The sequence below is a fragment of the Panthera uncia genome, chromosome B4 (assembly GCF_023721935.1).
Source record: "Panthera uncia isolate 11264 chromosome B4, Puncia_PCG_1.0, whole genome shotgun sequence".
NCBI lineage: Eukaryota > Metazoa > Chordata > Mammalia > Carnivora > Felidae > Panthera > Panthera uncia.
In genome coordinates, this window is record NC_064809.1 from 46,403,592 (window position 1) to 46,475,680 (window position 72,089).

Sequence of the window (72,089 nt, forward strand, 5' to 3'; positions counted from 1 at the left end):
AAATAAATAAATAAATACCTTTCAACAACCTAAGAAAAAACAGAATTCTCTCAACTTGATGAAAGGTACACAGCTAACATCACTTAAAAGTGAAATATTGAATCTTTCCCCCTAAGATTAGGAATAATGTCTACTCTCTCCACCTTTATTTAACATGGTACAGAAGATTCTAGGTAGAACATTAAGACAAGAAAAAGAAGGAAAATGCATATACTTTGGAAAAGAGTAGAAATGTCTTTATTTGCAGACAACATGATTATCTATATGGAAAATCCCATGTAATATTTAAATATAATAGAGATAAAAGTAAGCTCAACAAAGTACCAGAATAGAAAGCCAATATTCATAAATTAATTGTATTTCTATATGTCAAAAACAAACAATTAAAAAATTTTTAAAGCTTTAAGTGCCATTTATTATAACATTTAAAACTCTGAAATATTTAGGGCAAATTTAACAAAATATGTAAACATGTGCAAGACCCACACACTAAAACCTACAAAGCACTACTGAGAAGAATCAGAGACTTAATTAAATGGAGAGAAATATTATGCTTGTAAGTTGGAAGGTTCACTGTTAAAATGCCAGTCTTCCCCAGATTGAACTATAGATTCAATTCAATCCAAATCAAAAATCCCTACAGACTTTTTTAGAAATTAACAATCTGATTCTAAAATGTATATGGAAGTGTGAAGTACCTAGAAAAGCCAAAATAATTTTCAGAAAAAGAACAAGTCTGTAAGTCTTGTACTACCTGATTTCAAGATTGAAAATAAAGTTATAGTAACCAAGATGATGTGATATTGGCATAAGGAGAGACAGACATACAGGTTAAGAGAACAGAATAGAGATACAGAAAAAGATGCACTCAATTTTCAACAGAATGCCAAGATAATCCAATGAGGATAATGATCTTTTCAACAAACGGTGCTAGAACAGTTGGATACCTATATACAAAAAGTGAACCCTCAAGTCAAGTCATTCTTCCAAAAGTTAAACAAGGAATTATTTTACTATGCTCATATGGTAATATAATCCAATAATTCCACTTATACGTATATTCCCAGAAGGAATGAAAGAAGGGATTCAAACAGACACTTGTACACGAATGTTCATAACAGCATTATTCACAAGAGCCAAAAGATGGAAACAAACCAAGTCCCCATCAACAAATGCATGGATAAACAAAATGTTGGGTAGACAATTAAATATGATTCAAGTTTAAAAAGTAATGAAATTCTAATACATGCTACAATATAGAGGAACCTTGAAAATATTATACTAAAGGAAAGAAACCATGCACAAAAGTGCAAACATGATATGAATCCGCTTATATGAGCTACCTAGAATACACAAAATTATAGAAAGTAGAATCGAGGATAGGGAGGAATGGAGTTATTGATTAATGGGTACAGAGTTTCTATTTGAGGAGATGAAAAAGTTCTGAAAATTGAGAAATGAATTCTAGAAATTTTAGAATTCTTAAAATCAAGAATTGAGGCAGGCAAGTAAATACAAATAAACTACAGCAATGAATTAGGCAAAAGATGAGAGTGGTAGTTAGTAGAGATAGAAATACATAAATTGGTAACATATTTTAGTGGGAGGACCAAATACACTTGCTGGCACAGTAATAAGAAAATGGAAAGAGAAGTATCAAAAACATCAAATATGTTTTAAGCCTTTGAATGGAATATGGAGGTATCTGTGATTAGATAGAAAAATCAGGAGTTCAATTTCAGCCTTATTCAAGTTTAAGATACTAATAAGACATATCTAACGGACGCTGTCAAAGGTAGCTGCAGATCTGTCTAGAGGTCCCTGCTCCCATGGTGTTTTATAATCTGTGATGACTGCCTTTATGTGTCAACCTGACTAGGCCATGGGGTTCCCAATATTTGATCAAACATTATTCTGTGTGTATCTGTGAAGGTGTTTCTGGATGAGATTAATATTTGAATCCACAGGGGCACCTGGGTGGCTCAGTCGGTTAAGCGTCCGACTTCGGCTCAGGTCATGATCTCGCGGTTCGTGAGTTCCAGCCCCGCGTCAGGCTCTGTGCTGACAGCTCAGAGCCTGGAGCCTGTTTCCGATTCTGTGTCTCCCTCTCTCTCTCTGACCCTCCCCCGTTCATGCTCTGTCTCTCTCTGCCTCAAAAATAAATAAACGTTTAAAAAAAAATTTGAATCCACAGAATGAGTAAAGCAGACTACCCTCCCTAATGTGGGTGGGCATCATCCATTCAGTTGAAGCCTTGAATAGAACAAAAAGGCTGAGTAAGAGGAAACTCATTCTGCTTGACTACACTGAGCTACTACGTCAATCTCTGTCTTGCCTTCACTCTTCTTAGGTCTCAAGCCTGCTGGTTTGGGGGCTGGAATTTATACCACTGGTTCTCCTGCTTCTCAAGCATTCAGACTAGAACTACCCCATCAGCTCTCCTAAGTCTCCAGCTTGCCAACTGCAGATCTTGGGACTTCTCAGCCTCCATAATCATGTGATCCAATCCCTAACAAAAAAAATATAAAAGTGATGCATAAAATTCTAATTGTGATAAGTGCTACAAAGCATGTGTGTAGGTATTCAGGGAACATATCTCTACAAAGCATGTGTGTAGGTATTCAGGGAACATATCTCAGGAGGAGGGTCTAATTTAGATGAGGGAAGGAGAAAAGACTACCTGAAATTAAAACTATTGGAACTTGGAACTAAGGCAAATGATGACTACTTGATACGTTTATAACATGCCAGTGTGTGTGCATGTGAAGTATAGTGGACACACAATGTTACATCAGATTGAGGCATACAACACAGGGTCCATCAACTCTATGCGTTATGCTATCCATGCTCACCACACGTGTAGCTGCCATCTGTCACCACACAATGCTATTACAATACCATTGACTATATAATATATAACATAATACAGACACCATTGACTGCATGCCATACCTTTCATACCGGAGTAAATTTTTAATAACCCTGCTTGACTTTCATGTGACTCTCCCAGAAAATGTCACTTAAAAAAACAAAATAATCCACCACTGACAAGGGACATCTTACAGACCTGAAGCAATAGAGATTATCCTATAAGGTGTCATTGTTTTATAGTAAGTAAGAAGGAACAGCTATGGTTTTATGACCCGGTAGGACATTGACCAGTTTTGCACAAAACTTAACACTGCTATCTGGGCATTCTTTTCTTACCAGAACACATAAACCTCGGCTCTTCAGAACATCTTGGAACCAGTATTATTCCCGCTGATTCCCTCATCGGTGAGTTAAATATAGCTTAAACTCTTGCTCACATATGATTCTTTGAGGATTGTACCGGGGAAAAAATATTTAAGCTAGAATCAGAAGAGTGAAGAAGAGTGGGATGGACACAACCTGCTGGGGGGGGGGGGGGGGGGGGGGGGAGGTAGGTATAAAAGATGAGACTGAGAACAAAGGTGAGGATCACTGAACGGCAGAGCAATGGAAGAATCCATTGAAGAATTTAATCTGGGGAGGGATTTGCTTCAGATCTGCTGACTGAAATGTGAGACATGAAATAAAAGAAATCGAATTTTATTTGGAGGAAACTCTCAGGAGGCCCTTGAAATCGTTTAAGCAAAGAAGATGATAGTTTGGTCTCAGGCAAGGGAGGAGAAAGCAAAACATAGTCAAGAGGTAGTTTGGAGGTGGAATCAGTACAAACTGCCTATTGACAAATGTGAAAGGGAGGGGTCGGCCGGGGTTGATCCCAGATTTCGGGCTGCAGCAATGCATTTCGGGTGCATCCTACAGAGGAGCGACTGTGCTGGCTGCAGTCTCGGTCTCACGAAACACCCCAGAGAAAGAGCAGGTGTCATCTTCAGCTGCAACCATAAAGTGGCATGCTGTTGAGGGTGGCCGCCTGCCTGGGCCAGTTTACCCTGGAATGCGGAATTTACGAGGTCCTCCACTCCAGCCACAGCCGTGGCCACCGGCATGACGCTCATTTGCAACAATCATTTCCCTTGATCACTTGCCCAGACCCATTCTGGGCCACAAAAACAAACCTCAAATTAGACAACAGACTCAATAGACGCAATGTGGACCCCTGAATCACGACCATTTTCCCTTCCCTATCTTCTCCTGGGGCCGCGTTACTTCTCTTTTTTTGTGTTTTCAAGCATAGAAGGGTGACTCATCCCTTTCTCGGAAAAAGGAAACAACCCTATCCCTCAATCCCTTAGTGACCTGAATTCTCTTGGGTCACTTTTTATGTTCAAGTTTATGAAGCTTGAACATCTCAAGCTGAAACTAGCCCTCCTTCCTGAGCAAGTAAAATATAATCACCTCTATAGGACCTCAAATTTCCCAGATAAAAAAAGCCAAATGGGAGGGAGATTGCAATGCCATCCATGCCTCAATAGGTGTTCATCATCTCAGCCACACAGGGTCTCTCTAGTGCCTTTCTCCTTATTGAACAAAGATTTTTAAAATACCCACTACTTGCCATCCTGTATGCTAGACATTGGGGATATAATAATAAATGAAAGTAAAAGATTCCTGAGCTTGTGGATCTCACATTTCTATAGGGAAGACAACTAGTAAACAAATAAATAAGCAAGATAATACCACATGACCCAGCAAACCCACTTTGGGGTATATATGCAAAGGAACTGAAAACAGGATCTTAAAGAGATATCTGCACTGGCATGTTCATTGCAGCATTATTCCCAATAGCCCAGATGTGAAAGCAACCTAACTGTCCATCTATAGATAAATGGGTAGACATGTGGTATATGAAGTTGCTAAAAGGGCTAAAAGAGATCTTTAATGTTCTCAGCACAAAAAAAAGAAATCGTAATTATGTGACATGATGGAGATGTCACCTAACTCTATGGTGATAATCATTTTGCAATATATGTGGATCAAATCGACACACTGTACACCTTAAACTTATACACTGTTGTATGTCAGTGATCTCTCAATAAAGCTGGATAAAGATAAATAAAGATACTTAAGATAAAATAGATAATGAGAGCTTATCAGAAAAAGAAAAACTTAAGATGAAATAAATGAGAGCTTATCAGAAAAACATAATACACTGTGATTAAAGTTATGAATTTAAAATAAGCAGAATGAGGGGCACCTGGGTGGCTCAGTCGGTTAAGCGTCTGACTTCGACTTAGGGCATGATCTCACGGTTCATGAGTTCGAGCCCTGCGTTGGGCTCTGTGCTGACAGCTCAGAGCCTGGAGCCTGCTTCGGATTCTGTGTCTCCTTCTCTCTCTCTCTTCCCCTCTCCTGCTCGCTTTCTCTCTCTCTCTCTCTCTCTCTCTCTCTCTCAAAATTAAATAAATAAATAAATAAACATTGAAATAAGCAGAATGAGGAGAGGAAGGCACTCATGAAGAAAAATGTTTCTCAGGAGGCCACATTTAGGCTGAAACTTGAAAGAAGAACGAGCCTGTCTTGTGTTCACTATAAGAGATATGGAAAAAAATAATCATGCTGTATATTGAGAGGGTTTTTTGTCATTAGGATGCTATTGGGGGTCAGCAGTGGCTGTGTGAGGGCAGAAGCGATGCTATTGCCATAACTTAATTCTTAACACTGTGCAAGAGGAGGCAGTATTTTGAAAAAAAAAAAAAAAAAGTGATTTTTGCCTTTTTGGAAACATGACTTTCTCCCTAGTAAACCCAAAGTATCCTGGGGGAGAGGACGCCGCAGATTAGGTCAAGACTGTCAAAGAAGGAATGAGAAGACCAGAGGCCAAAGTGAATGGCAGTCCCCCTGATGTGTTTCCAGTTCTTGGGAAGTGTGCTGGACAGACTGAGGGGGAACACCAGGGACTGAAGGGTCCTTGCACGTTTCCTTCTTTGAGACTCCGGGAAGAAACTTCTGTGCAGGGGCAGCCCCACATCAACATGGGGAAGACAGGGTAGGCACCAGCATGACAGAACACTGCTCCTCCAAAGTCCTGTATCCGGATGAGTTGTGGGGTTTTTGTTTTGTTTTTCCTTTCAGCCTGGCACTTTTATAAAAATATACTAAAAATGAGTCAACAGCAAAAAGAAATGAAAAATAAAAGAAGTTAAGACATAGGGAATACAAGCCCATTTTTTTATTAGGTGCCGCAGACTTAAAATTACAGTCAGCGGCTTTAAAAGTTTCTACATGTTTCATCCAGACTCTGATGGAAGACGGAGCAGAAACTTTAGGCTCAGCTTTTAAAAGGCATGGCTGTCTGGCACCCAGAGAGTTTGCTTGGCTGAGCAGGTGACCTCCACGTGTCATCATCTAAAAGTGTTTCTTTCTGAAAACGCTGGATGGGACCTCAGGATGGACTGAGGGGAGAGGAAAAAGGGACAAGAAGGGCGGATAACAGCTCCTCAGGGCAGTGGAATTGCTCTTCCCATCTGGAAGAGCCCTGCACTCCCGCAGTGTCCCAAATGAGCCTGCAAGATAATGTTATTAGCAGACACCTCCGTGATCGCCTACTAGCACCCTCACAATGGTCCTGCAAGTGGTCTCTTGGCCACATACACAGAGCCAGCAACGAAGACTGGCTTGCATTATTCTCTTTCCTGGTAGTATACAGGCCTTTGGGCCTGAAGGAAGCCGAATGAGAAAAATGTGTATAATAGAATGGAAGAAGGGCCCAACTCTCTTGAGCCTACAACCAGAACTAGTGCAACAAGAGTAGTTTATATTTAGCACTGTTACTTTTGGGGAAAGGAGAATAGAGAGAATAATGAAGAGGGTAATGTGGCATCAGGAAACCCTGCACAAAGTTAACCACTGCTTCTCTCCTTTCGGGCTGCCAGATTCTGCTTCCTTCCGCTCTTTCCTGGCCAGAGACATCAGGGTTCTGAATTCTGCCTGCATCTCACACTGGGAACTTCCCTGCTAACACTGGGAACTTCCATACCCACCAAGCTCGGTGACAGAAGAGGAGGATGCAGCTACCTCACATATCCCCTTCTATCTACCCGCAAAGTCAAGCAGCAGACCCTCTGGAAATGGGGAAATAAATAACAAACACAAGGCAGTCGCAACAACAAGTTCTAATGGACCTTCGTCTCACTCAGCTGTTGCTGGTTAATGGGCTCTTGCTCTCAGTTAGAACAGGATCCATCTGAGATATGTCCTGCCTCCAACTCCTTTCTAAAAGAGTTTCCTTTCCACCTTGTGATACTAGAGTTCTCCAAAGAAACAGAATCTATCTATATCTATCTCTAAGTATAGGTGTAGGTGCAGATGTAGATATATAGATACAGATATGTAGAAAGATATTATGAGAAATTGGCTCACAAGATTATGGAGTCCCACAACGTGCTGTCTGCAAAGTGGAGACCCAGAGAAGCCAATGGTATAGTCCCAGTCCAGACCCAAGGTCTGAAAACCAGGGAAGTTTCAGTCCGAGTTCAAAGGCCCAAGAACCAGGAGGGCCAGTGTCTGAGGGCAAGAGAAGATGGATGTTCCACTTCTAATAAGAGAGCAAATTTTCCTTTCCTCTGCCTTTTTGTCAATCAAGAGTCAACCAAGGGGCACCTGTGTGGCTCAGTTGGTTAAGCGTCCAACTTCGGCTCTGATCATGATCTCACAGTTCACAAGTTCAAGCCCCTGTATGCCTCTCTCTCTGCCCCTCCCCAGCTAATGCGCTCTCTCTCTCTCTCTCTCTCTCTCTCTCAAAAAATAAATAAATAAATAAATAAATAAACAAATAAATAAATAAACATTAAAAAAAAAAAAAGGAGTCAACCAAGAGCCAATCAAATAAAGTAATAATATTCTTTGGTCCTAAATGTATTGCTTATATACCTGAGGACTTTTAGCCTAGGTTATTACAAATCAAATAGGTCACTAACAAGTTCAGGATTATTCAGTGCCTCTGGCCTTACCAACACTACCTCAAACCCCAGCGTTTCCCAGCAGTTCTGAGCAAGGATGACCTAAAAAAGTCTGGAAGAACTTCTCTACTTTAAACTGCCCTCCAGAGGCCTTTGCAGAAATAAATGAGGCCCTGGAACTTGGTGTACAGATAGGTGTTTGGGAGAGGGGCATTGTATCAAGTGAGTAGTTCATTCTTTAAAAAAAAAAAATGTCTTTCGTGACTTCCTACTATTAAACCATTCTGCTGTATTCATTTGGACAGAGCAGGTTGGACTGGTAATTACTGACTAAATCAGAAGCCATCAGTGTTTGAAAAAGGGAAGAAAGGAAAAGATAGCACAAGGAAAGGAAAGGAAATTCAAATTCTGTGTTGACCACTAAAACCATTCCTACTTCTTTTCATACTGTCCATACAATAGAGAATGAACTTTTAAGGCTTCCTGTTATTAGAAGAGAAGGCCAGGGAGAAAACACATGAAAAAGAAAAGTAAATATTGTTTGATCTCAGGAAGAAAGTTACACCCTCTTCCAAGTTGGAAAAATAGCTGTGAACCAAGGATAGTTGTAATTTATTTAAAGCCCTAACCTATGGCTTGAATTTCATTCTTGGTACCCGAGGCAATAAACATAGAAGAAAGTTAAAATTGAGAATGTATCTCTTCGGAGAGAGCCTGAGTGACTCAGGAGGTTAAGCATCTGATTCTTGGTTTCAGCTCAGGTTATGATGTCATAGCTTCCTGGGTTCAAGCCTCACATTGGGCTCTGAGCTGGCAGCACACAGCCTGCTTGGGATTCTCTCTCTCCCCCTCTCTCTGTCCCTGCCCCACTTGCACTGTCTCTGTCTCTCTCAAAATAAATAAATAAACTTAAAACTTAAGAACATATCTCTTTTTCATATTACCTAATTAATATTCATTTTAAAACACAATATTTGTATAAAAAGGGTTTTAGCTGGAGGAGGAAAGAACCTTTTGCTCTCAGCATCATAAACTTACTCTTCCCAAAACACATTCTGAATTAATTAGTACTTTCCACCTTGCTTGGTAGAACTGTTCCATCTGAGGAGGTCAAGAAGGTCTAGCTTGGATATACAAATTAAAAAGAATCAGGGCTTCCATTTTTGAAAAGTCCTATCCTAAGGAACATTTCTGCCCAATTCTTTAAGCCTATGCAGGTAGACCTCCACATCAAACAGTAAAATAATGTTGAATAATTCAACAACTTCTGTAACCTAAATGTAAGATGTTTTTCTTCTTCCTCTTGCAAATTGGGGATTAAATTAGGAGGAAGAAAAAGAAAGGAAGAAAGGAAAAGATAGGAACTTAAGAAGTACATTTGTTCAGTGCAAAGCAGCATAAACTGTATAGGGAAAAATACTCTGAAACACCCTCTAGTCCAATCAGAATAGTTATGTGACTTTAGACAATTTACTTTTCTCTAATCTCTTGACCCAGTTTATGTGCTATACCAAACTTGCTTGACCCAACCTGCCTCCATCCCCTTGGCTGCCGGATCACGTGAGCAGACCAGCCACTACCATTGCTTCCTTTCCTCACTCTCTGTCTCAGCATCCCTGAGGAATGAGGCTGGGCTTCCACACAGCCTCTATCGTGTCTGCCCCGCAGGAGCCACAGCACCCAAGCTCTACCTACCACGGCCATGGCCTCCCCAACAGCTGCCCAAAGGAGCCAGGTAACACAATCTGAAAGTCAAGGAAACTTTTAAATAATTGGGTGAATTTTGGCCATTGAGAAGCAGGAAATACAAAGCCACTAATAAATTCCTTACTCTCCTTACCTCCCAAACCTAATAGAATTTTCTAAGACATAGTGGATCCATACTGCCTCTTAGGAGATGTCCCACATAATGAGCCACTGTCTATGTCTCTTTGTGAAGCAGTACCCAGCTCGATTATACACCATCTTCTATTTTCTTATCTTCTTTCCCTACTCTACTTCCCTTCTCCCTCACTCTTGCTGTCCTGGGATTCTTGTCCAAATAAAGCACTAATATGCCAACTTTGTCTCGGGGTCTTTTTTATTCAAAGACAAAGGGAGTGCTGTGAAGATCAAATTAAACAGAAAATGGGAAAGCCATTTGTAAGTGTTAAAGTAATCATTCTGCTTATTAAAAGTCCACTGGATCTTGAACAAATAAGCAGAGAAGTACAAAATTATGTGACCAGGGCTTGTTGCTGAGATAGTTATAAGGGGCTATGGTATGGAAAGAAAGGAGCACTTAACTTAGCTGGAGTGGGAATCAGAGTAGAATAGGGAAAAGCCCCAAATAAAAGAGGTCCTTTAAAATGCAGATAGTGCTGAGAAAGACAAAAGAGAGGCATTTCAGGCAAAGGCAGAGATGTGACATTCCACTGAGGCTTGAGAAGGCGAGTGAAGTCTCACAAACTTATTGGAATAGGAAGGGTCAAATGAAGAACCTTGCACACTAGACTTGAAAGCGCACTCTTTTCTCAAGGCCATGAGAATTGAAGAGGAACAATGTAATCAAGGATTACATTATAAAAAGATAGCCCAGACACTGGTGTGAAGGATATAAAGAAAGAGTAAGACAGGAAGTGAGGAAAACAATTAGGAGGTGATTGTATCCATACAGGAAAAGGAAAAGAATGATGAGGGGCTGATCCAAGGCAGTGGCCCAGGCAATGTAAAGAAGAGGCAGACTGGATACAAATCCATTAAATTGATTAAAATCAATTTTCTTGAATGTGTAGGTCTAAACAAGAAGCCAGCATCTAAGAGGATCGCAGGTTTCCGATGTGAGCAGTTAGGTAGAAAGCAGGTACCATTAACCAGGATAGGAAATGAAAAGGAACAGAGATTTGCTTATTTTTGGTGGCCAGGGATAGAAGGTTATGCTGAATTTTTGCAGTCTAAGAGATATCTAGGTGGACATTACCAACAAGCAGATGGAAATGTGTATCTAAAATTCAGTTAAGGGGAGTCTTGGGTGGCTCATTTGGTTGAGCTTCGACTTCAGCTCAGGTCACGATCTCGTGATTTGTGAGTTCAAGCCCCACATGGGCTCACTGCTGTCTGCACAGAACCCACTTGGGATCCTCTGTCCACCCCCCCTCTGTCCCTCCCCTGCTCACTCCCTCTCTCTCAAAAATGAATAAACATTTAAAAAATAAAATAAAATAAAATAAATAGAATTCAGTTAAAAGAACAAACTTTGAGTTGATAGAGGGAGGTGGGTGCAGATGGGCTAAACGGGTGATGGGTATTAAGGAGGGCACTTGTGATAAGCACTGGGTATGTAAGTGATGAATCACTGGATTCTACTCCTGAAAACAATACTGCACTGTATGTTATTTAACTAGAATTTAAATAAAATTTTGAAAAGAAAAAAATAAAATAAAATTCAGTTTCGAATCTGGATTCAGAGATTCGGTTAAAATTTTTGGAAATTACACTTCAGAAGTGTGCAGAGTTAGAAGAGGGTGAAGGAGGAAATTCTGAAATGCCAACAGTTGAAGGATATATGGCAACAAAACACACACAAAAGAGACAGAAAAGGAAAGTGACCCATCTAAAAGGCAGAAGGGAAATCAAGAAAGATTAGTATCAGAGACCAAGATAGGAAAGGGTTAAGCAGATGTGAGTGGCCAACAGATAGGTCAAGTAAAGGCCTAACAGTGCCTCTTGACAGCAATTAGGAAGCCATTGATAATCTTAACAAAAGAAGTTTGGGTAGAGTGGTAAAAGTAGGAAAGTGATTGCAGTTTGTTGAAAAGTAAATAGGAAATCCTCATTCATTGCTGGTGGAATTGCAAAATGGTACAACACTTCAGAAGACAGTTTGACAGTTTCTTACAAAATTAACATACTTTTATTATACCATCCAGCAATCACACTCATTATTTATCCAAAGGAGTAGAAAATATATGCCCATACACAGACGTGCACATAGATATTATACCAGCTTTATTCATTATTGCCAACCCTGGGAAGCTATCAAGATATCCCTCAGTGGGTGAATAGGTAAATATTCTGTGGTATGTCTAGACAATAGAATATTATTCACTGCTAAAAAGTAATAAGCCACCAAGCCTTGAAAAGACATGGAAGAAACTCAAATGCATATTGCTAAGTGAAAGAAGCCAGTATGAAATGGCAATATATTGCTTGACCTAACCTGCCTCCATCCGCTTGGCTGCTTGATCATGTGAGAGCTAACTCACATTAGCTTCTAACTATGTATGAAGCTAACTATATGATGATTCTAACATATGACATTCTGAAAAAGGCAAAACAATGGAGACAGTAAAAGGATGAGTGGTTGCCAGAGGTTAGGGAGGAAGAAGCAAGGGATGAATGGGCAGACTGCAGAGGATTTTTAAGGCAGTGAAACGATTCTACATGATACTATAATGGTGGATACATGCTATTATATATTTGTCAAAATCCATAGAATGCACAACACCAACAAGAAACACTAACGTAAACTATAGACTTCGGGTGATAATGACGTGTCCATGTAGGTCCATTGGTTGTAACAAACATACCCTCTGGTGTTGGATTTTGATAGCAAAAGAGATTGTGCTCTGGGCAGCTGGGCAGGAAGGTATGAGGGAAATCTCTGTACCTTTTACCCAATTTTGCTGTGAACCTAAAATGCTCTATAAAGTAAGGTGTATTTTTTTTTAAAAATTAGGGACACTTGGGTGGCTCAGTCAGTTAAGCATGAGACTCTTGATTTTGGCTCAGGTCATGACCTCACAGTTCATGAGATGGAGCCCCACATCGGGCCCTGTGCTGACAGCGCGGAGCCTAAAAAAAAAAGAAGAATGAATGAGAAATAACAGAGCTCAGAAACACTATCAGTTAACACTTAGCAAGTAAGTTAGAAATTAAGAAAGCATTTTGGTTATTCACCCAAGCAGTCCAGCTTAGTTGAGACTCTTTAAAAATGTCAATCAATTTCACATGAAAAATCTGAAATTATTTCATTGACCAATCCATACTGACAAGACATTGAAATTAACCATTGGAACTTGATTAGAAAGCTTTTTTTTACACATTTTTTTTTAATGTTTATTTTGAGAGAGAGAGAGGGCAGGTGCACATGAGCTCGCAGAGGCAGAGGCAGGGGAGAGAGACGGAAAGAAAGAATCCCAAGCAGGCTCTGAACTGCCAGCACAGAGCCCAGTGTGGAGCTCGAACCTATGAACAGTGAGATCACAACCTGAGCTGAAACCAAGAGTCAGATGCTTAACTGACTGAGCCACCCAGGCGCCTCGCTAAAGCTTATTAAATCAATTAAATTTTGTTGTCCTCAAGTCACTGGATTAATACATTTCCATAACCTGTTATGTCTGTATTCATTGTAGCTGGCTCTCAAAATATACCACCAAGTAAAGTAACCCAAAAAATGCCTCCCACCAAGCTCAAAATAGTTTCTATGGTGAAAAACCTGCTTATTAACACTGTTATTTTAACAAAACAATATAATTACCAAATCCAGTATAAATTCACCAGGCAAAGTAATAAAAATAAAACAAATACGACAACTTCCAGCGCTGGTCCCTACAAAAATGTGTAAGAGTCGAGACAGTACAATACTTTTAAGAACACACAAATAGGCGTTCCATTTGAAAGTCATATCTAAGGAAATTTAAAATTAAATGATAACCTCACACAAAGCAATTTGCAATCCTTGATGCCAAATACTGATAAGTATTGGAGTTTTTCATCAAAAAAGCAGTCTGGATAAGTAATTTCAGAGATGGAGATACATTAACTCTACTTTGGGCTGACCATATTTACTCACATATTTTTTTCCTCTCTTTATCCCTTCCCTTCATTTTCTGAGGAGAAGAAAAGATTTTTTTCCTTGCCTCATTTTCCTTTGATGAATTGCACTGGCATTGAAACTTGGAAAAAAGCAGAATGGCAGCCTAAATGTAGATTTTTACTATGCCGTACTTTGTAAAATCAACTATGTCATTTGTTTGTGTGGTTTTCTTTTTTTTTAGTGTTTATTTATTTTTGAGAGAGACAAAGAGACAGAAGGTGAGTGGGGGAGGGGTAGAGAGAGGTGGGGGACACAGAATCATAAGCAGGCTCCAGGCTCTGAGCTGTCAGCACAGAGCCCGACACAGGGCTCAAACTCACCAACTGTGAGATCATGATCTGAGCAGAAGTCAGATGTTCAACGGACTGAGCCACCCAGGTGCCCCTGTTATTTGTTTTATTTAGGCATTTACTGTTTCAATTGTTTAGCGAGAAAAATCAGATCTTTACATCAAAGGATTCACATTAATAATGTTTGTCCATTATTTTAAGAATTTTTTTTTTAATGTTTGAGAGAGAGTGTGAGCTGGGAAGAGGCAGACAGAGAATCCCAAGCAGGTTCCACATTGTCAGTATAGAGCCCGACATGGGGCTGGAACCCACAAACTGTGAGACCATGACCTGAACTGAAGTCTGATACTCAACTGACTGAGTTATGCAGGTGCCCCTAATGTTTGTCCTTTTTCTTTTTTTAATTTCAGTAAGTTTTATTTATTTTAATTTTTTAAAATTCATTTATTTACTTATTTTTTAATTTACATCCAAGTTAATTAGCATATAGAGTACAACAATGATTTCAGGAATAGATTCCTTAATGCTCCTTACTCATTTAGCCCATTCCCCCTTCCACAACCCCTCAGCAACACTCTATTTCTTCTCTATATTTAAGAGTCTCTTATGTTTGTCCCCCTCCTATTTTTATATTATTTTTGCTTCTCTTCCCTTATGTTCATCATTTGTATCTTAAATTTCTCATATGAGTGAAGTCATATGATATTTGTCTTTCTCTAATTTCGCTTAACATAATACCCTCTAGTTCCATCTACGTAGTTGCAAATGGCAAGATTTCATTCTTTTTGATCGCTAAGTAATTCTCCATTTTATATATATATAAATTTATATTTATAAATTTATATATTTATAAATTTATATATATATATAATGGAGAATTGGAGTATTATATATAGTATTATATATATTATATATTACATATTATGTATTATATATGTATTATATATTCTATATTCTATATATATTATATATTATTATATTATATGTATTACATATTCTATATTCTATATATATTATTATGTATTATATGTATTACATATTATATATTGTATATATATAATGGAGTATTATATATATAATATACAATACTCCAATTCTCCATTTATATATATATCATATATATCTTCTTTACCTTATATATATATATATATGATATATATATATGGATATATATGACACACACACACACACACACACACATCTTCTTTATGTATTCATCCATCGATGGACATCTGGACTCTTTCCACACTTTGGCTATTGTCAATAGCACTGCTATAAATATTGGGGTGCATGTGCCCGTTCAAAACAGTACACCTGTATCCCTTGAATAAATACCTAGTAGTGCTATTGCTGGGTCATAGGGAGTTCTATTTTTAATTTTTGAGGAACCTCCATACTGTTTTCCAGAATGGCTGCACCAGTTTACGTTCCCACCAGCACTGCAAAAGAGATCCTCTTTCTCCACATGCTCACTAACACCTGTTGTTGCCTGAGTTGTTAATGTTAGCCATTCTGACAGGTGTGAGGTGGTATCTCATTGTGGTTTTGATTTGTATTTCCCTGATGAGGAGTGATGTTGAGCATTTTTTCATGTGTCAGTTGGCCATCTGGATGTCTCTTTAGAGAAGTGTCTATTCATGTCTTTTGCCCATTTCTTCACTGGATTATTCAGTTTTTGGGTGTTGAGTTTGGTAAGTCCTTTATAGATTTTGGATTCCAACCCCATACCTGACCCGCACCCACGCATGGGCCCTCATTTCAGCCCTCCAGGGAGATCACAGGACTGGTGTCGTTTCTGCCCTGGCAACGTCCCTGGATATGTCATTTGCAAATACTTTCTCCCGCCCATCGGTTGCCTTTTAGTTTTGCTGATTGTTTCCTTTGTCAATTTTTAAAGAGCATGTAACAAAAATTCTGGTTTCTGACACAATTTAAGCATAAGACAGAAGGACACTTTCTATGTAATGTCTGGATCAAATGAGGCACTGGGGAAGGCCAGATTGACACAGAGAATCTTCCTGGCTTCTACTTGGAAGAATTCTATTTGATCTCTTCTGAAGAAATGAAAACTGAATCTTAACCACTCTAGCTCTCTAACTAACTCTAACTAACTCTGAGAGTTACTAGGGGAGATAAATATCCTTAATGCCTCCACCCAAATATAATCCTATTACATGTAAATGTTTATGTTCCCTTTTAAATCTTGATTGGCTAAAGATTGCTTGTGCTAACAGTTGTGTAGCCAGCCTGACATACAGAAAATACTGTTCAACTGTTAACTTGTACCTAGTTCTAGGAACAACGTAACTACATAACACCTACCTCCTTGTTAGTAAATTACCTGAACATGGGGGTGAGACTCAGTAAACAGTGTCATGCCAACATATACACTCAACTTTACTTCAAAGTTTCCAGCCAAATGTCACAAATCCTATGTAAACTCCACAGCCAAGACTCTGTTTACCACTGTATTTCCAGATCCTACCGAGTCCAGAGCTTAACACAAAGGACTCAGGAAATTTTTGATGAATGGATGAGTGAATGTATTTACAATGAGTAGGGATCTTAGTCAACAAACTCTGGTAAACAAGAATATCCCATATTCTATTCATCATTTTAACTCTCAGCTTCAATTCTGATGGACTAAGGGAAAATACAGCCTCAATTGTATTTGTTGCTTTCACTCAGCCCAGACATCTGGAGCCCTGTATAATGCCAATCTGCATCAGAGGGAGTTTGGAGTAATGGTGGCTGAGGACTAAGTCTGTCCTCAAGTACTCAATTTTGTTCTACACAGGATACAGCTCAAGTGTACACAGCTTCTGTCACCTTGGACCCACAGGGAATTAATGGCCGATCCAACGCTAGGGTCTCACTCCCTCACGTGTTCAAGATCCTGAGATCTTGCTGCCTCTCAGGAAGCTGCCAGGGAGGCTGACACCACACTATTCCCAGAGCCCAGAGACGTCTTTCTTCTCCCCAACCCTGCTAGCTGTTTAGGGAACTCCTCAACTGATCCTCACACCTCATTTGCTCCAGTCCAATTTTCTCTGTGGCTTCTTCCTTTTCCGTTAATCTTCTTGGACATACCTGAAGAGAACAATGGAGAAAGCTCTCCATGACTTTTGGCAGATGAGCGCCTTTTTCAGCGTGCTTGAGGATGGAGCTGCCATCATTGGCTAATATACTGTCAAAGATGTGTAAAATTCAGTATCTAGGGGCACTTGGCTGGCTTGGTCAGAAGAGCATGCAGCTCTTGATCTTGGGGTCATGAATTTGAGCCCCACATTGGGTATAGAGATTACTAAAAAAACAAACTTTTTAAAACTCAGTATATAACACGTTTACATTTCTGTATTCATGGTTTTTTAATAGTTGTTGCTGGCTTTAGTGCTTTTTAAATCATTAAAATGATCTTTTCAAAATGAAACTCCTGGCGGCTGGGTGGCTCAGTCGGTTAAGCTTCCGACTTCAGCTCAGGTCACAATCTCACAGTTTGTGAGACCCACATGGGCCTCTGTGCTGACAGCTAGGAGCCTGGAGCCTGCTTTAGATTCTGTGTCCCCCTGTCTCCTGGCCCCACCCCCATTTGTGCGCATCCTCTCTCTCTCTCTCTCTCTCTCTCTCTAAGGTAAATAAACATTTTTAAAAATCTGCGGTTTAAGGGATAAAACACAACCTTTCAGGAGTGATGGTTCATGGAATCAATCCTGCCATCATCCATTGGTTCCTGGACCCAAATATTTTATTGAAAATATTTCCCAAGTTCATATATTTAAAAGGACTTACCAGACTTATTTGAGGATGTATTTAAAGACAATACATTGAGGCAAGAGACAAGCAAGCATTAGTGGTCTAAGAGATATTTCATATTTAATTTCCCATGGCCCTTATTCAAACACAATTACACTCTGAATCAGGGATGAATGGCCAGTATCTGTGCAAGGAATCTTAGCTTTAGGAAAGCTAAAGGTAAAGGCTCCCATGGAGTTTTTACGAACCCTTGTTAAATCTTGGCCAAGCTTGTCAAACTGGTCAGAATACCTGTTGAAGATCATCAGTAAAGAAATTAACCTTGGTGGTCACCAGGGGAGTTTCACACTTTTAATAGCACATCATAAATCCCGCTGCCCTTCTTGGCTAAAAGCCAAAAACTAGCCATCCTGGTGTCTCCAGAGACAGAGTTTTTCCAGCCCAGCTATAAATCAACTCTATCAATCATATCCACTTATTGCTGATCCAACATTATATAATGTTATTTGATTTAATATATATACTGACTCTGGAGAATGGTGCCCACATCTTCTGAGTGTTCTCTCCAAGTTGGCACCTGAACAGGTTTCATTAGATCTGCTTTCATCAAAGCTGCTCCATTTTACCAAACCAGTAGCCTCTGGGTAGAATGGTATGTGGTAAGACTAGTGGATCTTAAGATCATGCATGAACTGCTATATTTCCCATGCTAAGTGGGGGTCCCTGAGTAATGAAGCACTTTGTATGCTCTCAGATAGTGATGCAGAATCAGGCACTACAGGCAGGAAAGGTAAACCCATACCCAGAATATGTGTCGATTCCAGTCAAGATGAATTGCCAAAATGGATTCAACACAGTTAACCTGCCACCAAGTGGCATATCAGAGGCTTAGGATTGGTCTCCACAGCATTTAGCAGCAACGATTGCCAGATCAGTCTTGGTGCGTAACAACCATTCCACTGGGCCAGTGTATGAGCTCTATCTTTGTCATCATGACTCCTCTCTTCAAGCACCCAGTAAACCAACAGTGGGATGACTGATGACAGAGCCTGGCTGCCATCAACTGGCCCAGTCAACGTCCACTTCCTTATTTGGGGAGAGCATTGTCTATTGACCTGAAGGGAAAGAATTGCTTTTTAACAGGGAGTAGGCTACTTCTGCAGAGAAATCTAGGGACCTAAGATTGTCAAGTGCATCAACCCAGATGTCTCCATCCCCTATCTCAGGATCCCATTCCTTCCCAATCAGAGCCCTGATTTGGGCAGAGTAGACTTGCTATAGTTGAGAATTTAACTTTCTTTGGAGTTCTCCTACTCTCGTTACCTTCAGCTTTTGAGGGGCCTCCTACGACAGGAGTCTCCTACCAGGAGACAGGAGTCCTACCAGGAGACAGGAGTCTCCTACCAGGGAGGTTCCCTGGCTTTCACACTTAGCCTTGAGTTGATAATTAATCCCCCTCTCATTATCTTTCTACATAGCTCCCATGGCCCTCAACAACATCCATCCCAATTCATAGTCCTAATATTTACTATTTCCTCCGTTGTTCTCAAATGAGTGATACACTGCCCTTACCAGTGCATTGTTTCCACTGATATACCATCCAAATTCACTGATGGTGAAAGTTTTAAAAACTGTACTGTTCCTGCATGCCATGGACTATCTGCTATTTCTGCTACCCTTGATGGGGCTTTCATTGATATTTGGCTTGTAAGGGATCCCTTTCCAAAGTCTTTCTCTAAGAGTTCTGGTACCAATTGTTGCAGGTTGGATTATAACCAGAACAAATTCGGAGACAGATCTGCATGCAGGACCTTTATTGGCAAGTGCTCTTAAAATCAACTTCTATGGGGAAACAAAGAAACGAGATTGTGCAGAGAGAAAAGTTGAACCATGATTCAGTTGAAACAAAGGCTGGCCTTGGTTGTGACCTTCAGTCCTTCTGATGTTCAGTTCAGGTTTCTCTCCATTTCACTACACTCCTTCTCATCTTTGGTTGTATTGTAGAGCAGACTCCTGATTTTAGGAACCCAGCTTTTCCTCTCCCTTAGAGAGCCAGCTGTTCAACAACTAACAGTATGTTTACACAGAAAATATTAACATGTAAAATTAGGTTCCCCATCTGAGCTGGGGAACATATCTTAGATTTAGAAATTTTTTCTCTTTCTTTCTGGGTGAAAATTTCAATAATCCCTGAATTTGTGTATATGTGAGAATTTTCTCGCATTGTTTTCTAGTATTGACTAAAGATTAACTTTTCAGGTTACTTCTGAATCGAGGCAGACTAAAGGGCTTTGTCTTTTCCCAGCCTTTGCAGCAATAAAATGTGCACTTTGTGTATTTAATAGGGTGTAAATGGAAGGGGAGCTCTACTGCAGGTGTGAACTTGTAAATGTCTGAGATCACATTTCTTTGTGCTGGGAGCATGGGTGTGGGCTTGTGGGGAACTAACAGAAATATGAGTCTGGGTGTAAATGGAAAAATGAGGGTAGGTGGCTTTAAACTGGGGCAGTACACACACGTGTCTTCATTCTTAAGAAGGAGGCAAGTTGATTTTCAGTGTCCCAGGGACCTCATACTACCTGTTGAAAAGCTGTTTGGCTTCTCATACAGCAGCCTCTGATTTCTATCCTAGGTCTACTTTCTTTCAGCTTCCTTTGCCCGAGAATTCCCTGCCTATTTTTTTTACTTCCACCTCAGTGAGGCCAAAACTCTGCTCTGCTTCTTACATGGCCCCAGAGCAGGCTTTGCTATTTAGAAATTAGTGGGAATAGGGGCGCTTAGGGGCTCAGTGTAAGCATCCGACTTCGGCTCAGGTCATGATCTCACAGTTTCGTGAGTTCAAGTCTCTTGTCAGGCTCTGTGCTGACGATGCAGAGGCTGCCTGGGATTCTCTCTCTCCCTGCACCTTCCCTGCTCATGCTGTCTCTATCTGTCTCAAAATAAATACATAAAATTTAAAAAAAAATAAAAAAGAAAATGGGACTAATGACAAATTGTGGCCAATGAGACATGAGGGGAAGTTGGCCGTAGGAATTCTAGAAAATATTTCCTTTGTCCAGCTTGGGAATGAAGGTAATACCTGAAAAAGCAGGAGCATAAAACCTGAGTATCTGAGTCCTTGTTAAAATAATTAAGTCACTGGGAATCCTAGGGCTATGTCAAGAGACAAAGGGTTATACATAAAACCCAAGTTCAGCTATAGTAGCAATAGTGAAAACTGTATGTCAGGTACAGTATTAATAAAACCAATTTTTTATTGCTATTATGTGACATGTTTTCCATGGAAAATGTATTTTCAATTTGAAACAACTGATTTAGAGAATACAACCCAAGGTAAAATAGAGATTGTATACGTGGTCTAGTATTAACTGAAATCCTTAAATAAAGGATAACCTGGCCTGACATGGATGTTTGGTGATTATTATGCAACTAGCAGGAATTTTACAGAGGAAAATTCCATGCCTTTCCCTAGGCAGAGGTTCACCTGTCCCAGTATATATGAATGTGCATGTGAGGGAAGGAGCCGGAAAGGAGAGGAAGCAGAGGTCAATCTGATAGTGTTGTTGTCATTCAGGCAAAAGAAGGTTACCAGGAACATTTAGGGCAGTCTTAAATATTAAAAAAATCACAAAAACCAAACTACACCCTATTGGGGGGTCCATCTCCTAGTACTGATACGATAAAAGAAACATGTATGGCTAACTACATATGTATGAATCTTAGACATATTTTTAGAACCAAGTAGAAAATCCTTTCCTTCTTTGCCTATTCCATCCCTACCCAAGGACACAGTGTCTATGAGTGGGAGGGACAGTTTGCCTGGCTGATTCAACCAGTTATCAATCTACAAAGAGTGGACCAAGGGGGAAATAACCTAATTTTCCCACAGTTTTCATGACAAGGATTTCCCCCCTGACTCCATTACTAGGTAGTGGAGAATATTTCTTAATAATCTTTGTATTCCTATACCCCTGACCCTGATGTGGTAATAATAACTATCTTTAACTAAACACATGCCAGGCACATTTCCTACATTATGCACTTAGTCCTCATACCAACAGTCTAATATACATGTTACGGTGCTAGTTTTAATTATGCAGAAATAAAGGGGCAATGTGATTGACCAGCCTGATCAAGATCACAGAGCATATGTGAATGTTGAGTCTGAAACCCATCCAAGCAATCTCAAAGTCCATGCCTTTACTAAGCAACTATGATAGGGGTCTTCAAGATCACCCTCAGTTTCAATGACTCACTACAAGGATTCATATAACTCAGAAAAACTCATGGTTATTGTTTACTATAGTGAAAAGGATACAGATTAAACCAGCAAAACTAAAAGGTGCACAGGGTGGAGTCCAAGGGAGACGAGGAAGAAGCTTCTAGTTTTTCTTTCCCGGTGGACTCCTACCTATGGATAGCACTTGCAGACAGTTACTTCTCCCAGCAACAAATGTATGGCAACATATACAGAATATTGCCAACGAGGGAAGGTCACCTGAGCCTTGGTGTCCAGGGTTTCTATTAGGGATTTGGTCACAACAGCAGAGAGCCCCCATGTGACTGACCTTTACTCAGTCTCCAGTCCCTCCAGCAGTCAAACTGACTCAGCCTGGCCTGAGGGACCCACCATAAATCACATAATTAGCATAAACCAGTGTGGCTCAAATATTTGATAATTGACTTGAATATCAATTTGGAATCAGTTTTGATTACCAGAGCCATAGTCAACAGGCTGGGCAATTATATTTCAGGGTCATAGCACTTCTTTGTCATTTACAAGTCAGAAGGCATAAGTGAATTTTAAAGGATACTAGAGCTTCTGAGTTCCAAGCAATTGAGAAGAAGGTGAGACACTGACCTAGATCAAGAACAATAAGAATATTTTAATACATGGATAATACAAAAGAGAAAAGGAAATGTATTCAAATATTCATAAAAACAAATGTGCTTTTTAAAAATTGTAAGGTACTGTGAACCTATTAAGTGGTATGACTTTGGACTTAAATGAGCTTCAGTTTCCTCACTTGTAAATAATGATAATAATAATAATGATAATAATAATAAATTATACACATACACATTCACAAACCTGGGTTTTCTGCTGCCTGATTCATGTAGTATTTACTGGCTGCCTATGATCCAATCACTGGACTATGCTATAAGAATTCAGTAAACAAACTTCCTGCTCTCATGGAACGTTGTCTTGTGGGAAAGACAGAAATCAATTGATCACACTGATGCTTAATTACAGATTTAGGTAAGTGCCCCAAAGCGAAGCAACACAGTTGTATGACAGTGGATACCGGTGACTTGAATTGGAAGGAGGGGAGACAATTCAGAGGTTCTCCTAGGCTGAGATCTAAAGGAAGAGAAGGAGCTAACCAACCAGGGGAAAGGGATAGACAGGAATGGAGCATTCCAGGCAGTGGGAACAGCAGAAAGACATAACAAATACAGGTTGTTAGAAGTCAAGGTAAGAATTTTGGTGTGAATCTTCTTTTTTTTTTTTTTTTAACGTTTATTTTTGAGAGACAGAGAGTGACAGAGCAGAGCAGGGGAGGGGCAGAGAGAGGGGAAGACACAGAATCCGAAGCAGGCTCCAAACCCACGAACTGTGAGATCATGACCTGAGCTTAAGTCGGATGCTTAACCGACTGAGCCACCCAGGCACCCCAATATGTATCTTAAGAGTAATAGGAAGTCTTAGGGTTTTAAGCAGAGAAGAGACTAATCAGATTTTCATTTTAAAAAAGATCATTTTGACTATAGTTTGGAACTAGTGGTTGGGGAAGGGAAGAGATATTGGCTGGAAAGAATGCATGCAAGGGGATTAAATAGTATTATGAAGGTGCCAGCAGAATTAAGAAGACAAAATATAGAAAAAAACTAAACTAATACTAACTAAATATTTGCCATGTGCTAGGTGTCATATATATATATATATATATATATATACACACACACACACACACACACACACACACACACATATACACACACACACACACACACACACACACACACACACATAACATGTTAGCTAGGACATTGACACTCAGTCTGACTCCAATACCCACTTTCTTTCTATTCTATCATGGACCCTGAGCAAGTATCACATGAATCCAGTTTTTAAACAATAGAAGGATCAAGTACTTGGCGTCCTCATTAATAAAATTTATAATGTAATAAATTTTTACATAATACAGGAAAGGGATGGAAGAGAAAGGAAAAATTTCCTAGATGAGGTTTCCTAAAGTAAATGGTTCTTAACCTAATTTATTCAAGTGAGGTAATAGGTCAAAAATACTTTGTAGATTAGTAATTATCACTCATTAATTTTTAATGCATTGATTCCAACTTAAAGAGACAGAAAAATTAAATAAAAAATCCTAGCTCAGTTTCACAAATGGAAGCTAAAATGGCTCATCTAATGGCTCACATTAGATCAATCACTAAATGTGGGCCACCCTGGGAAGGGCGTGACCTTGGTGAGGCAGCTCTTTACGGCTGAAGTGATCTCTGAAGACACTGCCAGCTGGACCTGTCCGCTAATAGTGGACAGTATTTTGGGCCACGAAGCTTTCACTGAAGGGGGGTCTGAGCAATGCATCCTCACGCCCACTACGTTCCCACACAGTATTATCACATCCTTTTAGATCTCCTTCAGGTTATTCCTCTCTATCTGGAGAAAGAAATCCCTGAAGTAGTTTAAAGAAGATTTCAGGATAAATTTGAAAGGGAAAGATGGCAGATTTATTCAACAAACACTTATTGAACATCGTCTTGCTACACAGTGTCAGAACCAGATGACACAGGGCCCGAGTCAAAATCAGATACATAAACATTTACAATAGAAGGCAGGATAACAATGCTTTGTGGGTGGTAGAAACCATGTCCGTACAAGAGTGCAAAGGCAGAATTGAGGATGAGGGGGATCATGAAGGAAGAGGTATACTGGGGGAAGAAAAATAAATAAATTCTAAAAGGTCTTGATGGTGAAATACACTAAATGTACCTGCCACCCCCTCCCTCCCCTGTACCAGTCCCCCTTCTGCAGCTATTTGCATGAATAGTAGAAATAAGGACTCTGCTGGAGTAAGCCATACATAAACAGTATCTCAAAAAAAGCTCTTTCCAGTCCAAACACTTCTGGGGTCTGTTTTCCTAAATTTGTAGCAATCATCTTATTCCACAGAGACCTTGCTACCGACTGTTGCCACTGAAGGCACATTAGCATGAAAGGAGCCAGGGTGATGAAGCTTTAAGAAACCTGGGGTTCACATTCTGAGGTGGCCACTTGCTGAGGCAAACGGCACATGCTGTGAAATTGCCATGATCATACCTGTATCATATCTTAGATGTATTAAATAAAAATACTTAATGGAGAAATGTAGGAGCTCAGCAGATACTTGTTCGCTTTCTTCCTCTTACGCCGATAACACCCACTACTCAGGAAGAACAAGCCTATGTCTAGAGTTCTCCCAGAACACAGTCCTCACAACTGATCATTATAGAAGCTGTGTTTTCACATGCCCTGTTCATGCCAGTTGCTGGATACTGGGAAAGAAAGTTGAATAACACATGGTCGTGATCTCAAACAGCTTACAGTTTGGTGAGCAGGTGGGGGCGCAAGTGTAGGTGCCAACCCGTTTATCAGTAATTAGGACACAGCATGGTTAATGTTAGAGAGAGGTAAGCCCAGGGTGCCAGAGAATTGAGGTGCTAAAACCCTAAAGAGCACAAGAAAGCACATAATTCATCATGTTTTTGAACATAAAAAAGCTGAGACAAAAAGAAATTTGGTGGTAACTCAAGGTCACACGTCTACTTATTATTAGAGAGTCTAATTATTAGTAGAGTCTGACTGAAACCAAGAACTCCTACGCCCAGCCCAATGCTCCCTTCCTGTGTCTATGTACTTTCTCCTCCAAACACAAGGGACTGTGGAAGACTTTTGCCACTTCACATAACTTGTCTAAGTGTCTAAGGCCTAGTTGTCTGCAGGCGGTCATAGTCTTTCCCTGAACCTCTCTTCTCTGACAATACCTCGCTTACATTCCCACTGAGAGACCGGTTAATATACCCAAGTGAGAGAAGCCTAGAAAGGCATTACTGAAGAAAGCACATGCTGGAAATCTTTATACTTTTGGCTTTATGTTCATTATGCTGATCAGCAATAAAACCACTGGGACTCCAGGAATGAGCTATGATTCCAAGTCTAGGATTTTAAAGCCACCAAAAATAGAGGAAAACTTAAGGAAACAATAAAGAAGAAAAACATTCATGATCTTTCTTTCCTCTTTCTCCAATTAACTCTAAATAGGGGTAGCGCTAAGGTCTGCAGCAGTGACTGAGCCTTCAAACACACTATGCCTACCACAGCAGGGCAGTAAGAAAACATCTTGTACAGTACGGTGCTCGAACACAGCATCACTGAACTGTCCGGTTAGTTTACCGTTACATATTTCACACATCATTAATACTAACTTGGGAAGCCTTTACAAATAGGTTCCATTAATTAATTTGCTTTTAGTTGGAAGTTAGAGCTTTAGAATTCTCTTTGCAAATATATATGTGTGCATGTGTGTGTGTATATAGATAGATATAGATATAGACTGGATGCACATTCATTCAAATACTTAATTAAATAATAAAATAAGAATCCTGAACTAATTGAAATTGTGTGATTAGTACAGTGACTTATGACTCAAAGATTGACATCTGCTGAAGTTAGTGCTGGTATCAACTATTCTCAGGATTAGGTTCACAAAACTCATCTAGATTAATTTAGCATTCTGACTTTAACAGTGATCCTCCCAAAAACAAACTTGATTTTTTTTTTCTGGCCAAAAGGGAGTATATTTTCACTGTACATAATGGAAAATATTAAAAAGTACAGAAGTGATGGGGCACCTGGGTGGCTCAGTTGGTTAAGCATCATCCGACTCTTGGTTTCAGCTCAGGTCATGATCTCACGGTTCATGGTGGGATCGAACCCCACACCGAGCTCTGTGCTGATAGTGCAGAGACTGCTTGGGATTCTGTCTCCTTCTCTATTACCCTTCCCCCACTCGCACTCTCTCTCTCTTTCTCTCTCTCAAAATAAATAAATAAACTTAAAAAAAATTTTTTTAAGTACAGAAGTAAAAAAAATTACCCATAATCACACAACCAAGTAATAACCATTCCAACAGCATAATAATATATATTCGTATGAATATTATATACATATAAATATACATATATTGAAATTATTATTATACTTTGCATAATAATTTATAAATAAATGTTTTCCTTATTACATTTTAAAATTCCCTGGGGAAATGTAAGAAATTAGTGCTACCCTCAAAAACTAGAAAGGCTCTAGCTAAGGATTCCTATTCTATTACCATTTAACTTGCCCTTATGGCATATTCAGAAGAAAGAAGCATCTTAGAGAATGACCATAGATTATTACGACATTAATTAGGTGGTGATTTTAATTACAGCTACTTTTTTAGACTTGGCTTCTTTAATGGAGAGAATCAACACAGCCCCTGGCATCTAGTATGCAGCATTGACATGTCGTATTCTTATTTCTGTATAACAATATATAAAGATAACCAGGAGCAGTTTGCTTTCATTTGATAGGGTCAGCAATATACTTTCACGGTTTTGTCTCAGTTATCTATGTCCATTTTTCTTGCTCTCTACCATAATCTAATCCAGCCAGCAGCAAATTGCAACCCACAGACCAGACCAAGCCTGCCACTTATTTTTGTATGGCTCACAAGCTAAGAATGGTATTTATATTTTTTAATTGTTGAACAAAAATCCAAAGATAAGTAATATTTCATGACATGTAAAAATCATACAAAATTCAAATTTTAGCATTGACAAATAAAGTGTTATTGAAATATAGCCACACTTGTGTGCTATCTATGTCTTATTTATAGCTGTTTTCACACTACAGAGTTGAATAGTTGCAACAGAAATCATATGGTTCACAAAGCCTAAAATATCCATTATCTGGCTCTTTACAGAAAATGTCAACCTCTGATCTAGTTCACAGAGACCTTGATTACCTTGATATACCACTGAACTTCACACCAGTCCACAAAATGGGTGACATCATGCTGAGTGGAACCGATAAGGAAACAAAACAGTAAGTATCCTATCTGCCAGAATGACATACATGTGTAGCATCGGATGGGAGATAAACCCCACTAAACTCAAAGCCCTGCCACCTTAGTGAAGTTTCTAGAGATTGAGTGGCCTGGGTCATATTAGGATAGCTCTTCTAAAGTAAAGAACAGTTGCTGAACATTGCACTTCCCACCAAGAAGAAAGAGACACTTTAGGGTCTCTCTTGAGTTGAAGGACAATAAATACATATTTGAGTGCACTGCCAGTCTGAAGGTGCCCATGAGCCACAAAGAGCTCTGCAACAGGTCTTAGATGCTCTTAGATGCTCTTAGATGAAAAAGCTCTTGTGTCACTTAGGCTTTATGACCTAGTGTATCCAATGATATTTAGCTTTTGCAGCAGACTGAACATAATGTGGAACCACCAGAAGTACAGTTGGAGAGTAGAGTGGGAGAGTAGAGCTATGCTTTCTTCTGCAGATAACATATCTTTGGAGAAACATACCCTGGAGATCCACTGAGCCTTCATAGAGATTAAATGCCTGACCATCATCCTCCAAATGACCAAGGGAACTGAGATGTCCATCATAAATATGGTGTTCAGCAGACACAAGAATTATCATAGCCTATACAATATCAGTCTCAAAGACGTACTGAAGGTTAAGTGAGTTGCTTAAGCAGGTGACGGCAGATTTCCAGGGCACCTACTCCTGCTCCATTGCCTGTATCTTCACATCATCTGTTCTTTAAACAGGTCTATGTCCAAGTTGCCTCTTCTTATAAGGACTTCAGTCATATTGATTAGGGTGCATCCTAATAACTTCATCTTAACTTAATCACCCCTTTAAAGACCTATCTCCAAATATAGTCATATTCTGAGTTATTGGAGGTTAGGACTTTAACATGTGAACGTGGGGGGTGGGGCATAATTCAGCCCCTAACAGCAGGCTATAATTTGGTCTGTGTACTCGTATTTATTTGGGTCCACAATAACACATTATATGAAGAAGATGAATGAGCATAAACAAGTAGAGGTAAAAAGACACCATGTAAATTTGGGGATTTTTTTTTATCACAACAAAAGATGATATCCCTGACACCTGGCTGAAGTCGCTGAAGTTTGATAAAACTTGAGGTGCATGCCCTCAAATGCGTCATTTAGTTTATAAGCTACAACATCATTTCACCAGGTATTTTCTGAAAATATGTTTATAATTGTTTAATAGGTAAATTTTTTTCCATTATGCCAAAATATTCATTGGTGCCCACAGATGAAAGTAAGACTCCCTTGGGAATGAATATTGTGAAATAAAATACTTTAGGCCTTTTTATTTGTTTTATTTATGAGAGAGAGTATATTCACATGTGACCTGGGTAGGGCCAGAGGGAGAGAGAGAATTTTAAGCAGTCTCCACACTCAGCACAGAGCCCAATGTGGGGCTCGATCCCATGACCCTGGGATCATCCCTGAGCTGAAATCAAGCCAGATGCTCAACAGACTGAGCCACCTAGGTGCCCTAGTCTAGTCTTTTTTCAACCAAGGAAATCCCTGACAGTAGTTAAGGAAGGCTGTTGTATTTGATTATAATCTTGTATCACATTTCTTTCCCTTAGAACTTTGTAAACCTGGATGTCTTCTTGAATTATTAGTATAAAGCCAATCTTTTCTCTCCTCTTGGGGAACTTTTTTTTTTTAGGGAGAGCTGGATGCTTTAAGAATTATTTCTTTTTGGGTGCACCTGGGTGGCTCAGTTGGTTGAGTGTCTGACTTCGGCTCAGATCATGATCTCATGGTTCGTGAGTTCGAGCCCCATGTCGGGCTCTGTGCTGACAGTTCAGAGCCTGGAGCCTGCTTCGGATTCTGTGTCTCCCCCTCTCTTTCTCTGCTCTTCCCCCACTCACACTCTCTCTTTCTCTCTCTTTCTATCTCTCAAAAAATAAATGTTAAAAAAAATTTTTAAAAAAGGAATTATTTCTTTTTGTCATGTCATTGATCTGCAGATGTGCTACTCCTTTATATCCTTCTTTTATATCTCTGAATCCTTTCTATAAAGATATTTCAGTATAAGTATTCCATTTAAGGGCTTCTAACTACTAAAGGAATAGCAATTATCCTAGTATTGGATCATCTTTGTCCTCTATCACTATCATTTTCTTTCCAATTGCTTTCATCTTTGTCTCTTTTCTCAGCCATTGTTTAAGCATTAGTCAGGTATTCATTTATTTAGCCCTAATAGCACACCTGTGGGCTAACTGCTATCTTTATTTCCATTGTTTTATTCAGGGGCCTGACAGGAAATGTACTCAAGCTTGGTACTTTAAGGTATATGTTAATAAAAGGATCACTTACAAAGGTGTGAGCAGAATGGAGGGTAACCACAGGGGACAGTTAAGTGCTCTGAGTTTCACAACACTTAGGCACTGTTAACATCCTTAGCCCTGAAGGATACTGGGAGGAAGGGATTACTATTTCCCTGAGACTGAGTGCGCTATTTGAATAAGGGCCTTGCCCCTTTAGTTAAGGGACAGAGGCCTGTGACCTCATTAGAAGGAAGCTGGGGGAAATAAATACTCTAGTTCTACTTTATTCTTTTCCTTTGATTTCCTTTGAATGCTTCCTATTGCCCAGATCCAATTAGAAGTTAAAAGTCAAGGAAGCTTATTGATATAGTTCATATAGGTCAGCCTCTGCCTGCTAGGACACAAAGCAGAGTAGAGGAGGGTGAATAATAGATCTAGAGTAGCAAAATCAAGGCATTTAGCATATCCATTGTAGACCTGAGTACTACTATACCATTCTGATTCCAGCAGTAGATGGTTAGGAGGAAAAGCAGATAGTCAAATATTTTAGCAGGGAGGGTGGGGAAGACAGAAAAAATTATATATCCAGACCTTCTTCAAACTAAGCAAAAAAAGAAAAGAAAAGAAAAGAAAAGCTTTTTTATAATCACGTATCACAATTACTTTGGATACCACTATGAACTAGAAGCTTCTTTGATTATTACAGTACTTAATAGCATCCAGAAGATGGCAGCATTGGTAAAGCATAGCACCACAGAAATCTTGAAAATATTTTTTAGTTATCACTGATGGATAATAAACTTCCTAAAAAATAATAATAATAATAAAAACCTTTTAAAGCATGTTTGGTACTAAATAACAAAATGTAGAAATACTGAATTACTGTCAAATAAGTGTATGGCTCTATGAAGGTGGTTATTCAATAGTATGTATATCCTAGTACTTTCTTGATAAAATCCTCAAAGTCAGGAGACACATATCTATAAATATACATAATATTATGTAGTCTTTATATGATTTGCATGAATTGTTAAGTTTTAAAAGTTTGGGTTGTGGGGCGCCTGGGTGGCTCGGTTGTTTGGACATCTGACTTGGGCTCAGGTCATGATCTCGTGGTTTGTGGGTTCGAGCCCCACATCAGGCTCTGTGCTGACCGCTCAGAGCCTAGAGCCTGCTTCGTATGCTCTGCCTCCCCCCACTCATTCTCTGTCTGTCTCTCTCAAAAATAAACATTTAAAAAATTAAAAAAATAAATAAAAATAAAAATAGTCTTGCCCTCTAAACCCTCAGTCTGATATGGAAACAGGCAAATCCAATGAATCAGAATACAATTGGATCTTCCTCTAGTAAAGCCAGGTGCTATGTAACTGTAAGGGCCAGGTCACCTACACCTTGGGAGTCATAGAAGACTTCACCAAAGAAAGGGAGACTGAACAGAGACTCTGAGAGATGAGCAGGTGTTGGTCAGGACTATCACAAGGAGAAGGTTACTCCTCCACACAGAAAGAATACCAAGTAGAAAGGAAGGTCAGAGGACAGACTTAAAACAACATGCTCTGTCCCAGTGTTTAACCAAAGGCAATTCTATCTCCCAGGAGTTATTAGGCCATGTCTGAATGTATTTTTGGTTGTCACAGCTGGGTAGGTGCTGCAAGTATTTAGTGGGAAAGGTCAGGTATGCAGGCTAACATCATACAATGCACAAGACAGCCCTCTCACAGCAAATAGATTATCTGACCCAGAAGACACTGCTGAGAAACTCCTCGAGGCAAACCGCAGCTCTTGGAATGGCTAAGTTGCAGGGAAGGATAGGAAAGAGGCAAGAGATGAAGCCAAAATGATAAAGAGGGCACAAAATTAGAAAAGGCCCATGGGCAACAACAACAAAAAAATTAGATTTTATCCTCACTGTGAGAGAAAACCAAACATGATCAGATTTGCTTAGTAGAAAAAATCACCGTGGTTGCAAAAGGAAAATAGATTGGAGATGGCTGTGTTGAGAAACCATACCGAAAATGGCATTTTAACAATTGCATTTCTTTTTTCTTTATCAAGAGGAGTATCTTCAGAGAAAAAAAAAAAAAAAGCAGATTGGTCAAAGGAAATTGAAACCCAAGATTGATGGCAAGATTGTGAGAGAGCAAGTAGCTGCTCTAAATGATTTCAAGATTTCTGACCCACACACACTAAGCGGCCACATCTGTACCTCATTTCCTGAACCCTCCCTCCCCCTGGCCAGCACTGCTGCCCCTTCCTCCCTCTTGCCAGGCCCAGTGCGCTTCCCTTGGCTCCATATTTTGGATTCCTTTTCTTTCTGTATCCTATTAGACTGCCAACCTACATCTGGCTTGTTCTTCCAATTTTGACTTAAACACGATGCGCTTGGTCCTTTGCACCACTCATGAAGGTGAGAGATACTCCACGCTTTAGCCTCAAACATAGTGAGAATGACTCATGAGGATGGTGGAGAGAGTGAAGGAGAGGGTTTGACAAATTACCTCCTGAGTGATAAGAGAATTTGCAGATGAAATTAGGAACGTGATTTTTGGGGTCAGTTCAGAAATCAGAATAAGAGCCAAAGTCCTTTCAATTTCTTATTGTATCCCACTTTACCCACCCCACCCTTACCTCTCACCTCTGCTTCTACTACCCTGCCCCTCAGTCACTCAAATCCAGCCACCCTGGACTCCTACCTAGAAGAGTTTGCAAAGACTGTTCCATCTAGATAAGAAACACAATTCCCTATGGAGCTTTAACAAAACCTCCAGGCCTGAGCTTCAGATTTTTTTTTTTTTCACAAGCAAATATATTTTTCCTCCTGAGTTTGGCTCCCCTACCCTCTCTCCTTCCCTTTCACTTGTATCTGTACCTCTACTCCACTCCACCTCCACCATAACCCATGTCAACAACCTGGACAGTATCTGCCATATCTTCTCCATACTTATGTAACATATTTAAGTTAAATAAGAAAACACCAAGCAAAGTAGAAACATTAGGGTAACACCTAAGCTGATCCCACTCTCTGATCTCCTTTGGATATTCCCCACTAGCTGCACCCAGTTGGAAGCTCATTAATACAGTTCATATAGGTCAACCTCTGTTTCTTAAGATACACAGAAGGCTAGAGAAGGGACCTTGAATCTAGGGGAGCAAAATAAAGGTATTCAGCACAACTTTTTTTCAGACCACTATACCTGTACTCTACCATACAACTTAAGAAATAAAGCATTACAGATATCATTGAAGCTCCCAACAGATTCCACTCAGATCTCATTTCCCTTCCTTCTTTTCCAAAGGCAGGTACAGATCTTCCTGGATTTACAATAAGGTTACATCTCTATCAACCCATCAAAAGTTGAAAATATCATAAGTTGAACATGCATTTAGTACACCTCACCTACCAAACATCACAACTTGGCCTAGCCTACCTTAAACATGCTCAGAATACTTAAACAATAGCAAAATCAACTAACACAAAGCCCATTTTACAATAAAGTGCTGAATATCTCGTATAACTTTATTGAATACTGTACTGAAAGTGAAAAACAGAATGCTTGTAAGTGTTGTCGGTCATTTATCCTTGGGACCTCATGGCTGAACCGAAACTGCAGCTCACTGCCACTGCCCAGAATCACTACCACAGCATCATGCCACATATTGCTAGGCAGGGAAGAGATCAAAATTCAAAATCTGAAGTACAGTTTCTACTGGATGCATCTCACTTTCACACCATCACGAAGTCAAAAAATCCTAAATCAAGCCTTCATAAGTCAGTGACTGTCTGTACTATCTTGAAATACGTGTTTCTCATCCCCCAAAATATTTTTCTATTTCTACTACAAATGCACATATCTAGGAACTTCCATGATGTTGTTTTCATATGTGTGTAAGCTTTATAAAAATGGCTGTATACAGTATGCGTTTCCCTGCTACTACTTTTTTTGCTCTACTGTATGACTTTGAGAACTAGCCATGCCACACACACGGCTCTAGTTCCTTTATTTTCAGTGGGCTGTGTTATCCCTCTGTGTGAACGAGGGATAACCAATTATTTATCCAATGGCTATTTATCCAATTTATCCAATTGGCTATTTATAATAGCCAATTATTTATAGATTTTCACTATTATAAACATGGCTGTAATTAACATAGATACCTCCCTGTGCACATATGTTAAGAGTCTGCAGTTTGGAACTAGAAGAATTTTAAGTATCTTAGCCTGAGTCCTTCAGAAAACAGAACCTGGGGCAAGGATTAAGATACTACTACTTTAGGGCGCCTGGGTTGCTCAGTGGGTTAAGCGTCTGACTTTGGCTCAGGGCATGATGATCTCACGGTTTGGTTCATCGAGCCCCACTTCGGGTTGCACCCTCTCTCGGAAAAAGAAAAAAAAAAAAAGATACTACTACTTTATTCAGAAAGTATAAACCCAGGTCAGTGAGAAAAGGAAAAAGGAAAGTGAGGCAAGGAAAGATATAAGGCAATACAATGTGATTCATTCCCATGCTTGCTCCTGCATCACAAGCCACAGAAAGATAGTGGGTCACATGGCACATGTGTGCACCCAGCATGTGAATCATATTCTAGAACATGTGAAGGAGAAAGCAAATCACAGCACAAACTATAGAATGAAAGGGGGAGGGGGACTTATCTGCCCACCTCTCTTCCCCTTCCTTCTTCCCACAGGTCAAGTTTCACCTTTCAAGGAACTGACTACCTTTCCTACCCATGCATTTCAGGGTTGCATCATCAGGCTTCTTGGCAGCCCCTCAGAAAGCTAAACCCTATCACCTGTGTGTAATATCCCATCCACATCTGGAAGTGGCGAGGCCATTCATTGTTAATAGGGCTTGGCATAACCGCTATGAGGGCTATGAAAGTCTGGGCTTTCAGCTCAGACTCCAGCCAACTGAAGGAGCTTGACAAGGTCACCAGCAAAGGTAGCAGTATCAGTGAACACTGGAAGTGGACAGTGCCTTTAGAAAGAGGGATGTGGTCACAAGAACCTGAGGTGGCTCAGTCGGTTGAGCATCATACTTTGGCTCAGGTCATGATCTCTAGGTTTGTGAGTTCCAGCCCCGCATTGGGCTCTCTTCTGTCAGTGCAGAGCCCACTTCTGATCCTCTGTCTCCCTCTTTCTCTGTCGCTCCCCTGCTCATGCGGATGCGGGCACACATGCTCTCTCTCAAAAATAAACATTAAAAAAAAAAAAAACCTGAGGAACTGCACAAGGTCTGTGACCAACATAGTATGCCCATTTTTAGCTTTATCTGATACTGCAAAATGGTTCTCCAAAGTGTTTGTACCAAGTTATACTGCCATCAGAAGTCTCTAAGAATTCTAATTGTTTGATAACCTTGCCAACACTTAGTACCAAGCTTCAGAAATTTATCTCATCTGATGGCTATGGAACAGTATTTCACACTGTTATAGACTGAGTATCTTTTCATTCATTCACTGAAAATCTTTTCCCAGTCTTTCCTTCATGTTCTTTGTCTTTTGCATACCGATTTGTAGAAGTTCTTTAACTCTTCTGAATAAGAATCCTTTTTCACATGTGGACTTTTTCTCCCAGTCTGTAGATTATATTTTCACTGTATATGTGGTATTTTTTGTTGAAGAGAAGTTTCCATGTTAATAGAGTCAGATAAGTCAATTCTTTCCTTTACTTCAGAGTTTTATTAGGAATGGCTACTGAAATTTATCAATTATCTCTTTTAAATCTATCAGTATGATATTATTTCTTAAAAATTTTTTAATATACATTAACCCTTGAACAACACAGGTTGCAAATGCCTGGATCCACTCATATGTGGAATTTTTTTGTTTTGTTTATTTATTTTTGAGAGAGAGAAAGAGAGGGAGGGGCAGAGAGACAGAGAGATGGACGATCCTAGCAGAGCTGGCTAGCCACTCTCCCCACTGTCAGCACAGAGCCTGACACAGGGTTTGAACCCATGAACCATGAGATCATGACCTGAGCCAAAGTCAGCCACTTAACCACCTGAGCCACCCAGGGGCCACAAATGTTTTGATAAATACAATACTGTACTCAAAATGTATTTTCTCTTTCTTATGATTATCTTAATAACATTTTCTTTTCTCTAGCTGACCTTATTGTAAGAGTTCAGTATATAACTAATACATATAACATACAAAACGTGTTAAACATATAACATACAAAACATGTTAACTGACTGTTAATCAGTAAGGCCTCCGGCCAACAATAGGCTGGTAGTAGTGAAGTTCTGGGGAAGTCTAAAGTTATACACAGTTTAAACTGCACAGGGGTGGGGACCTCTAACCTCTGCATTGTTCAATGGTCAGCTATAACTATACAGACAGTTTTCCTGATATTGAACTATCTTTTCAGTCCTACAATAAATCTTAAGTGGGTATTCTTTGTTATTAATAGGATATATTGCTGGATTGTATTTATTAATATTTTATGCAATTTTTTATATCCGTATGCCTTAGTGACAAATTCCCTAATTTTGTTTTTTGCAGTATCCTCATTAGATACTAGTATTAACACCAGCTGGATCCATAAAATAATTAGACTTCTAACTTTTCCATGCTGCCTAATGCCAAAGACCTTAATTAAATTAAGTATAACTATAGAAGCCTGCCTTCCTAGAATTCTGTCCCTTTTCTGTAAATATACTTCATCTCCCTTCAAATTCCTCAGTTCCAAAACACTCTGTCCAGGGCACACTTTGAAAACATCCCTTCTTGAGGGACCTTGCAAAATATACCTTTTACTCTAGTAAAAAGGCATCCCTTCAAAAGTAATCTAAGCAGTGGTTATGGCTGTATGTTTAACTGGGCCTCAAAACCAAAGATTTAAAAGACATGATTTATAGCATTTGCTAATAAGCCACCAGGACAAATTTCAAGCTACCAAAATGATATCAAGTTAGAGCATCAAGTTAGAAAGAAACGCCCACAATTACCTCTTGGCAGCCAGTGAGAACCACAGAATCAAGGTCCTTTCTCCACACCTGCTACAGAACTAGGCCAGACTGTGGAGAAATTAAAATGTTAAAGAAAGAAAGTTGGACTTTACCTTGTAGATAATAGGAAGACCAGTACTGCCCTTTGACCCCAGCCAGTAGAGCTCCTTTCCTGGGTCCTAAGCCTCACAGCCTCCCCTCCCCACCATCCATGCTTTAGAGTGCCTTTTTCAAAATTTTCCAAGTCCCTGTTCAGTGGCTGGGATCAACTAAGGTTACAGTGCCCCCATGCTCATTTCTTCAGTGCACTTTCCAATATCTACCTGTCATGCTTCCCCACTCTGCCCCTTCCCTAAATTGAGTTGCCCAGATATCTAAAGGAGTTCCAGGACTCTTATCTGTGGAACTATAAGGGGGCTCCATCGCTATGCTGTGCCCATAGCCAGCTCCGTTCCAGAAAGGTGCCTGTTGAGAGCAGTATTATTTTGTGGGATCCCACAAGGTTGAGCTGCCAGAATAAGGCGGACATGCTGATTTGTGGTAATTTAAATTGTTTATATGAACAGAGACTCTTCACCAAAAAAATTCTTGGGCGCCTGGGTGGCTCAACTGATTAAGCAATGGACTCTTGGTTTCAGCTCAGGTCATGCTCTCATAGGTCATGAGTTCGAGCTTCAGGTTGACCTCTGCGTTGTCAGGGTGGAGACTGCATGGGATTCTCTCCCCCCCCCCCACCGCCTTGAGTGTTTGTTTTTTTTTATTTTTTAAATAATAATAATAAAAACAAGTTTATAAGATACAATGATGAAAACCTGTTTCTAGGAGCATTGCTTATAAAAACTAAACACTGGAAATACTGAAACACTGAGTGTATGTGTTCTCTCTCTCTCTCTCAAAAATAAATAAATAAACTTAAAAAAAAATTCTTGATTTTCACAATTAAGCCAGGTATCGAGCCACAGCATTAGTGCTAGAACCGTGTAAAGGAAATGAAGGAAGATGGCTGAAATTAAATGTAGGCTTAAGGACTGACCAATAAACCAGTGTTAGAGCACTATGGGGAAGAGACACTGATTTAAATCATCTACCTAGAAGTAACATGAGAAGCCCAGAAAACAATTCTCTAAAGAAACTAGTGTAGAAAGAGAAAAGCAGAGGTGAAGGTTCAAACTCAAACTTTAAACACATTTGGAAAGTGGAAGAAAAAGAGCAATTTGGAAAAAGCAGATGAAGAACAGATAGTCAAAAGGTTAAGACTGTTAAGGATTTGGAGCGATCTTCATCAAGTACTGTTTGTTTTGTTTTACTTTGTCTTTAAGTCATGCTCATGGTAAAAAAAAAAAAAAAAAGAATTAATGTAGAAGTTTGTAAGACAGGGGAGCCTGGGTGGCTCAGTTGCTTAAGCATCCAACTTCAGCTCAGGTCACAATCTCACAGTTCATGAGTTTGAGCCCCACTTCAGGCTCTGTGCTGACAGCTCAGAGCCTGGAGTCTGCTTTAGATTCTGTGTCTCCCTCTCTTTCTGCCCCCCCACCCCACCCCACTCATGCTCTGTCTCTTTCTCTCTTAAAAATAAAAATAAATATTTTTTTAACTTTTAAAGAATAATAATAATAATAACAATAACAAGTTTATAAGATACAATGATGAAAAACTGTTTCTAGGAGCATAATGCTTATAAAAACTAAACACTGGAAACACTGAAAAAATAAATTATGGTTAGAATGCAAAACCATACAACAACGAATGCGTGAGTATGTGCAACAAAATACATCTATTCTCACAAATAGAAAAAAACAAACAAACAAAAAATAGAATGTTGAGTGGAAAATGCCAGACGCAAAGAATAAAATTCACATGGAGCTCCCAAACGGGCAAATTAATCTATATTTTGGGGGAGCCTGGGTTGCTCAGTTGGTTAAGCATCCAGCTCTTGATTTCAACTCAGGTCTTAATCTCAGGGTTGTGAGTTCAATCCCCACACAGGGTTCCACGCTGGGCATGGAGCCTACTTAAAAAAAAAAAATCTATGCTTTTAGCATTCAGGATAGTTGTTTGCCTTTGGGAGAAGGGAGTATGATTGGGAGAAGAATAAGAAAAGCTTGGAATACTGTCGTCCTATCTCCTGACTTGGGGGTGGTCAGAGGAATGGGTTCCCCTTGTGAAAATTGACAAAATCATTGTTCTGTAAACTTAAAATGTGTGCACTTTTGTGAATATAAATAATACTTTAATCTGAAAGTTTATGTTTTGTTTTGTTTTTTTAATTTTTTTTTTCAATGTTTTTTATTTATTTTTGGGACAGAGAGAGACAAAGCATGAACAGGGGAGGGGCAGAGAGAGAGGGAGACACAGAATCGGAAACAGGCTCCAGGCTCCGAGCCATCAGCCCAGAGCTCGACGCGGGGCTCGAACTCACGGACCGCGAGATCGTGACCTGGCTGAAGTCGGACGCTTAACCGACTGCGCCACCCAGGCGCCCCTGAAAGTTTATGTTTTAACATAAAAGATACCACCAACTTTCCAGGTCAACCTGAGCCTCTAGTCTTAATCCCTACAGGGAAACAGTCTTAACAGTATATCATCCATTTCTGTTCACATATTCTAGACAGTGCCATGCCAAATTTCATTTCTGTCCAGTTGAAGTCAACCATCTTTTTAGTACAGATAAAGAAAATGAGAAAAAAAATAATCCCCAAAATAATGTGAATTCATTCCCTAAAGTTTAATTAGGGGGCATCTCTTGGTGGAGTATATTTGGTTCAAGAGACATACCTTTTATCCCTGGTCATGTAGAGAAGAGAAATGCAACAACATATAAATGAATGACAAGATTGAATTACAACTAAGGAAAAGGAGATATTGCATGAAACTAACACCTCACACCAAAGGACAGAAAGTGGAGCATCCTACATTTATAAACATTTGCCAATATGAGACTCTCCATATAACCTATAATCCTCTACCTAATAGCTTACCATAGGGACAATGTAACTGGTAAAAAAAAAAAAAAAAAAAAATAGTAATAACTATAACCTAATGGGACTGTTCCTGGATTTTGATGAACACTGGTGATGTTGCTATGAACAGCAGGAAAACAAAAGCATGATGTTATAAGAAATAGTTTTGCAAAGCCAAGAAGTAGAATGGAAAATACCACAGAATTTGTAACAGGAAGCTGGAGCTGAAAAAGAAAATTATAGATTGGCATTTACCTATACAAGTGAGTGCAGACATTTTTTAGAAAAACAGAGAAGTAATTATTAAACAGACTATCTCTAAACACAGAAGACATCAACATCAATATATTCTAATTAATAAATAAATTCATTGTTGTTCCCTATGTGAAAATTCATGTTCTTTTTGGGTGGCCATTTGTATGTTTATAGAATTCTATTATTATGGCTACCAGCAGAGGACCATCTTAGACAACAAATCTCAGAATGAGGATCCTTGACAGTGAAGTTCAACTTTGTATTTCTTAAGATGACAGCTGGTGCATGGTTCCTCTGAGGGTCCAATTTAGCATTTTTAGTAGAGGAAGGTACTTCAGTACACATACACTTCCGTGTTCCAAAATTAATTGCATCTTTCCTTTACTCTTCTAAGGCTTATGGAGAGAACTCTGAATTTTATAAATAATGTCAGCACTGTCCTATAAAACAACGGATCAGCATGGTTCAAAATATGCAGTGACTCAGGATTAAGTAATAGCATCTTGGCATTAAAAGAAAATTAAGATGTCATGGAATAGTATTTGTTAGATTTTGCCTGCCATCATCCCCATTCGCTTGCTAGGAACATCTTAATTGTCCTTTGGAGAAACACCTTCGTCCCTACTCTGAGCTCCTATGGTTCAAGTTGGGGCACTTCCCCTCCATCCTGGGTCCAGAAATGGGAATATGACCCCAGATTGGACATTCAATGTATCCTATTGTCCTGGCCCTACTAATTGATTGTTCCAAGGATATACACATGTCCCATTCCAGGCCAGTAGGAGGCAGCAACCACAGAATTTCTCACTAAAATTATTGAGAAAAAGATGTTATCTTTCCCCTGGAGTTATTAAATAATAAGATTATAATCGAGAGTTGTCAAAGGGCCAGCACATGAAGGCCTGATTGAACATAAAACCAGCAGAGAAGAAAATAAAGAAGTAGAGAATCCTGTTGATCTCATTCTGGCTCTCAGTCCAAATGCATGTGAAAACAGTGGTTATAAATTGTATCATCAAAATTCGTATGTTGAAGCCTTAACCATCAATGTGACTGTATTTGGAGATAGGGCTTTAAAGAGGTAATTAAGGTTAAATGAGGTCATAAGGGTGGGCCCTCATCCAATATAACTGTTCTTTTAAGAAGAGAAAGAGACACCAGGAATGCATGTGCACAGACAAAAGGCCAAGTAAGGACACAGAGAGAAATGACCATCTGCAAGCCAAGGAGAGAGGAAAACCCAAACGGATGACACCTTGATCTTGGACTCCCAGCCGGTAGAACTAAATAAATAAATTTGTTTTTTAAACTGCCCGTTCTGTGATATTTTTTTACCACAGCCCTAGCATACCAAGACAAATGTTGTCCCTGGACTTTTCACTTGTAAGAGTTAATATATTACCTTTTTGCTGTAAAACAATTTATGGGGGAGTTTGGATTCTTTTTTTTTTTTTTTAATGTTTATTCTTTTTTTGAAAGAGAGAGACACACACAGAGCATGAGCAGGAGAAGGGCAAAGAGAGAGGGAGACACAGAATCTGAAGCAGGCTCCAGGCTCTGAGCCGTCAGCACGGAGCCCAAGGCGGGGCTCAAATTCACAAACCATGATATCGTGACCTGAGCTAAAGTCGGACGCTTAACTGACTGAGCCATCTAAGCACCCCTGGATTCTTATAATAGAGACATAATTGCTTCAAATGGTATGAGGAAAACAGTATTAGAAAACAACCAACCCTAAAATGTGTGATTGGCTAATTGAGGTGGGGTGAGGGGCAGGGTAGCTAGGATTCTCCCATTCCCCAGATAGGAATGATTATCAATTCTTGCTTTTTGATAGGAAAGTAAGTCGTTAAACTGCTGCCTGTTTTATCTTACGACTCTCCATGTACCAAACAAACAAGGCTGGATGTTTAGAGACTTGGTAGAAAATATGTTCAGAGAAAGTGATTAACGTTCCTTATGTTGGAATGCTTATTCTGGTAAGGTCTAACAAGGAAGAGCCAAGCTTTGAAGCTAGCCTATTTAAAAAAGAAAAGATAGAAAATACAGTTTTTCCTATGATTAATAATCCAAGAGGTGCCTGGGTGGCTCAGTCAGCTAAGCGACCAACTCTTGATTTTTGCTCAGGTCAGGATCTCACGGTTCGTGAGTTCAAGCCCCACATTGGGCTCTGTGCTGACAGTGCAGAACCTGCTTGGGATTCTCTATCTCCTTCTCTCTCTGCCCCTCCCCTGCTCGTGTGTGCTCTCAAAAATAAATAAATAAACATTTTAAAATAATAATAATAATCCAAGATGGCTGACAGTCTTGGCTTTCCAGGATTAAACACCCAAATTTTATACTTCAAGCTAAAGTAAATGCTAAGAAAACCAAGATACTGACACCCACTGATACCCAGTCGCTTCCTATTATTCATTCCCTTCTTGACAAAGGGGACAATTGTTCTAATTGCAAAGAGCCAGCCACTGGAATGTAGCCAGAAGAGAAAGTGTTGATTAGCTTTGTCTCCCCACCTCAAGGCCATGATAGAGGTCGACAGGCTACAAGCTAGTTGGTGGCCAGGCACCAATGCTTGTTTCTAAGAGAGAAGAAAAATGGTTTTGATCATAAGCTCAGGGAAAGTGAATAGAAAAAGAAAAAAAAGAAGTACCATTATTATAAGGGAGTTATATTACCTTTGAAATCCCAGGCCTGGCAAACAAAACCCTACGATTACTCAATCCCTAAGGCAATTAATACTCAAGTTCCCCAAACCTTCCCCAAAGAAATCTGACTGGCAAAAAAAAATAAATAAATAAAAGAATCTTCCCTAATAACCACCTCAACTGCAACCACATAAGGAAAAGGGAAGGCTTTTCAGATAGCAGAACCCATGACAAACAGACTAGCTGACCAAGAAACTCACACTGCCGTTAAGGCAAGAATTTCTGCCAGTCCTGTTTTTCAGGATATGATATATGCCACAGACCAGAGCCATTACACGTTGTCTCCCTTTCTTCTTTGAAAATGGTAGTTTTTAGTTATGGTAATCCTCTTTTCCTTCCATAATTGTGCAATAGGTGTGTCTGGATGCTCAAATATACTATGTAGTGTAGCTAAATTCCAAAATCACGAGAAGGTATCTTTAAGTCCAAACAAAAGGAATCGGTGACATCTAGATGCTGTGAACTTTGAACAGGACAGGTTACTAAAGGACAATCTAAGTCACTGTCCCTTCGAGATGATTGTTTTCTGTTCATGTGAGTGGTTTCATTATGTTAAATGGGCAAACTGCACGGTGTGGAGCAGTCAAGGGGTTGACTGTGGTGAGCATCACGTTCCTATTTGCCTGTCTAGGATGTATTCCCCCAATCCCACTTTCAATGCGTGTACTTCAAGTGAGGCTGCCTCCACTTCCAGCTCTAGCTCACAGCGGGCACTGGACCCAAGTCTGGCCAAGCCTATATTCCATCCACCCACTCACAGCCAGTTCAAATTATCTGGAGCTATGTCTGGACTGGAATGCTACAACTGTATGAAAAGTAAAGTCCTTCTTCAGCTGTTGTTGTTTAAGCCGTAGAGTGTAAGTCTAGGCGTGCCTGGATGGCTGTCAGTTGAATGTTCCACTCTTGACTTCTGCTCTGGTCGTGACCCCAGGGCTGTGAGATCAGGCCCCATGTCAGGCTCCACACAGAGCCTAGAGCCTGCTTAAGATTCTCTCTCTCTCCCTCTCTCTCTCTCTCTTTACCCCTCTCTCCCACTTGCACACTCTCTCTAAAATTAAAATAAATAGGGATGCCTGGGTAGTGGGTAGTCAGTTAAGTGTCTGACTCTTGATTTCGGCTCAGGTCAAGATCTTATGGTTCATGGGTTCAAGCGCTGCATCAGGCTCTGAGCTCACAGTGCAGAACCTGCTTGGGATTCTCTCTCTCTCTCTCTCTCTCTCTGTTCCTCCTCTGCTCACTCTGTCTCTAAATAAATAAATAAATAAATAAATAAATAAATAAATAAAATGTAAGTCTAGAGCTGAGCTGCAAGGGGCCAGTCCCTGGAAATAACCTGCTTCAGAATGAAGCCACTAAAAGGAAAGCAGGGCCAAGAACTAGAAGGAGAACTTGAGTCCCACTGAAATCATTTTAGCTCAAAAACCTAGTTGTGCTTGAAGCAATTCTATTCCTGAACTTTTCAGCTATGTTAACCAACATATCCTCTTTTTAAGTCAGTTTCAGGAAATTCTGATACTTACAAGTAAAACGAGTTTTGATTAATACAGTCATTTAGGTGAATTCTCCCACCCAAGGGAGAATACCTTGTTCTTGTCACATTCTTGTCAGTGCTGCTAAGGTGAGGTGGGTTTGATTTCATTTCTCAGAAGAAAAGACTGATAAGAAAAAACAGATAAAGCCAATATAATCTCAAGCTTCACCATTCTAGTGCATTTCGGACCCTACAAAAACTGCTATAATTCTAGTTTCTAACAATATTGAAGCCTTCAGAACTGACTTAAAATAAAATGTTGTTTGAATGCAGTTAGCAGAATTTTGTACCACAACACAAGTGGGGTGAGACTGTAATATTGCAGGGAAAAGAATGAGAAGTCTGGTCCAAAAATGTATTTTACTATCCAGACATGAGGAAAGTGACATAATTATGCTGTTTTCAAAAGCCGGAGCAATTCTTTGTGAGAAAGAGATTTTGTAAGGAAGGATGTGAGAAATTTCTGTCAGTTGCTTCTCTATTTCCCCAGAGTAATTGGTTTATAACTCAGAGCTATTTGATATATTAAGGACAGTACTGGAGACTAGAGGGAAAGCTATGAAGATGTGATTTGTGGATCCAGACTCATTAAAAATCTAATACATAAATGAATTCAATGATGTGTGAAGATGAAAAAGAAGTTTTGACTCTCTTAACACCCTTTGTTCTATAACATCTTAGGGCCATCTCCATTCCTGCATTTCCTGCAGCTTGGTTATATGAACCAATAAAAATCCATTTTTCCCTTAAGCTGCTTTGATTTGTTTTTCTGTTCCTTGCAACCACAGAATCGAAACTATTGAAAAATGGCTTTTCATTACTCCTGGGATTAATTTCAGAATCCTTGACTGACTATGGAACTTTCTCCTTCAGTCTTGCTTCAGGTCACTCTCGCTCTTACCAGACTCCCACTGCTCAGGCATTTTACTGTTCCCTGAACACCTGGGACACTTGTCTACCTCAGGGCCAATAAAGGCCATTCCTTTTTTCCTAAAATGACCTTCTGAAGTCCTACTTATCCTTCAGATTTCAACTGAAACATCACCAAGGGGGAAAAGCTTCCCCGCTCTCTCAGTCTAAACAATATATCCCTTCTGTGTTGGAGCATTCACACCATTTGTATGCTTACTTTTTCATCCTCTGCCTATCTAGACCATAGTTTCCTATCCATATCAGTTTTGTTCATCACTCTGTTCTCTGAATCAGCACAGGCACATAACAGTGGCTCAGTAGATACCATATGACTGCCATACTTTTCCAGAGAGTAATTTACACATGCTGCTTCTTTTTCCACATCTCTTATTGTATCAGTCAGAGTTCAACCAAAAAAGTAAAACCACCACAAGGTATATACTGCACATATACCATACGGTATATATGCAGTATTCATGCGTGTGTGTGTGTGTGTGTGTGTGTGTGTGTGTGTATGATACACACACACAAAACATGGATTTTCTATAATTATGAGATCTAGGTGAACAGTCTCTGTAAGGTTGTTGGCTATTGTCTGATGCTAGTGTGTGCCAACGTGGGTCAAGCAGCTGGAAAGAGAAGATGGATATAAAGTGGGGGAGAGCAAGGGCAAGCTGGAACCTACAAGCACAAACCAGAACACGTGTCAGTTCTCACTGCCTTCAGCCGTGGTGATGCGGGTTCCCTGCAGGACAGGCTGGTACTCTTCTTCACAGAGTTAAACATACAGTGGCCCGGGAGTCAGAGAAGCCGAGGGAGGCTCCACAGGAAGGTGGAGCAGGTGCAGGCCTGGCAGCTGCCCCACGAGGAGGTGAGCCAGCAGCTAAGAGACAACTCATAGGAGCTACAAAAGCACCCACCCCCACCTTCTGAAATAAAAGCCAAAACGACCGCTGTTCCCCTCCAGGCATCAAAATTGTCCACATTAAGAGCTCTCGTGGCCCATCCTTAGAGCCATACAAGGAATGAAAGTCAGAGAAGTAAAGCCAATTTGACATTACAAAGCTACCACACCCCTTCGGTCCAAAGTGGCTCCTACCTAAAGCCATTAATGAACATTCTAAAATTAATTCTAGTGATGTTCCCATGGTTCTCATTGTCCTCAGCTTCTACCATATTTGACACTCAGGACCATCCTTTCCCTTGTGAAATCACTTTTCCCATTTTCTTTTTTCTTTTTTTTAAGTTTATTTATCTTGAGAGAGAGTGTGTGTGCACACGTAAGTGGGGTAAGGGCAGAGATTGAGAATCACAAGCAGGCTCCACGCTGTCATCACGGAGCCTGATGCAGGGCTTGAACTCACGAACCATGAGATCATGACCTGAGCTGAAATCAAGAGTTAGACGCTTTACCGACTGAGCCACCCAGGTGCCCACCTTCCCTATTTTCTTTAATCAAACTATGCTCTCCTGACTTCTCTCTCTCTCCTTGCATCACATAGGATATGGCTCATTTTTCTCTTCCTATCCCTAAATATAGATATTCACCACTACTCTGTGCCCCCCCTTCTTCTCCCACATTTTCATTTGCCCTATCATTTCCCAGTTTTAAGTAGTAGTCTCTCCCTGCCTCCGGGGAACTCCCCTTGCATATAATGAACAGGACTTGGGACACTGGATTCTAACAGCCCTGGATCCAAATCCCAGTGGTGCCACTTACTGCCACATGACCTTGGACAAATTAAACTTTCTGAGTTTCAGTTTCTCTGTTAGTAAAATAAGATAAACAGTGCCTGGCTATACTACTGGGAGGGCATGGAATAGCCCTCTGGAACATTCTATTATCCAAGAACGGTTAGGTTACTTGCATTTCTTCCCTTTGCTTCCCCATTCCACCCTCCAAACTGCTACTAGAATCATTTTCATGCTAGATGTTACATTCCTGCTTAAAACTAGAGTGACCAACTCATCCAGGGACTTTCCCTTAGTCCTGGGCAAACTACCAATTCTTCAGTGGCTCCACTTTGCCTACCGTAGTTAGAGCACTATGTTAACCAAACCTCCAGGGTGCTCTGAGGATGCTTCTGTGGCTTCTGTAAATAAGTGTATTGGAATTCCACAAAATGTCCATTTTTTAGAAGGAGTGCTCAGGCAAAAACCCCGGGCCTAGAAGAAGGAGCACAAACACCACCGCATCGCCCCCAAGACTTAGCGATCTAGCGTGCATGCTTCTCCAACCCCACTTCCCAATGCTCTCCCCTTTTTACTCTATACTCCGTTCACATGGCTTCTGAGATTCCCCAGTATGACATTCCATTTCTGATCACTGTGCCTTTAATATTCCATTCCCACTGACTGACATGTCCCTCCCCAGCCTGTCATAGTGCAAACTCCTACTTCTCCAGTCCCCAGCTCTAGCAGCCCACTGCTGTTATCTTCCTCAAGATTGCTTCTCCTCTTCTGCCTTCTCAGCTCGTCATCTGAGATAATCATTCCCTGCATTGCGACAAACTACCACTTGAACTTATCTCTATTACAGCCCTTAGGACAATGAGTAACAATTTGAGGTCTCTTTCTGTCTCTCTTCGTAGCCATGAATTCCTAGAAAGGACTTGTGCCTTCTCTGTGAGGACTCAGGCAAGTTGCCTAGTTTCAGTTTCCCCCTTTCAAGTTATGTGTAATGATTACATTATGTTGCATATGCCAAAACATAAAACCAAACAAAAAACCCTCACACATTGTAGAAACTCAATAAACTTATTTTTAAGTACTATTAAAATCAGAAACTTCTACTATCTGAACCTAACCTATACTTTCAGACTTATTGCTATTACTCATCATTCATCAAGTAGTCCAGCCAGAAGCTCCCTTGATCGCTCCGATTACTTCTTCAAGGTCCAACTCAAAGAAAACTGCTAAGGGGAAGAAGAAAAAGAAGAAGAAAAATCTTGATTTCCTCTACTTTGATAATAAAAGCATAAATTTCCTTTGAAACTTACATTCTTTGTGTTTACAGCATAACACTACATATTGCGACCTTTTAAAACAGTGCTGTTCAAAGACTGTAAAGATATGTTGCACTTTTGCAACCACAGACATATACGCGATACTTCGAAATTTTACTTTAAGCTGAACAAAATAAACCAAAACACCACGGTCTTTTGAGCCTTATCACAGTACCTCTTCACAGCCAAGCCAAAATTCCTTGTGAGAAAACAATAGGAAAGATAATATTTCATATAAAGGTGAGAAAATTGTGGCCAGCACAGGTTAACTGTATTATGGAAAGGCAGGTATTCAGGTAACGATGCCATGAAGACAGGAATTCAGGCTTTGTCTACTGTTCTCATCCAGGGAGGAAAAAGAAGACTAGGTAGCTACAGACAATCCAGCTTACTACAACTATCTCTGTTCAGGGTTGGATTTTTATTAGTGTATGGGCACCAGCAATAGTCTGACACTCGTAATCCAGAGAAGGGAAACAGAGAGCTGGGGCCAAAAACAATTAGGAAATGGATCAAGAGGGAAAAGAGTGAGAGAGAACAGAAGAGTGCTGACTAATTTTCCCCTCTTCTGGCTTTGCCAGTGGCAAAATCTGGCTCACTCCCTCTGTGTGCTCTGGCAGAGAAGCAGTACATTTCATCTAGTTAAGTTAGGGCAGCATGTGCTATTTAATTGCAGAAAACAAGGTGGGGGGTAGGAGAAAGATTCTAAAAGAAATTTTTCCCCCTTTTCAAAAATGGTAAGAGGAAGGAAATAGAACACGTTAATATGGAGAACCATTATTCCCTCACAGATTAGTCAGGAGAACTAAGATCTGGTCTCATCCAGCCACACAGCACAAATAGTTCAAGCTCTTCGGGTTCCCATTTCCTTATCTGAAAAAGCAGGGGACTGTGTTGGTTCTAAATTTCAATGGTTTTGTATTAAAATATCTTAAGGAGGGGCGCCTGGGTGGCGCAGTCGGTTAAGCGTCCGACTTCAGCCAGGTCACGATCTCGCGGTCCGTGAGTTCGAGCCCCGCGTCAGGCTCTGGGCTGATGGCTCGGAGCCTGGAGCCTGTTTCCGATTCTGTGTCTCCCTCTCTCTCTGCCCCTCCCCCGTTCATGCTCTGTCTCTCTCTGTCCCAAAAATAAATTAAAAAAAAAAAAAAAAAAAACGTTGAAAAAAAAAATAAAATATCTTAAGGAAGTAATGAGCATTTTCACGGAAATCAGGGAGGAGATTTAAAGAAAAAACAAAACACTCCTATTTAGTAACACTCGTTTTGTGCCAAGTAAATGGGACTAGGGTTTTAGAAGCATAGATTCAGAACCCAAACAGCCTGGCTTTGTGTACGTGTTCTGCCACCTACTACTGTGTTACTTAGGGCAAGTTACCTAACCTCTCTGTGCTCAGCACAGGAAAATGGAACCTACCCATAGGGGACCTGGGATTATATGTATGTGCGTGCATATACATGCTCAGTATATACATTCACACACACAGTAGTATTCTATACACAAAACAATAACTGACATAAAGAATTGCTCTATAAATGCCATTATGATTATTACAGCTCTATAACACGGACATGCCCTTTTCGTAGATGAAGAACAAAATGGAGAAAACCAAGCCTTCAGAGATTTGACCTTTTCTCACTTCCATGTTTAGTCTCTTTTAACTAGTACCTGATGTCAGAAGGAAGCAGCTAGGAAAATTCTACCAGTTACACAACCGTCAGTCAGTCAAAACCATCCAATGAACACAGGATAAAGCCACACGTCATAAAAGTCCTACAACCCCTGGCACAGCTTTCGGAACAGGGTAACGATGGCCAATTTGCCTAGGTAAAGAAACACCCCAAAGGGATTACTGTAGTGTTGGGCGAAGTCCAGTGAAACCACGGACATCTAGCCTGAAGGTTCTCAGAGATGCAGTCTACTCGAAATTCCAGGGAATTTAAATCTCTGCACGGATGAGCGTGTCTCTTCCTCTCCCAGCTCTGCCAGTGGCAAAACCTAGCTCACTCCCTGGACGGGAGGAGGAGAGTTTTCTCCTTTAGAAGAAAAAAATCAGTAAGCCCTTTCTTCCTGGTGAGAGAGAAGGGGAACACCATGCAGAAAACTCCAGATTCAGAAATCAAAACCCAGGGAAACCCCATCCCAGAGTAAAATCAAGTACTACAGATGAGAAAACGCAGACTATAAGCAGTTTCTTTAGGGGGAGGTAGGGGGATAAAATCAAGAAAACTATAAAGATTCCATTCCACTGTGTAGCTCTCACATGGGAAGAGGAACCAGAAAATAAATCAGTAGCTGAGAGTTCACAAGAGAAAAAGAACACAGGCTGAGCCCTGAAAAAGCTACAAGGTATAAAAGAAGAATCCAAAAAGTAGTGGACTAAGGCTAGAGATAACGGTATTTGATTTTAACTGTTCTGCTCGACAAATAGTTATTCCTTGTTAGTTTTTGGCCAAAAGCTGGTTATAACGTTCTGATCGGAGGGACATGGCCCGGAGGGGATTGAGAAAACTAGTGAGGGAGGAAGAGTATCTTCGAGAAAACAAATGTAACTGTTAGTACGGCAGTGCTAGAACAGAAAAAACGGTAACAGAAAAAAGATGTTGCTATGTGAGATGATAACAGGGTGTGAGGAATCTACTTTTGATCAAGTGTTCAGGAAGGCTTCTCTGAGGAAGTGACACATTAGGCAAGGCTCATCAGTAAGTAGGAAGAGCCAGGGGAGGGAGAAGCATTTCAAGCACATGAAACAACAGGTGTGAAAGTCCTAAGTAAGAGTTTATCCAACAATGAGAAGGCCAATGTGGATTACTTGACCTCCAGTTATAGTATATACTGTATGTCTTCCCATAAAAACTACTTGAGATTCGTAAATGTAAAACACATTTGGATGCCGGATTCACCCCGTTTAGGTACATTTCAAAGATTACCTTGGCCCAAACCTCAGTCTTTCTCAGAGTGAGTCACTAGACAAAGCCAGCCCCTCCCCTCTTGCATGTAAAAATAGCTTTTCCAGAGCTACTGTTAGAATTGGCTTTTTTCCAGCACTTTATGCTCTATTGAAACTAAACACTTAAATGAGCAACTTACTCAGGTTGGAGGTCTAGGAGAAATGATAACAGATCTGGTTCTGCTCTGAGCTTCGGGGGTAAATTTGAAATGGCTAATTTCTAGTGAATACCTGTGACACCACAGAAGCAAGACATCTGTGACCCTAGTTCAGTAAAACAGCCCTGCACCACGCACACGAGTAAAACAAAATGCCCAGGAAACAAGGTATCGAGAGGGAGACTCTTAACACGGCAGCCTGGTATTTGTGCTTCGACATGTAATGGAGACACGGTCGAAGGCCTTCCGACATCTTGACATGTTGCTTAATTTGGCCACCAGAGGGAGACCCGAGAGTCGTCAAGCACCAAAAGGAGCCACACCCAGATTATGGTTACTTATTATCTAAGTGTTTCTTCTTTGACTTTTCAAAAAAAGAAAAAAGAAAATGAAAAATTCTTGGTAAGGGGCACTTAACTTTTTCAAAAGGAGGTAAAATTCATGTGACATAAAATTAACCACTTTTAAGTGCACAAGTTAGTGGCAGTTAGTACCTCCACAATGATGTGCAACCATCCCCTCTATCTGGTTCTAAAACGTAAGAAATGCTTAAATTTTCTAGAAAGAGAGATTTTAAACAAAAGCCCAACCCTATTCTAGCCTTACTCAGTCACATTCCCGGTTTTGCCTCCACCTGCATCATGTTAGGAATGGTTCCCGCACACTCTCCGAACAGACTTCTTCACTAAATTCACAGAATCTGATCCAGGGTTAAAATTACACGTTCGAAAACCAAAACCACCTCAATTCTTCAGTTCTTTCTCTGGGACTCGCGCAGTTGCAACAGAGAGCCAGTATGGGTGACTGTTTAAAAATTCTATACATAAATAGGTTTTGTCATTTGTCAGTAAAGAAATGAATAAATTATTTAAATTAAATATAGTTACAAAACGGAAATTAACAATGCACTGCACCAACACCCTTCAGCATTTGATGTCAAATTTTAAGTCATTTCCATCCAGGGTGAAAATTTAAAACATTTCTAGGTTAGTACGAGAGCCAAGATTTTAGGGGCACCATGTCAGTTGGTTAGATAACAAATTTGAGAAAAGCAGAACTAAACAGTTAATGTAATAAAAGCTGTAGGTTTGCAACCTAAATCCACTATTTTATTAAGGAATTTAATCTACTTCATGGGGGCCCAGGAAAGGGTAAAAAAAAAAAAAAAAAAGGCCAAACTGGAGAGGCAGGGGGAGGGGAATTGCTGTTGGTGACTCTGGGAAAACAGGAGGGAGGGAAACAGAAGAGCGTATGAGGCTGGATCCGCCCTAACAAAGAGGCAGAAACTGTGTCTCAACAGCCACCAAATCCAGTTCAGGGCGGTTTGAGCCAGTTTCTGAGCTGGATTGAGAACAACAGCCTCGGCTGAGACTTGACTAGGGTGAGATAGAAAATATAAAATGGACTTCGCATTAAGAAGTGGATTTGGCCTGGGCTCGCAGGAGCCTAAAGCTGTTTCCTGGAGTAGCAAAGTCAGATACAATACCAGGCCTGGAGCCGGAACAGGGGCCTGTTACAGAAGGAAAAATTACAGAGCACTGCCTCTGTGCCATGATCCGGTCCGCATTTTCTCTCTTACTGCCCCTAATTGTGGCTGGTAAAGGAAAAGGGCCTCAGGGTATCAGTTTTCAGAGAAAGCTGGCTGCAGCATTGGGGGAGGGGAGGATTATGTGTCTTGGGTAGTTTAAAGTGTGTGCTAGGTGGGGGAGGTGGGGGAAACGTGTGAGAGGGTCTGAAGGAGAGGGAACAACACTTCACACCCTGCAGTTCACACCACCTTTCCGCACCTTTGCTGCATTATTGCACAACCTCAAAATCCACCACACATAGGTGTTGTGGGAGCACCCCACATATAGTTGGCACCTAACACGTGTAATTACCAGGCTTCTTCAGCCCTGCGCATTCATGACAACGAACGTACTCCATGCTGTCAATGTGCTCTTTTCATTCGTGTCCTAAAATACAAACAAGCTGTACATACCTTCTCAACCAAGAGATACGGCAGTATTAAGTAACAGGGGAATGATAATCCTGTCGTCCCCCAGGTGCCAGAACCTCGACAGATCTGATCAGACCCACCTTGAAGTGGCTCCTCCGAGAGGCGGAGGGTCGGAGATGTGGTCCGCAGCTGTTGAGGATGTGCACATCCTGCGGCCAGGTTTGGCTCAGAGCCTTCCCGGACCAGTTCCATCTCCGGACTCCCCCAAAACCCCAAAGGCTGCCTACGAATTCTAGACAAAGTCTGGGCCTGCCTTGGGAAGGAGAGGAGAGCAGAGGAATCTGGGGGGGGGGGGGGGAGGTGCTAAATTCACTCTCCCTTGAGTGTCCAGAGGTGTTAAGAATCTTCCAGAGGCACCAGGTAAGTGCCTCCAGACACCATGGCTTAAGTGACTCGGGAGTCGGAAGGCCGCCCCCTCCTGTAGGAGGCTTGTGGGGGTCCCTATGGAGTTTACAAATCTCAAATACACGCGCTCAATTAGAACGCAGTCTGTAGGTTTCAGAAATCCGCCCAAGAGATTGGGGGAGGGGAAGAGAATCTTGGTCCAACTGAAAGATGCCACAGTGCTATCTTAATCCTTTTATTATACACAACTGGAACACACCCACTTTGTATTACTTATGTGCAACAATGTACCAGAAATCAAACTTGTTGCTAGCATGGTCTACTTGCCGCTTATTACTCAAATAAATAACTTAGGTTGCTCTTAACGTGTTCATTTAATTAACTTTTCGACCTGGGTTGCTATACGTTCTGCTAGAAGGGTTTAGTTGTTGTTTGGGGGTGGGGGGGTTGTTTATTTTTTAGCAGGGGACAGCGTTTCTCCCCACATGAACGTGAAGGAGACTACAGAAGAGAGAATAGTGATAATCCTAACAGTACTGAGAGCTTGCTAGAAGTCCAACACAGTACCAAATGTTTCATACATTAAATTTTCTCATTCAGTGCCCACCGTTTATCTCAGAGTTAGATAGTATCATCCCCATTTCAGAGATGAGGAAAATGAAGCTTGCAAAATTAGGTCTTCTATCGAATTTTAGTGGCACGCCAGAAGTCTGGCTCCAGAGTCAGTGTTAAAACTGCAAGCTCGCTGGCTAATGGTTGTAAACCTTTTTCCAGATTCTACTGTGCATCCACCTACTTTGGGCTGAGGAGGAAGATGGTCATACATAGTGAGAGCAGAGGAATTGGTTCCGCGAGGAGAACATGGTTCCTGCCTTCAACGAGCTTTCCATCTAATAGCTGTTTTTTTCAAGGGCAATTCAGGACTGCCTGACAGGGGATTATTTTTTTCTGCCGCTGGGCCTCGGAAGCCATCTGGGGAAAATAGTTTGGAATTTCCCTACCATTTCCGTGCTGTGGGGAGGAACTTCTGAAGTCAGGGCTACCCTCGTACTAGCAGGCTGCACAGGCAGGCGGGGTGGAAAGGGGCAGGGCGAGGCCGCTGGGGAGCCGTAGCCATGGCAACCCAGCCTGCTTTCCAGAACAATGTCTCTAACCAGGAAAACAGCTCGAGAGAGCTTTTCTCTTCATAATCCCCATGGCCAGTCGGGCCAGGGAATGCACAAAGGGGATTCTTTTTTTGTAGAGAAATGACTCTTTACGAGGCCCAGAACAAAGGAAAACATTTGTTATATAGGGTCTGTCTTTGTATTTGGCTGGAATAAAATCAACAAAGCGCAGTTACTTAGTTCCTCTTTACTGTTCACAGGAAATGAACACAGCTTTGTTACACGAGCTTCCTATTTTTGGAAAATATTTGTTTAATTTTTTTATCCCCATTTTACAGATGAGAGATTAGTAAGCATGAATGGACTTGCTGTCTCTACAACTATAATTAAAACACCAAAGGCGTCCTTTCGGAAGGCTTTGCGAAGCTGGTCCTGCCTTTTGCCTTTTGGGTGCTAGTCGTACAGATGATGTGAAGAGGGTTCGCGTCCACGTGCTCAGGGGCCTGGGTGCTCCAGGGGCTCCCTAGACTCGGATCCTCCCACTCTCTATTCGCAGCCACTCACCCCTCCCCCGCACCAGCACCCGGTAGCCCGGAGGAGGAGGTAGAGGAAGGGGGGGGGGGAGGAATAGGGGGGAGAGGGCGGGGGAGACGGAGGAGGTGGAAGGAGATGGGAGTGAGTTGAGGAGGGGTGGGGGAGGGGAGTGGAAGGAGAAGGAGGAGGAATGCGGAAGACGCTGCAGCCCCACCCCTGCAAGTCTCCACTCCAGCGAGTCTGGAAACTCCTGCTCAGAGGGCTAAAAGGCGGCAGTGTGAGCTGGATGACTGCACGCCTCCAGGCTTTCGAGTGTTCTACAGCCAGACTACACCCTGCACCTTGAAGGCCGTCTCTAGCTTTCCTGAGCCCAGGGTATGACCTCCCTGAAGATATGAATGGGGGATACGGTTGTCAACCCCCACCCACAAGACCAAGAACAAAGGCCGTTACTGTACGCTTAGTAACAAACCATCTTCCATAAATATCCACATCTATAAATAATGTAATTCTTTAACAGTTAGATGAACCAGAGAATAAGAGCTCAGCTACCTCGTCGTAATAAAAGCCCTGCTCCCTGAGTGTGGGCGCCCTGGGGGAGCCCAATCTACCATAAAATCTACAAAACTGAAATCAACTTGGCCTATACTTCAACATCAGTCCTTTTGTGCAGTGATAAAGGCAGGAAGGGAAGCCCACCTCTGGGGGGGGGGGTGAATTTCTAGGCATTACTGGAGGGGCTTCTTCAAACTACACTTTCCACCCCATCCCTAGAGATTCTGTTGCCACAGGATTATGTGACGAAAGAAAGTGTCATCCCCCCCAACCACAAACAAAGTTGAGAACCACTGCCAGTGTCCCCCTTATAAGGAGTTAATTGAATGAAGTGTTAATATTATATTAAGGCCTAAATTTATTGTGCTTCCCACGGTTATATTTCAGCAAATACTGTTAGCTTACCCTGCTTTAGGAAGTAAAACAATGGATCTTTACAGTGAGTGTGTGTAGACTGTTTTAGAGTATTGGCAATTCCTGGGACGTGGGGATATATAATCCCCCTCCCAGAGTTTGGACTTTGCAATATTCAATATTCAATCTTCATTCAACATTCATTGAACACTTCTAACAATCAGGCGCTACAGTACTATTCACTACACCGGGCTTGTAAATTTGAAAAACCACATTACACGTGGAACGAACTTACAAAGAGTTTACAGGCTGGGAAGGAAGATACTCAGGAAATCAGCTACTGCAGAGTGGTATGATATATGCTTTATAAAGATAGGAACAAGAAGAAATGCTGTGAGAGAAGAAAGGAAGGACATGAAAAACAGTAAGGATGGGTGGAGCAGTGAGATAGCTTAGAAAGAGCTGAAAAATGAGATGGAGTTAGCTCGAATGATATCAGAACTAGGAGTCAGAAAAACTGAGTTTTAGTTCCAGATTTATCCATAGATCAGCTATTAGGCAGACGTAAAAGAACCCAAAAAATAAAGGCAAAGCAGGGAAGTCCAGGAGGTCAGAAGCTTTGCAGGACTGAGACTGGAGGACTAACCTAGTGAAAGAATTGATCTGCTTCCTTGTCCAGGAGGTTTCCATGCATCCTATTAGAATAATAGCCACTCCGCCAGTATGAAGAATCCTTAGCAAAGGTGAGCTGTTGATGCAGATATCAACACCACAGCACTGTAAAATTTCAGCATGATATTTATAACTTTAGGGTTATTAGCAAAATTACACATTATTAGACCTTTTATCAGAGTGTGATGAAATACCTGATGCTGAGCCAATACTGTTTTCACTGACATTTTCACGTAGTCTGCTAAGACCTGTTCACACATGCTACGCTATGATCTAGCACCAGCAATTAAACTAGGGTCTCTCCTCTGCTGTGTGCCTAACATCCAATCTGTTTAACCACTTCAGCTCTTAAAGACAAATACAAGAATGGGTGCCCAAGTGGCTCAGTCAGTTAAGTGTCTGACTTTGGCTCAGGCCATGTCTCTTGGTTCCTGGGTTCGAGCCCTGCAGTGAGCTCTGTTTTGACAGTTTGGGGCCTGGAACCTGCTTCAGATTCTGTCCCCGTGTCTCTCTGCCCCTCCGGTGCTGGTGCTCTATCTCTTTCTCTCAAAATTAAATAAACATTAAAAAAAAAATTTATTTTTTAAAGACGAACACAAGAAGAGAGAGATTCTTTAAGAAGTTTGGGGAATTATAGGGGGTGGAGTATGAAAAATCTGTTTTCATACTACAACCCCAATTTCTGGTCCCTCAGCAAACAGATATTACAGACCCTGTTTTTCACCTGCTGCTAACACAGCAGTGAGTTCACCAAAATATTAGTGTGTCCAGTTTCTGGTCACAATGTAAGATTGCATTATCTGAAGTCTTTGAAATTAAGTATAGTCACTTTAGTCAATAAGATAGCAGAGGAAGTGATATGTGTCACATCCAGGAAAAATATTTAGGACCTGGTAAATAACTTGCTACTTTCCTCTCCTACCTTTAGGGAGACCAAAGAAGCTAAGTTTTGAGCTGAAATGTCTTTCAGGCAGGGTCTCCTTGCCAAACAACAACAGATAGGTAGTATGAAAGAGAAGAGAAATGAATTTTTGGGGTGTTACACCATGGAGAATTGGTGGATATTGAATACATAGCACAATTTAGACTATCTTAGGTCACATCAATATCCGTTCTTCAACCCTATTTCCTTTCCAAAAGAATTCATCATCCCCTACACATTCTTCTGTTTCAGAGAAGCTGACTCCAGCTGTGGCTCCAGTGGGGGTAGATCGTGTTCAGTGTAAGCCAATCATGGTAATACTCTCTTACCAGTCATTGATTAAGAAATTGGAATGTGACCGGCATCTGCCCAGCAAAATGTGAAAAAGTCTGCTGGAAAGTCTCTGGAAAGTTTCTTAAGAGAAAGAAAAAAGAGAGAGAGACAGAGAAGAGTTGCTCCCTTCCTTCCCTAGCTGTTATCATATGTAGATATTCCACTAGCTATCTAGCACTGTGTTACAATTTACATTTATTATCTCAATAAATATGTGTCACTCCATAGTTTCTCTGAGTCAGAAATTCAGGAGTAGCTTAGCTGGGTGGTCCTGGCTGAGGGTGTCTCATGAGGTTGTAGTTGAGACATTTGCTAGGGCTGCAGTCATCTGAAGTCTTGACCAGGGTTAGAGGATTTGCTTCTAAGATGGTTCCCTCAAATGGCAATTGGCAAAAGATCTCAGTTCATTGCTGGCTCTTGGCAGAAGGCTTCATTCAGTAACTTGCCATGTGGGCCTCAACATAGGGTTAACTGAATGTCCTCATGACTTGGTAACTGGCTTTCCCCAAAATGAGTGATCAAAGAGAAATTGTAAGAAGGAAACCACAATGCCTTTGTGTCCTACTTTCAGGAGTAGCACACTGACAGTTCCACTGCATTCTGTTCATTACAAGTGAATCACTTAATACAGCCCACATTTAAGAGGAGGGGAATTGGACTCCACTTTTGCAGGGAGGAGTATTAAAGAATTTGTGGGCATATTTTAAACCAACACAGATGTGACAGCATGAAGTACAGTGGCCATATTGAGATTATGAGGGGCTCCAGCCCAAGGTTCTCTCACATTGAGGAAAACAAAAAGAGAAAGGACCTTGATGACATTACAAGTCAACAGCCTACCCTGGACTACTATTATGTACAAAACAATAATTTTGTAAACCATTTCAGCCTATTTAAGATGGGGTTTAATGACGGTTGTCTCCAGGGTTGATATTCAACATACTTGATGATCAATATACTATATTATAAATTAACTATATATCAATATGTAAATGTAAAAGTTTTTAAATATATTTTCCTTAATTTTTAAATCATAAACATTGTATATATATGTATAAAACTTTATTCAATTATATTTGTACTGCATGTATGCAGGTATGTATGTATGTGTACGGAACTGCTTACCACATGATAAAAACTTGGTACACATTGTTCTTCAAATTATTCTAATAATTTCCAAATAATTTGCTGATTTTTAGAAATCTTTGGTGTTACTTCTTCGAGGCAGCCCTCACTGGATAAATGATACTACAGTATGAGCCATGATTTCATGGAAAGAGCTGCCTAAAACTCTTCCAACATTTCAACTGAATTGATAGTCATATTAAGTTGCTTGTAATCTAGATAAATTTTCAATTTGTCTTAACACCAACAGTGTCATTCATGGTACTGATTTCTCAGTTTCCACTGAACTGAACGAGTCCACTCAAAATTTTTCTAGGAAAATCTCTTTTAATCATAGTTAGATTTTTATGTAATCCATATATATATTAACAATCGAATAGAAAATACCATTTAAAAATAAGACAAAGATAATCCTTCAGGCTAGATGAAAGATGGCAATTAATGTGTGCTCATGTGCCAAGTTGCCTGGATTCAAATACTGGCTTGCCAGACAAATTTTAAATAAATCTCTATACCTCATTTTCTCATCTGTAAAATATGGTTGGGGCTCCTGAGCAGTTAAGAGTCTGTTAAGAGTCTGACTCTTGGTTTCAGCTCAGATTGTGCTCTCACGGTTCATGAGATCAAGCTCCACATTGGGCTTTACACTGACAGTGTGGGGCCTGCTTCTGATTCTCTCTCTCTCTCCATCTCTCTCTCTCTCTCTCTCTCTCTCTCTGCCCCTCCCCCACTCATACTCACTCTCTCTCAAAATAAATAAATACCTTAAAAAAATTTTTTAAGTAGAACCTGACACAGAGAAAATGCTACGTAAGTATTAGTATTTTTATTACTAAAATAAATGTTAATGTCCTTGATCAATGGGAATTCGGTGAACTTTTTTCTTCTGAAGTGCGGTTGATATACAATACTACATTAGTTTCAGGTATACGGCATGTGATTCAACATTTATATACATTGGGAAGTGATCACAACAATAAATCTAGCTACCATCTGTCATCATACAAAGTTATTACATATTATTAGCTATATTCCCTGTGCTGAATCCCCATGTCATATTTTATAACTGGAAGTTTGTACCTTTTAATTCCCTTCCCCTATTTTGTCCATCCTCCTACTCCTCTCCCCTCTGGCAACCACCAGATTATTCTCTGTAGCTGTGAGTCAATTTCTGTTTTGTCTTGCGTGTGTGTGTGTGTGTGTGTGTGTGTGTGTTTTGCTTTTAGATTCCACATGTAAGTGAAATCACATGTATTTGTCTTTCTCTGACTTATTGCACTTAACATAATTCTCTTCTAGGTCAACCATGTTGTCACAAATGGCAAGATTCTTCTTTTATGGCAGAGTAGTATTCAATTGCGTATATACACCACATATATCTTCTTTATTCACCTATCGATGGACACTTAGGTTGCTTCCATATCTGGACTATTGTGAATAATGCTGCAGTAAACATAGAGGTGCGTATATATTTTCAAATTTTCATTTTCGTCAGATAAATACTCAGTGAGTTTTAGTGAAACTCTCACATTAAGTGGAGATGAAATTCAACAAGTATATTAAAAAGTGGTTCCTATATCTCAGCTAACCCTTGACTCCAAACCGCCCCTAGAAGCCATGTATTTTCCTGCAACCTCCCTCCTGTTTTGGGGATGTCTGCAATAGCAGCAGAGAGTATAGAGCTCTAGCTCTCCATGACCGCATTTGCCTCTTCTATGACCTGTGCAACTGCATTTTTCTCCCCTTGTTTTGCTCAAAGCCAAAATTCCACAGAGACTGCAGCTCCCATAAGGAGCAGTGATGTGAGGGTCACTCAGTGGGACTATCAGAAGGGGTTCTAAGTGGACCCTAGGTTTTTGATGCTGGTGTGCCAGCACTTGTCAGAGGCCCTGTCTTCCCCAATGGGCTTTCAATTCAACTCTCACCAAGCCTGAGGCCTTGCAGGAAAAGCGGGGCTAAACAATGGGTGCCAGAGCCAAGCCCAGTAGTGACTGGTATGGAAGTCAACCACTCAGAAAGGACACTGGTCACAGTTCTAAAGCAGGGTCATTAACTGTTTAGTTACTTGACCTTAGGAAGTTCTAAACGATTCCAGGGAAGAAACCAGAATAAGGTTCCAGGGCTGCAAGGATAAGGAGAAACTCATGGGCTTGGGGCAGTGATTCTTTGCTTATTGCCAAAGAAGCATTTAAAAAACAAATAAATGGCAACAGGGGTGCCTGGCCGGCTCAGCCTCAGGGACTCTTGATCTCGAAGTCATGAGTTCAAACAAACAAACAAACAAAACAATCATAATAAAAATAAAGTAAAATAAAAAAACAAATAAAACCACAAACGACAACAAAAAAATAACCAGTGTTTCCACATCGATGTATAACTGGGCTTCATACAGAGGGAAACTTGTGTTTGAAGATGACAGATGTTAATTTACCTTCACAACACATACCTCAGACCACTCATTGGGAAAAACCTATACAAATGGGGGAAGATCATGCGGCTGAGGGCTGGCCTTATAATGATTTTTGTACATATTTATTATATATTTTTTATTTGTATTTTTAAAACTTATAAACAAAGAATACTAAAATATGACTATTAAGTGAAATAGCTCAAGGTCACAGAGTCCTTCCTTGAAATATACTTGCCTATCTACACTGAGAGAGAATGAATAATCAATGCAAATCCACTGTCTGTGTTTCTTTCTTTAAGACAAATATCTTTCCAAAGAGATAAGACAGAAACGTGTCCCTTTTTACTCCAAATAGAATAAAAGAAAGATGCCCTGAGCATTCAGGATGGGTGGAATTTCACGGAGGATCTGTATCATTCAATATGCAGTTAGAAAACAAAAACCACTGTAGCCTTTTCCACTAGAAGGATTTAAATACAGGAATTGGTTAAGCCTGTTGGGAAGTCTGGCAAAGAAGGGAAGGTTACTCATTGAGTAGTAATGACTACCACTCCTAGGTTGAGGGAGCAAAATCATTACGCAGAAGCCAAGAGCATGTGCAGCGAAGGCTTTTGTTATTGGAGCCCGGCTCCCTGAGCTGCTGCCTGGAGCCCACAAGCCTGGACTGCTGTTGGAGCCACTGTAGCTTCCCTTGTCCTTGTCCCCAACAAGGCTACTATTGTTGCCTCTGCTACCAATCTTACTGCTACTTCCATTCTTTCGTCACTGTTACAGTCTTTGTTGTTTCAACTGCTACTGGATTCACATCTCCCCTCCTCCTGTCTTTTCATTTCCATTGGCAGACTCTGGCCCCAAACCAGCAGGTGAATGTAGATTATGGAATCTAAACACCTTACAACACACAGCAGAGCATATAAATGTGAGGATGATGGTTGAAAACACCTAAGTAAATAACCAGCCTCAGATGTGGTAAGGCAGTTAATCACAAGGAACCTAACAAGGTCGGGACATTCCCTTACCTCCCTTGGAAGGTTTTCTGAAGAGACTCAACAGTAAAACTGTAGGTAGCCGCTCAAGAATCTTCAGCTCTCAGATGCTGAGGATACAGGACTACATTAGGGGACTAAGAAACTCCAGATAATTGATGGGATAAAAACAGCCCTGGTAATAAATATCTAAATACTGTGTTTGTGAATGAATTTGATAGAGGGAAAAGGACAAGTGAAATCCTATGCCTTTTTCTCTAAAATTTCTGTCTTGCTGAGATTAAAATACAGTCTTATCCAGGGATGAAAAGCATCATTATATCTGGAACTCTGAAACAGCATGCCATTCATAATAGGACAGTGTAGATGGAGAGAATAAGGTATAATTACAAATACTAGTCCCCAATAGAACGTAACAAGGGTGAACACTGTGGAAATAAAGACCATCCAAATGAGGCAAGTGAAAGCGACTTATTCAGAATTTGCTGTAGCAAGGAAGTCAGCTACCATCACTTACGGTTTGGCAGAGACTCAAAGGCATGCAGAGGAAAGGGGACAGTTTCATAGTGGAAAAAAGGGAAGCCTTCATAGATGCCCCGAATAAAGGCTGTTGTGTAGGGAAACTGTAGGTGGGCTAATTTGAAATGGGATATCTTATAGGACTGGTTAGGGGTACAAGTATTGCTTTCTCTGGTTGGTCTTAAGTTATAAGTGGGGACAAAAATTAGGAAAGCTATTAGTTATTAGTAAGGTCTTGGCCATTGGAGGATGGTTGTCACAGAGGTTATTGTTTGGTTTCCTGGACTGTCACTAGAGGATAGCGGTCTGACTTCCTGGAAGTCTGACTTATAGCATGCTGACTTTCTGTGCTGGTTATTGTAAATAATAGATTGGTTTTCTGGGTAGGTCGTTTCAGACTGATGGTAGGGGAGGAAAAAGTTTCCCCTACCCTCTTAGATTTATGATTGGGCTCTGAAAATTAAGTTGATGAAAGGCTGATTAAGAGAAGAAAAACAAGGGCATCTCTCTAGCTGGCTTAGTTGGAAGAGCATTCGACTCTTCATCTCAGAGTTGTGAGTTTGAGCCCCATGTTGGGTGTAGAGATTACTTAAATAAATAAATAAACTTTAAAAAGGAGAGAGAGAGAAGAAAAGCATATAAATCTTATTTAATGTTATATTTTTTACATGTAGCATGGTGGGTGGTGTGGGGTGGGGGGGGGGGGGGGTGGGGGTGATTCATAGAGGAGAAGTGAAAACCCCAAGGAAGTGGTTAGACTCCAAGGCTGATCTACCATTTTAACCAAGGGCTATACATTATGGTGAAATGACCAGACAATGTGGGAAAATGACTATGAAATATATGAGGGAACGTAATGGAAGATAAGGGTTATTTTAGTAAGGTTTGTTTGGGCAAACTCATCTTGGAGTCAACTCTCTGTCTGTGTTGATAAGAATGTTCTTTTCTTCCTGCTACCAGGAGGGCATCTTTCTCATGGAAATTTATAACCTGCTTTTAGCAGAAAGAGGAGGTCAGAGAGTCCTTCCTGCATCTGCTGTTTCTCAGTTGCCTTCAGATCAAATTTATCAATATGCCAAAATGGCATATTTTAGGTGGCATATTCTAATCTCCTTCATGGGTCAGAGTTCTATTTTTACATATGATATGGCCATTGTCCATTTGTATATTTAGTCTCTCAATTCCAAATTGCAGATGTAGAGTTGAGATTATATTCCTTCTGACATAGACAACTCTATTTAGCCTGCTCCAGAATAAGGTTGTAGGAATTTACTTACTTCATGATGGTTAATGATTCTTCTGAGCTTATACTAAGGTCAAGTTGATTTTTTTTTGACTTTTTAAAAAAATTTTGTTTCAATCGAGGTTGGTTAACATATAGTGTAATAATGGCTTCAGGAATAGCAGGTCAAATATTAAATAGAGGAAAGCAATGTGACCAATTTTCTCTAAAATATGAAAAAAAATGATAGCTACTTTTTAATTCCACAAGGGGTATTTGAGTTTCCCAAGTTAATACCTGATGCCCCACATGCATCTCTAAGGGGTAGAATTTCAAACTTGATAAAATGGAGAATTTTAGCCAATTATTTTGAGACAGCCCCATAATTGAATTTAGAGCAGATTCTTTAGAATCAGACCCTAAGTAAAAGATTTCAATCCAAGTAGTTTGAAAGGTGATCCTAGGAAGCACTGATAGGCAGTGGAGAAGTAAGACAAGGAAGGAGAAAACCTAGACCAGCTACATTAATTAGCAAGTAAGCACTGGGGCAATTGAAGCTCAGTCAAGCTGGGAGCCTCTGGGAGTTGTCCCATGTGGGAGAGAGGAGGCCAGGTAGTTATCCTCTAATTCCTATCAGTCATTAGCTGAGGTTATTAATTCCCAGGGTTATTAACTCCCCAGCACTTAGAACCTACTCTGCACCTGGGCTAAGAGAAAGCCCTCGGGCAGAGTCATGCGGTAGCAGAAGGACCGCTGTCTGCAGGCATTGAAACAGTAAGTATTGTGGGGATATGAGCATAGAACTGGCAGTTTTTTCTACACTGGCCAAGAAAATGAGGGCTGCTCCCTATAAAGTACTGAGATCTAAGAGAATTCAAAAATACTTTATAGCAACTTTACATGTTGCCGATCCTCCTTCTTCCTTCCCTGTGGGTATGTGTATATAGTAAATCCCCCAAATATGCCATAGGTCTGACCTTGTTAATATTTATGCCCCAGTGTCAGGCTCTACCTGTTACCTTGTTCTTTCAGAATTGATTGTGGCTGAGTTTGGGGATAAAAAATTACATGTTCCACCATGGAGAACAATAAAAACAAAACCAAGCATAATATTGTAATAACTTTGTATAGTGACAGATGGTAACAACACTTATCATGGTGAGCATTTCATAATGTTTGTAATTGCTGAATCACTATGTTGTACACCTGAAACTATAATATAACATTGTATGTCAACTATACTTCAAATATAAACATGGACCACTAAAATTTGCTAGACTAAAATTCAATCTTGGTTATTTGAAGTAGGGCATACAAATTTAAGAAAAAACTTGGGTTTGGGGTGCCTGGGTGGTTCAGTCAGTTAAGCATCTGACTTCGGCTCAAGTCATGATCTCATGGTCCATGAGTTCAAGCCCTGCGTCGGGCTCTGTGCTGACAGCTCAGGGCCTGGAGCCTGTTTCAGATTCTGTGTCTCCCTCTCTCTCTCTGCCCCTTCCCTGCTTGTGCTCGCTCTCTCTCTCTCTCTCTCAAAAAATAAATAAACATTAAGAAAAAACTTGGGTTTTAAAATATGTAACTTTAGTGATTAAAGTATACTTTTTTAAAAGGGAAAAAATACAAATATTAGATAGTATTTCCACCAGATTTGATATCCTAAGAGGGACTCATCACTTTTGTTTTGTTTTGTTTTTTCAGTCAGGAATGCATAGCCTGAATCAAATCATGAGGAAACATCAGACAAACCCAAACTGAGGAATGTTCTATAAGATAGAATGGATAATTAGAAAATGTCAATGTTATGAAAAGCAAAGAAAGACAAAGGAATTTTCCAGATCGAAAGAGACTAAGGAAAACATGACAACTAAATGCAGTATGTGATCCTGGAGTCTATCCTTGAAGAAAAAGAAAGTACCACAAAGGAATTACTGGGATGATTCGTAAAATAAAGTATTAATATTATATTTTTGAATTGGATAACTGTACAGAGATTATACAAGAATATATCTTTATTCCTATGAAATAGCACTAAAATGTTGAGACAAAAGGCCACAATGTATGCAAATGTATCTATTCTCAAATGTGTCTTTTTAAAGTGTTGTTTTGAAACTCTTGAATTCAGGGTGGTTTTATAAACGTTATGGGAATTAATGCCTCTTTTGTTACACACACACACACACACACACACACACTCACACACACACACACACACAAAGAATTGACTGTGGCAACTTAGCCTAAGGTTTCTGCTTCAGTAGGCAGTATGCCATGGGTGTGGCATTAATCTTTCCTCAGCTTTATGAATATTAAACAAAATGAAATAAAACAAAAAAAATGGATCCCAGCCCTTGCCTGGAATGGAGCTCGACCCAATCAGGGATTTTGTTCTTCTGGGGAACTGCAGTAGAAATAGACAAATAGATTTTCAATAGAACTGATTCTTTCCCAAGCTATTACTAAACCTGGATGACATATTGGCAATCTTTATTGATTGTTGCTCATATATGTCTGATTAGGTAGCATGATGACTTTCCACATAAAAACACTGAAGTCAGAAGGGCTAAGAATCAGAGTAGAACTCTTGGACAGTACGTGTATATGTATTAAGGTGTAGCGGTTAACCTCTCAGGCGCTAGCTGGCAGGCTGGGTTACAAACTTGGCTTCATCACTGACTTGCTGCATGACATTGAAAATGTTCCTTAACTTCTCTAAACCTGTTTGCACATCTGTAAAATGGAAATAATAACAGTGCTACCTTCCAGTCGTTCTTAGGAAGATTTAATGGGATAATGTATGTGACTCCATTGAGATAAAAGTTGTCTGTATATGTCTTAAAACCTAATATCAGTCAGGGTTCACTGAGGGAATAGAGCCACTATGTGTTATTAGACAAGGGGCTTATTACATAAATTAGAGCTTACACACTGTGGGGGAAACGGAGGCAGTAAAGACCTGCAAGGGGAAGTTGGAGGAATAGTCACTGACAATCCCCCCAGAGCCCAGGGGTCACTGGGCAATTTGAAGCTGCAAGGAAATCTGAAAGTCAAGCACATCTATCAGCCAAAGTGAGCCTGTGAATGGGGAGCTCACTGAGCACTCCATGAGAAGCTGTACTCTCTGCAGATACAACATCTACGTGTCTATTGTTGTGTGTCTATTATGGTAGGCCTGCAGCTGTTACCGGCCAGCAGTCCTAGCGGGTAGAAGGAAGAGCCTGGTGCAGAACAGACGAGTGTGGACAAGCTGGACCCACTGAGCACCTTGACATCTGCTTATCACCATGTGGGATGGTGAAGACCTTGAGAGATATGGCGACTATCTCACTTCTGCCTCTGAAATCATAAGAGAACTCTTGTGGTGAACTCAAACCTGGAATCATACAGGGAAGGGGGTTCTGGGAAACATACTTCCCAGATGAGCCAACTGATAATGCAACAACGCAGCATACACTAAATAATCCTGACTTTAAAAGTACAGTTTATTTCTGTCTCACGTAAAAGAAGCCTGGAGGTGGTCATTCCATAGGGACAAGGATGTAGCTCTTTAGATCTTTTTGCACTGCTATCCATAGCGGGCAGCTTTACTCTACAGTCTAAGAGTGACAGTGAAGCTCCAAAATTCATGTCCTCATCCCAGTCAGAAGGAAGGAGGAAAAAGTAAAATGCTTTTTTAAAGCCCTTGCTGGAAAAGTCACACAGCTGCAAGAGATCCTGGGAAATATGACCTTTATTTCAGGAACTCTTCTACCTACCTAAAACTTGAGAGAAGGAGAAAGCAAATATTAGGGGATAAATAGCTGTTTTTTGCCACAATCCACTCATTGACCTGATCCTTCTTTCCACATAGAGACTCTGTCCCTTTGAGGCATGCACCACCAAAGTGCCATCTGGTCACTGCATTAAGCTCAAGGTCCAGAAACTCTAGGTGACATTCAGTCATCTCCATCATAGCAGGATGTAGCTGCTCACCGTCCAGAAATCCATAAACTAAAAGCTATTTGCCCTGCCCCCTCATTCAAGCTCAATTTATAATGGTGAAAAAAGAATAGGATACATTTTATTAATATATGTATATATATTTTAACATCTATTCACTTTTTGAGAGACAGAGACAGAGTGCAAGAAGGGCAGGGGCAGAGAGAGAGGGAGACACAGAATCTGAAGCAGGCTCCGGGCTCTGAGCTGTCAGCACAGAGCCTGATGCGGGGCCTGAACTCACAAACCACAAGATTGTGACCAGAGCTGAAGTCGGACACTTAACTGATTGAACCACCCAGGCTCCCCAAAAGAACAGGACAATCTTAATTAAAATTCTAGTTGGATAAGGGTAAGATGGAAAACTTTTACACAATACTGGCACTGGTGTATAGAAGTTATCAAATTCTGCTGGAAGGAATTACAAAGACTCCCTGGCCTAGAAATAGAGTTCCTTCATTAGCTTACTAAGCATCCCTTAGTTCTTCTGCCTGTGGTAAACTCCTTCACTTACTGTCCTTGTCATGGGCAGTAAAAAATTCCCCAAAATTCATGTGTTGAAGTGCTAATGCCTTAATGTGGCTGTATTTGGAGATAAGACATCTAAGGAAGTAATTAAGGCTAAATGAGGTCAAAAGGAGGTGTCCTAATCCAATATAAGTGGTGTTCTTAAAAGGAGAGAGACACCAGAGGAAAGGCCATGTGGGTACACAGAGAGCTGTTGACACTCTAAGGAGAGATGCCCCAGGAGAAGCCAAACCTGCTAACACCTTGATCCTGGACTTCTAGTCTCCAGAACTTGGAGAAAATAAGTTTCTGTTGTTTAAGCCACCTAGTCAGTGATATTTTGTTATGGTGGCCCTAGAAGGGGTAATACAGTCCTTACGGTCCCTACCTTTGCTATCTCAGAAGTTCCTCCTTGTAGGCAATATAATTCGTTCAAATAGGAATTTCTTTTTATTTACTTTCAGTTATTCCTTGTCTTTATAATCACAGCCAAAGACCTGTCCAGGTATCTTTTAGGCCTGAAGACTGGTCTTTTACTCATTGGTTATAGTATTCTGCCCATCCATTTCTCTCTCAATTTAATGAACTATCTGTCTCTAGCCTGTAAGGCTTTGCTAAACGTGTTAAGAAGCTGTCAATACAGACAAAAATCATTAATCTTTCCAATTGTTTCCCTTAAAGCTACAGTCTCAGCACATGGTCTTTTCAAGCTAAAGCAAGGAAACGTTTGCCACCAACTGATTATCCTGCAATACTGAGTCTATGACACATGCTGCCCAACTTGTAAACCAGTTCCATACCATATTTTCAGTTTGTGTTAGGTGCAGTACCCCACATCTAAGTCCTTAATTCGTATCTCTTGGGAATCCATTTATCATGAAACATAGAAACCTAAAAACAATGCATTGTAAGTTGTAAGTTGTAAGATGGACGTTTCTTCTCTTTTATATATGTTATGTCACAAGTTAATGGGGCAGGGCCTGAAAGCATGTCAGTCCTCAAAGACTCATTCTTTTATCTTTTATCTTGTTGCTCTTCCATCCTCAAACCTTTTCAAAACCCAAAGCTTCTAGCTAGTGGAAAGAAGAAAGAAGTGAAGAAGACCATGTCTTCTCTCTTTAAAGACAATTTTACAGGGGCACCTGGGTTGACAATCAGTTAAGCATCTGACTTCGGCTCAGGTCATGATCTCAACAGTTCATGAATTCAAGCCCTGCATCGGGCCCTGTGCTGATGGTTCAGAGCCTGGAGCCTGCTTCAGATTCTGTGTCTCCCTCTCTCTCTGCCCCTCCCCTGATTGCGCTTTGTCTCTCCCTCTCAAAATTAAAGAAACATTTAAAAAAATAATAAAGACAATTTTCCAGAGTTGTCCATGATACTGCTTTTGCCCATACCTATTGGTTAGAACTCAGTTCTATGGCAGTACCTAGCTGAAAGTATTCCTTTTCAGCTAGGAGTGGGGATACACTGAATTGCCAAGCTATTAGAAAGAAGAGGCCAAAAAGATATTCTCTCTCTCTTTGGGTACACTGCCCAGAAAAAGTAGTCACCAATTTCAATTGTGTCCTATGGGTAGTAATTTAGTTATTTGGCATACCTACCTACAAGGGCGGCCAGACAATAAATGAGTTTTATTACTAAGGGGAAGACAAGAATAGATAGATATACGGTGAAAAACAGCAGTCTTGGCTAGGGTGTGCAAATCGTATAGCACAGTGACAATCATAAAGTTAAGAATTCGATAAATGTTAACTATTATGCATGTCAAAATGTGACCCACGGAAGACCCTACACAGGGGCCTTGTTTCACTCCTATTTGGAGAACTTCTCTTTTTAACAGCCTTTTTTTTTTTTTAGAGCAGTTTTAGGTTTGCAGAAAAATCGAGTGGAAAGTACAGAGAGTTGCCAAGTACCTCTTGTCCCCATACATGCCAAGCTTCCCCATCTTCAATGAATAATCTTTTATATTCAGTATATAGAAGTGAAACCTAACCATCCATTCTTCAATTGTCATTATCAGCACAAAAAACTCAGCTGATATTTGAGTATGAAGCTACTTCACTACAACTTGAAGAAATCTTATTGTACAAACTATATACATAAAGAAACCTGGAGTGGCATTTTAAGGAAGAAAGCCAATGTTCTCTATAAATTCTTAATTTCATATTATTAGCATATTCATGAATATTAAACAATGAAAGTAAAGCAAAGATCAATGATATATTTATTATACTTCTGAGGATATGTTCAGTGTGAATAAGCATATTCCATATTATAGTTTTCTATTTGGAGATCAAATAAAAATTAATATTGCCTTAAAAACACAAAGAACAGCATTTTTAATTTGACCACTTCTTTGCCAATGGTAAAATGAAAGATTTAGTGATTCTCCACTGAGTACAATCATGGGTCGGACAAGTAGCATTTCACAGGCCATGGAAAGGTTACCCTACTCACTGACTCCACTCCTCAAATACTCTTCTCTCTGACTCTTGATACCTGAAATTCCTTTGGAAAGAGTTAAAACCTTTTATTTCACAAAGGTTTTCTTTTTTTTAAGTTTATTCATTTATTTTGAGAGACAGAGCGAGTGCGAGCAGGGGAGGGGGAGAGAGGGAGAATCCCAAGCAGGCTCCACATGGTCAGCGTATAGAGATCGATGTGGGGCTCGAACTCACGAAACCATGAGATGATGACCTGAGCCAAAATCAAGAGCCAGGCGCTTAAGCGACTGAGCCAGCCAGACGCCCCTCACAAAGGTTTTAAAGGAAAAAACATTTTTAGAGACCAAAAATTGAGAACTTAATGAAAATGTGCTACTGCCAAATACAGAACCCATTTGGACACTCTAAGTAGGCTCTTGGGAATGAGGTTTAAGGGAGGAAAAATGGGATAGTCTTTGACATCAAAAGATCATAAGATCTTTTTTGATCATGTGATCAAAA